Genomic DNA, 70,763 nt, shown 5'->3' with positions numbered 1-70,763 from the left:
GACAAACACAGAGATGTAGGTATATAAAATTATAAATTCTAGATATATGACAAAGTTCTTATAAAGCCAGCATAACATGTTATTCCATGGTTGACATTAAACAATGCAGATCACAAGAAATGGAATAAGAAAAAAAAAAGAAACAAGTTTACCGCTATAACCATCAGGAATTGGCACTGTAGTTCCATGTAGTCTTCTCCCTCTGAAGAATGCTTCTTGCACATTCATGCCTTCTACTTCCACATCTATTTCATAAGGAAGACACTTTAATTCAGTAATTCATGTATAATATATTAAGGTAAGTCTTAATTCTGGCTCCTCAACTAATGCAATTGGTTCAATCAAGCCCCTAAACTATACATGGTTCAATCAAATCTGAGATTTTTTTTTTTCTTGGTCCAATTAGAGTTCTTATCTTTTGTGTTGATTCAATAAATCCTATCATTAATATTACCTAGATTTGCAACTTCATACAGCAAAAAATAAAAAATAAATTCCTTAGCTGAAACTGCCATCCAAAAATACCGGTTCTACCACTGGTCATGTTTAAAGCAATATTTGAACTTTGAAGAACACTGGAAGAAAATAGGGCATGTACTAAATTACTGTGGTACTGGACGGTACTAATGCAAAGAACTTGACAACTTGAAAGAAAACTTTTTTTTGTTGAAGTAGAGAAACATACAGTGTATAATTCAGCGTTCACTGTCACATAATCACATTCCCACTAAATGTGTAAATTTGACTAAAAAGTAGTAATAGTAATAAAGCATTTAGAGGAAGAAAAAGTGACCTGTCTTTCTGGGCTTGAAGTAATCGGATACTGTGGAGGGACCATTGTGCTTGACCGAGCATGGCAGGAGATGGACCCTACCTGTCAGATCGACGACTGGGTACTCGTCACGTGACACCAGATCGACGGTTCCCGTGACTCCGGCTGTCTCAGAGGCGCTTGTTTCCTTCTCCATTTTAATTACACGCGGATAGCACTTGATTTAGCAAAAAAGAAGCGCCTTTTTGTGCTATTTCTCTTCTCAAATTTATGACACACATTTGTTTTTGTGTTTTTTTTTCCTCAAGACTGCGGGGGCCCACTAAAGCATATATTAGGCTTGTATGGGCCTGGGTTTCTGTGACAGCCCAGGACATGTATGGCAGCATTAACGGAGGAAAGCCTTAAAATTGTAGATAATCCTTTCTGTAATTTTTTGGAATGCAGCATTCAAAATCTTGCTTTATATTTTGGAAGAGGGTTCAAATACTTTCATTTTTTTTTTATTATGTCTCTGTATTTTAAAATTTTAATAATTTAAAATTTAAAACTTAAAAGTCAAAATAAAACCGTTGGATATGATCTACATCATTTTATCTATGCATATAAAGAATTATGATATTTCAATTTTGTTTTTATGTGAATCAATAGGATAAAAAATCAACGTCTAAAAATCATCCACATTAGTACGTTTTTTACAAGCTCTTGATAATAATCAAAATAAAATTGAAATGTCATAATTTTTTACACGTGCATAGATAAAATGATGTTAATCATATTCAATAGTTTTATTTTAACTTTTAACTTTTAAATTATTAAACTTTTTAAAATAGAAGCACAGTGGAGCATAGACAATGAAGAGATTTGAACCCTCCTCATTTTGGAATGCTGATTTCATGCGCTCGATAGGCCGGGAAATCAGGATATTCGGGACGCCGATTTCTCATCATATTTTTCGGATGTTTTAGATCGTATGTTTTAAATCATTAAATGAGAATTATCTAAATCAGGACCGCATGTTTTAGATCGAACGGGCTAGATTTTGAATAGTGTACGCGTACCAAAACCTACGAGCTTGTATTAAAAAAAAAAATGAATGAATAATTGCTGCAATTGCAAGAGATTGTATTTAACCACGCCTCATCATTTAATCTTTTCGCTTTACATTTTTCCCGATCAATGGTAGAACTAGGGTGTTGACCAATTTTTTTTTTTGAACTCAATTTTAAAATTTATTAAATTAATTTTAAATAACGAATCTGAGCTGTTAAAATTTATTTTCCTTATGAGTGATACATTTACATACAATTTTTTTTTAATTTTAAATTAATTTTTTATAGAATCAAGTAGTAAAAAATATTTAAAAAAATGCAATAAAATTAATTTATAAACTTTCTAATTTTGATCTTTTATATTAAATTATTTTTTGCATGTAAAGGTCGGGGTTATACCAACTTCCCTGGAACACAACGATGGAACCCTTATGCTTGGTACCGACCTTCTTCTGGCTCTGACATGAATTGACTGCTAATATGCCTTGTTTTGTCATGTTTTGGTATCTTATAGTTTGTGGTGGTTTAGTTTAGGGTTTCAAGCTGTTATATGTTGTAGTTTGAATTACTTCTTTCTTTTTGTTATGTGTTGTAATGTGGATCTTGTATGCTATTGCATTCTCCAAATTTGGAGTTTGTTATGGCCATCATTTATTAGTTTCAATAGAAACTGGTGGGATTCCCCACTATTTCAAAAAAAAAAAATTATTTTTTGCATGTAGATGCATCACTCGTAAGTAGATAAATTTGAACGATTCAAATTTGTTATTTGAAGTTAATCCAATAAGTTTTAGAATTGAGTTTACAAAGAAAATTGATAAAATCAGGACCGTCTGTTTTAGAGTTGAGTTTACACCCTAGTTCTACTCTGGATTAGATGAGGATTGTCTAAATCAGGACCGTCTGTTTTAGATCGGCCGGGTTATTAGATTTGAATAGCAGTGTACGAGTACCAAAACGACAAAACCTACCTACGGCCTACGGGCTTGTATTAAAAGAAGAAAAGATGAATGAATAATTGCTGCAAAGAAGAAAATGTTGGTGTTTAATTTGTAAAAACATTCTTCTTCTTCCAGGTGTAATTTTGGATACTTCCCATTTAAGGGTTTTAGAGAGATTATATAGTTGATTGGTGTTTAGGGTTTGTCGCTTATATTAATTTTAGAAGGAAACTCAAATTCTAGCCTCTGCCTTTCTTTCGTTGCATCTCTCTTTCTCAGACTACGTACAATGGCGTAAACCCTTATCTTGCGGGGCACGCTACGCCGCCACTCCAACATGGTGACGGCGATCGCCGTGCAGAATAACGGACAAGCGAGGATCGTCTCCTCGTCGGGTGACAAGTCCGTGATCGTTTGGAAACTCGACACTCTTGCCTTGTCAGCCAATGGATTGGTCGGAGAGAGAGAGAGCTACTCGAAGGCAGTCGGAAGGCATTTCCGTCGCCTCATTGGCCACGGATATTTTGTCCAGGATGTCGTGCTTTCATCAGATTCGAAGTTTGCACTGTCATGTGCCAGGGATGGTGCGTTGAGGCTGTGGAACCTGTCGACTGGGGGGGGGGGGGGGGTCCTCAAACGGATTTTTGTGGGCCACCTCAAGGAGGTGCTTTCAGTAGCAATATCCTTTGACAATCGTTATATTGTCTCAGCCTCTAGAGACTGCACAATTAAGCTCTGGAACACCCTCGGCGAGTGCAAGTACACCATCATGCATGCGGATGCTCACAACGATTGCGTGAGCTGTGTGCGCTTCTCCCCCACTGCCATTGGACAAGAGACAGTGTTTGTCTCTGGTTCGTGGGATCGCACTGTCAAGGTGTGGAATTTGTCCAACTGCAAGCTTCGCTACAACCTGACAGGCCACACAGGTTATGTCAATTCTGTTGCTGTCAGTCCTGATGGTTCGGTCTGTGCCAGCGGTGGCAAGGACGGTGTCACTATTCTGTGGGACCTTGCAGAGGGCAAGCATCTCTACTCCTTTGATGCCGGTGCCATTATTCATTCTCTTTGTTTCAGCCCCAACAGGTGCTGGCTGTGTGTAGCGACCGAGAATAGTGTCAGGATTTGGGACCTGCATGGAGAGCAAGTCTATTGTGCAGGACCTCAAGCCTGACCAGTCTCCTGGCAAGAACGAGATGTATTGCGCAAGTTTGAACTGGAGTGTAGATGGAAACACCCTTTTCACTGGCTTCTCAGATGGCACTATTTGGGTGCAACTACAAGTCTACAACAACCAATTGGGATTTAGTGTCTTTGTCAAGTGTTCTGAAATCTTAAATAACTATGGCGGATGTTGGCTCCTAACATTTTACATTTTATTTGTCCTCTTTGTTGTTTACTATATCTAAACAAAATATTGTAAGGGTACAATTTTAAATGTAGAAATGTTAAAAAAAAAAAAATTTAGAATGAAGCAATGATATTTTGCAAAGTGCGGATCAGTCCGTACTATAAATTTATATTTCCGTTTTTAAAGTTCAAACGGTCGATCCAAACCACTCAACATGATTTCAATATGAAAATAAACAGAGAGACCAAATTTTATATATTTAGAATTTAATTACTGTTTTTTTAATAGATAGAAATCACTACATATACAGTTCAAAATTTTTAGATTAGGTGATTTTTTACTTATCTATAAAAAGAGAAAAGGTAACGTGCCGCCAGATCAAATCCCCCGATAATCCCCGAACTTGTTTTGGATAAGATTTTAACTAATTTTTAACGGTCCAACTCCAAACTCCAAATTACTTTTATCTTAAATTCGATCTCTCTGATCTATTTCCCGTTCTCTTTGCCCTCTCTTCAAAATTTCTGATCAGAGAGATCCGACCCGACCTCCCCTCCCACGGCCTTGCCTCCGACGGCCACCACTCCGACAAGTCTTTGAAGCTCCGACGGCCGTCGATCTCGTCTCACTAGTGAAGCCTTACAATTTCATCGGAGATCGAACGGCTAAAGACGATTTCATCGCCAGTGAAACGAGAGGATGCTGCCTTTCTCCCCTCCGTTGTCGTTTCCAATCACGCCTTGCTCTCTCCATCCAGCGCCTCTTCTCCTCCGCCCAGCCAAGAACATCAAATTTGGATCAGTAAGCTGGTCTGGGTAAAAATAACAAAATAGAATGTCAGGATGGTCGAAACTACCCCTCATGAACTGGAAATTGATGAAATAAGTTGTCAATGGTTGTCTTTTGCCCCAACTGAGTCCTTCATTTACACATGCATCTTTCTTTTTGTTGATGTCTTGATATTTTCCGATCATTGACTTCTTTTCAATTAGAATAACTAACATACTTATACCTTGGTTTTTGTTAAACCTTGCATGTCATTTTTAAATATGTTGATTATTGTAGCTTGGCTGGCTCGATTGATGTAAGTTGTTGACTGCCAACACTTCTAAAGCTGAAAAGGTTTGTTCTTTTCACATGGCATTTGACATTTGGTCTCTCGAGCTATTTCATTGATTTCCCTCTTTACTTGGGATTCATTCGATGCGAGTCCCTCACCTTCATCGTCTGATGTGTGAATCCTATAAACCTAATTAAAGAATCCTGTACACTGATAGTTTCGATCCTGTAAAATATAAACCTCATCTCAAACACTGAAAGACTTGAAAGACTTTTAAGTCTTTCAAAGTCCAATCGGTAGAATAAATTTAGACTTTCAAGTCTTTAAGTCTTTCTGTGTTTGAGATGAGATTTATATTTGACAGGAACAAAACTATTAGTGTACATGATTCTTTAATTAGGTTTATAGGATTCATGGAGAGTAACTCTATGATTTAAATTTTATACTTTTATATCAACATAATTCTAAAATTGGATCTGATATAGATTGAAAATGGTTTTAGGTTGAAGCCAAAGCTTGAGGTGCAAGTCTTGAGTTGGAGATGGGTTCATGCAACCGTACTGGTACTCATATGATGAAAAAAATTGAAAAAATGTTATTTCTTCATAATTTCAGTAGTGATTTCTTTTGAAATATGATCTAATACTATATAAGCTTTAACATTGTGTAGTGCATATGGGAATGTGGGGTACTCCTGGGCTACAGTTGTAGCAGATGGCTGACAACAGACGGCACCTGTCAGGATTCATGGACCAGTTTTGCGGGACGAGATGGAGCACTTCAGGGAAAGTTATACTCATAGTTGTTATGCTTTTTGGACGGCTAAAAATATACTACATGAGAGGTGAAAAAGCCTGGAAGTTGAGGTGCACGAATTAGGCCTCATCAGCATCACGAGATCTTAGCATCTTGTTTTAGGAAACATCAGGTCTTAAGATCTAGTTCATAGTCTTTGTAAAATCACATCACTTTACTACCCCCAGTGGCCATAATTGTTAGTTCAATTATCTAATTTAAATTTTTGGGTGATGCTTTTATACAACAAAATTTTGATGTCAGCTCTTTGTTGTTGACAAGTATTAATGCCAGTACAGCCCGTAACAATCTGTATTATTCCCAAAGTACCAGGTGGACCACAAAATCCAAAATTTTAATATATGCTCATGTGATGAAAAAAAATTGAAAAAAAAAATAGAATGAGAAAATTGAGCAGCTTACAGTATTCATTATAATATGAAAAATGTACAATTGTTTACATAACCACGTGATTGATTAAAAGCATTCAACTTTTTATATGAGTCGTTACCTTTGATATCCAACAAAGTAACAATCAGAAAAATTTCTGGAACAAAAATTTAGCTCAAGTAGAATCCTAGATTCCACCAGAAGAGTCAGTTCTTCCTGGTACACTGCCGATTGGTTGAGAGTTCTTTACAAGTTCGTAAAGACAAAACATATATGTACCCGATAATTGGTGTAGGTGATCATACCTAATTTCTTTATAAACTACTTTGAGTAAGGCTATGGTGCTATGCATAGCACGGATTGATCTGTACTATGACTTTATATATTTGTTTTCAAAGTTCAAAAGGTCGATCGGAAAATTTTAATGAATGAACAAGACAGAGACAAATTTTATTAGACGGGGGCAAATTTATTTTTGTTGGGAATATATGATTTTTAATATACCTTGAAGTATGTTTTTTTTTTTTTTCTTATTCAACTCTTTTCATAGTTCTTATTCAACTTATTTTTTCATGTTCAGCTCTATTGCCGGTGTAAACCGTTGCTCGTTGGAGCTGTTCAAACTTGCCATAGCCTGAGAAGGAATCGGCACGCGCAAGTTCAAGCCAGATGTCAGGAGATGTAGAAAGTGAATGGACAAGAAAGTAAATTAAGAGAAGAGGTAGAATCTGCAGCATTTGAGCCTGTCTCATGGTTTTTATTTGAGAAAATGATAAGAAGTGGGTTTTTTTGGGCACGAGAGATATATAGGTGTATTGATATATATTAGATGTATTAGTTACTCTATTTGGAAATTATGCGTTGACAAATTAAGTTGGGTCTGTCTTATTGCATGTACATTAATTCATGCGAATTTGTTAGTTGGTGCTATTTGCATTAAAATATTTAATATACCTTACTGCAACAATGACATGATTTAGTTCAAATTTATGTTGTATAGGAATATTGGTAAGAATTTATACTTCATTTTGTTATGTTTTTTTGGTTTAGAGTAGGAACATGATTTCACTCTAGTAAAGACTAGATTGACCTAAGTTTATAGAATTCATACATCAGATTTACATAATTTTTTATTTAAGTTTACAGAATTCTTGACATGTTATTTAAGATTTTAAACACTAGAAGATCATCTTAAATTTACAGAATTCATTGCTTAGGTTTAATAATTATAAGTAGTGTTATGTTAGAATTTTAGTTTACAAAGTTTTACAGTAAGATTTACAAAATTTAAAACATACAATTTTAGTTTTTGGATACAGCACATCAAAAAAGAAATTTTTTATAAATTTCAATTTAGGTTTACATAATTCAACACTTAAGTTTACAGAGTTATGTGATATAATTAACAGAATTCAAAATAATTGAAAGAAGTATATAGATGCAGAATTTAACAAAACTAAAATTTTGAAAAAAAAAATAAAATAAATTTTTTTTTTACCGATTTACAGTATTCAACGAAACTGTCTACAGAGTTATGTGATAAGGTTTATAGAATTTAAAACAATTCGATGTAGCATCTAGATGCAAATTTAAAAAAAATAAAAGTTTGAAAATATTAAAATTTGAATTTTGTTTACCGATTTATAGTATTCAATGAAATTGTCTATAGAGTTATGTGGTCAGGTTTACAGAATTCAAAACAATTGAAAGAAGCATCCAGATGCAAATTTAAAAAAAACTTTAAAATAAAATTAAAATTTGAATTTGGTTTACCGATTTATAGTATTGATGTTTACAGGATTTAGTATTGATGTTTACAGAATTAGTTGAATTAGTTTACAGGATTTAGTATTGTTGTTTACATGATTTAGTATTGATGTTTACAGAATTGAAAGTATTGATGTTTACAGGATTTGTTGAATTAGTTTACATGATTTAGTATTGATGTTTACAGAATTAGTTGAACTAGTTTACAGGATTTAGTATTGATGTTTACAGAATTAGTAGAAAAAAAATTTGAATTCTTTTTTACATTTTTAAAAAATAAAATATTGAAAAAAATTTAAAAATTGAATTTTTTTTTACCGGTTTATAGGATTAAACGAAACTATTTACAGAGTTATGTAGTAAGGTTTACAGAATTCAAAATAATTAAAAGTAGTATCTAGAAGGAGACAAAAAAATTTTGAAGAAAAATTAAAAAAAAGAATTTTGAAAAAAGTTTTGAAAAAAAATTATGAAAAATTTTTTTGAATAAAAATTTTTTGAATAAAAATTTCGAAAATAAAGTTTTGAAAAAAAAAACTCGAATATTTTTTACATATTTCTGTTTACAAAGTTTTAATGTAGTCATAGTTAGTTTTTAGTTTTGAAAAACTGTTAGAGATCTTCTAAATGTGGTCCTAGTCAAAGGTCTAGAAGTGGTCCCAGTCAAAGTAGTTAAAGTGGTGGTTAAAGTGGAAGTTATTGGGGACCACACATAATTGAAAGTTTTATGTTGACAGGATTTGTTGAATTAGTTTACAGAATTTAGTATTGATGTTTACAGGATTTGGTATTGATGTTTACAGAATTAGTCCGCAGATTTTTGGGGGACTGGAGTTGGGAGACTGTTAGCTGCAAAAATAGTACATTTTATTTGAACTTTGTAAACGGAGATATTGACCAATAGCACGGACCGTTCCACACTTTGTAAAGTACCGTAGCCCCACTCTTAATTTCTGTTGCTCTAGTTCCTTTATTCTTTCCTAGTTCTAGCTAGTAAATAGTAAATACTGCTTTCTTCATCTATAACAGTGGAACTGGTTACTGGAAACAGTCTGAGCAAAGATATGGAAGCGAAACTCACTGTGACAACTTCTGGGCACGCAAAGCAGAAGGGAATAACCAAAAACACGGGTAAGTCGTCGAAGAAATCTGAACTTGCATGCACTTCTCGGTCCATGAAGCAAAGCAATTATGAGGGTTACTCCAGCAGCAAGTGGATTTTAGAAAAGAACCAATTAACAAGATCACAAATATTTTCCACCTAGAACTTGTCTATGAAACAAAGCTCACTTGAGGCATATAATTATGAACATTAAAGCAATAAAAATAAAGAGTGCTTAGCTTGTCATGTCCAATTTCAGAATATAAATCATCAAACCAGGAATAAATTATACATTTAATTTGTAGCACTTAACTTAAGAAATCATCCAAACTGCTACAAAACTGCTGGAAGATTAAAAGGAAATAAATCACAAAAAGAATAGTAAAAATAATGCCTAACAAAAGTTTTACTGTCGCCCTTCCTCTCTATCACTGGGAAACTCAAATATTCTACCAATTAAAGAAATCAGGTCCTGCTCTAGAGAGCAACTCTTTCCCAGCATCTTTTCCCATTTCTACCATCTCATCAAAAGCATAAGCCCCTTGTCTTGAAGTCTCTAACACTATAAAAAGTTAAAAGAGAAAAATGGAATCAATTTTCTCAAAAATCAGGAACAATTAGGTCTACCATTACTAACAAGAACAAATAAACGATACAGAATGTACGCACTATTTTGTCATATCATGCACTTGTGGCTGTGAGGCCAAGTTACAATACCTATGGCTATCAACATAGAGGCGGGTACCCATATGACAGTTCTCACCCATAAAAAGTATAGTTACCTCGAGTCCCATCAGGTGAAGCAACCAAGCCTCTAAACAAGCAATTTCCATCACTGTCTCGGGAAGCATATCCAGCAATTGGAGTTCGACAAGATCCATCTAGTGTCTCGAGAAATGCCCTTTCACAAGAAACTGCTAACCTTGTCTCCTCGTGATTTAGTAGTGATAGATAGTTGGCCTGTTAATGCATGTATTTTGAGTTTCTAATAAAGAAGCGAAGTATATAGAGTTTCTTACTATATGTAGAATGGTATGATATGGTGAAGTACTAGTTTTGTGTGCCTAACTACACTACTTTTTTAAGTGGATGGATGCTTAAGCCTTAGTTAAGAAATGAAAAAACTAAAATTTTGGAAGATGAGTGTCTAGCGTGATTAATGCCTGATGAAGTTACGAGAGCCTGGTTAAATTAAAGAATCAATTATAGCACACAAAAGCTTGGAACTGTCTGAAGTAGCTTACAAAAAAGAAGAATATCTAAAATGCTAATTATATAGGCAAATTACCCTTTGATTTTAATGATTTACAATGAAAACCAAGTGTTCCTCATACCTAAAGAGGCATTACTTACCACAATTAAAGGCCTGAGTTGACCTCAAACAAACCTTATGTTTCCTCATATAGACCTAAATAATACAAACCCAGCCTCAATTTAGGCATATCAAACCACATTTAGTCTCAAATAGAATTAGTTATGCACAATGTTGAACACAGTAGAATCCAACATTGTCAAACCTGACAAAACCAATATTAAGCAATGACATAGAACCTTGTCACTGGAATCCTATTATATCATCTACTTGACAAATTTGTAGTTTCTAATGATGCCCTGAAATGAGTCCCAAATTAGCTCAAACATGTGCAAATAACAACTGAACTCAATATTGTCTCAATTAATATGACAGCAGAACAAAGCTAGAAGTAAAAATACATATTGAAACATACCATTTTATCATCATTGCTTCTGCAAGCTATACCAATTGCACCTTGTGCAATTGCTGGAAGCATTTCTTCGATAGGCAATATGGCTGTGACAGTATCAGTCATGTTCAACCTCTTTAACCCTGCTAATGCCAACAAAGTGGCCTGAACTTCCCCTTCACCGAGTTTCTTTAGCCTTGTCTGAACGTTTCCTCGGAAATTCACTACCTATAGTGTCGGAGAAAAGTAAAATTTATCACAACATAAGAGGAATACAAAGATTCAGAAAGCATATTGAACAAGCTTAAAGAAAACATGCTAACAATTCCTGTGACTAATTAACAGTAATTTAGATAGACCCAAACCCACACTATAAACAAACAAACTAGCAGTGTCAGTGCATGACCCCACCCAACAGTAAACCCCTTGCTCAACCTGACACAAACCAACCTGTTTATTATTTTTCTTTCTTTTTGGGAGATTCAGAGGCTGGCTGCATTAACTGGACCTGTATGGAGGTGTGGAAATTGCAGAAAATAAAACTTCTTTAAAATGTGGGACTTGAACTTGAGTGATCTGTTGAGAGAACCAATAGACAGACCATCTAAGCACAGCAACATATATTGTATTTAAGTCATTCGTTCCACTGTAACAGGTCGGGTCGGGTTGCTGCAGATCCATCTATTTCAGGAACGGGTCGACCATTTCCTAACATGTGTTGGGTCAGGCTGGGTATAATAATATTTGTGACCGACCCAAACTCGACAACCCGACCAATTGACACCCCCAAATATTACAAACTGAGAAAGGAAGAAAAAAGAAACAAACAATGTAATCATGATACTGGTTCAAAAGAATTAATACACCTTGACAGTATACCAAACTAAAGAACAAATAGAGGAAAATATTGAAAACAAAAACCAACAAAAGATGCTTTCGCAAAAGCCAGTATCATACTGGTACAAAGCTTGACTAGTACATATGGAAATGAAGCTCCTACCGTTACAGTAATAAAGACCTAGATTAGATACAAGTAACCTGCATGGCAATATGCATGTACTAGACTGAACACTACCATACAAAATCAAGATCCCCAAAAGACATCTCAAACACGGAGAACAACTATACACAAGCAACAAATCGAAGGCACTCACCTTCAGAGAAGGATATCTGAGAAGGATTTGAGATTGTCGTCTGAGAGAAGCACTGCCGACAAGACTCCCAGCTGGCAACTCAGCAAGAGATTTTGCACTCAAACTGATAAAAGCATCTCTCACATCTTCTCTTGGGAGGTTGCATGGCAAAATTGTCCCTTCTGGTATGTATGTTGGCACATCCTTCATTGAATGGACCTATAAATATAAAAAATAGGTTTCTGTCAGCTTAATCTTTTAGTGAAGCTCATTTAGCCACTTGGCATCAGGCATGTACAAAAGTGCCTCTTCATGTGAGGTGCAGCGCTGAGAACATAATATAATTTGTAGCAACAAATTTCAACTAAAACCCAATGCTTCTTTGGTACTTGCAAACAATGCAAACAGTGACATCAAATGTCTGTTTTGTTAAAATTTGACTATTTTGCACCAATTTAATCAGCCCTTTATCAATCAAACCCAAATTGAACTAAATTAAAGACAAGCATCTGATATTAAGGAATTAAGCAGCATTTTGTTTAACTTAACCTTGTTTTACATTTTTTGTATGATATATAACAACCAAAAAAGTGTTAGTCACTTGCTGCTGCATACGGGATATGTAATAACCCAAAAATATTTTGTGCTTTTTGCAGACAACAACAATATTTTATCATATTTGCACAAATACTAATTTTGCCCTTGATCAACACAACCACTTACAACATCTTTGCCCTGAACTCTACTAAACTTCCTAATACGAATCAAAGTAAAATCAAGCAAAGAAAATGTATGATATTAAATTCCAAATAATGATGAAACTTCTTATCAATAATTTTGACTCAGTCAGGGGGCAAATCAGCATTTGTCTTTTGCCTGGCGGCTGGGTTTCATTTATAAATACACAAAAGATGACAGATCTAGCAGTCAATAAAAGAAATACCAGCTGTCATATGCAAATAGCAAGATAAATCAAACAATCAGGAATAGCCTTTGTGCCTTTTCTATCAATGCAAACTATTGGAGAAATTGAGTATGTTATCATACCGCAATGTCGATTCTGCTCTCCAACAATGCCTCATCGATCTCCTTTGTAAAGAGCCCCTTGCCACCAATGTCAGCCAGGGGTTGGTTCAGAATTTTGTCACCAGTGGTTTTGATAATAATTATCTCAATCGCACCTTCTTCGGCTAATTCAGAGTGTGCTGCTTTGAGCTTTTCACGTGTTTCGTACGCTTGTGCAAGGGCTAGTGGGCTGTCCTACGCCAACAAACGAAAACATTAAATTCAAAATACATAAAAGAGACGTACAGTAAAATTATAAAATCATGAAAGGTCTTGCTAAAGAATAAGCTGAGGAGATAAGATGTGCAAATTGTGTAAATACTATGAAGGGAACACCAATATGCAATGCAGTGTATTTTATTTTAAAATGTTGATTCTATACTTGGTACAAAAGTATGAACTATCAAGTGTGAATTATGGGATTGTATCACATTTAGTCTTGAGGAAGTTCTACAGGTTATCATGTCCAAACTGACTAGAATATAGAGCAAAAAAAAAAAAAAAAAATTAGAGCTTAAATTAGAAAGACAGGTCAGGTCAATTAAGTTAAAATTTAGGTCAATAAAATTAGAATTAGGGCCGATGAAGCCAAAGTTATATAAATGGTCTAGTGTGATCATTAGTTATGAAATTCAATCCAATTTGGTCTGAGTTGACTTAAATTTGGATCCAGCTTTGTCTGAGTTACATTCAAATAGCTGATGATTTCCTTAATAAACATACCTAGAAGGATAAACAAACTAAAACGCTGGAGTATTACCATTTCTCCATCATGCAAAATTTCAAAATTTCGTTTTTCCAGAAAAAAAAAAAATTTAAACGAGAGATTTCGTCAATTTAAAGCGGAACTGACAACTGTCCAGAAATAAAGGTAGTCGCAACAAGTGCATTGCAATGACAAATATGTCTGATTTTTGTCCAAATTCACTGGCCAAGCAATTAACTAGAGAAAGCTTAATCAAAATTAAGCAATATTACTCACCAACAAGCTACAAAAGAATAGCAAAATTGAATTCGACAAAGCGAAGCTCAAACCTTCCTCTAGTGCCAATTCTGACGAGAGCGACCTTGGCCTGAGTCTCCTGCTCAACCGCGACGGCAGCTCTGGTTTTCACAACACACCTCCTTACTCTTCTCGGGATGTGGATACCACTGGAGGAGGTGGGCCCCACGTTCGGAGGAGCAAAAAGGGATCTCATGGCGACAGCTCCAGCCATTGTTGAGAGGAAGGAAGAGAGATAAGAGAGAAAGAGAGAGCAGTAGTAGCGGGTTAGATGGGTTTTCTGTTGAGATGGAGAAGATAATGTCAGTGGATTGACCAATCAGACCAGTGCGACTGATATCGGGTAGGGTTTAGTAGTATTAGATCTGAACCCGGTTGGAATTCTCATTATTTGAAGCACTAATTACGCGCTGTTGATGGCTTGTAAGTTACAAGGAACTCTTACGAAATCTTGTAGAAGGCGTACTAATCTTGAGGTCGTCCGCACAGTGTGACTCTTGTGCTGCATGGTGCAGCGCGGCAGAAGATCTGAATCGGTAATACAAGTGACAGAATCATTACAATGATAATATTTAAATACCAAGCTGTTTCTATGAAATAATAATATTTTTTGTTATAAGCATGTATGGTTCATTTGTACAACCTATGATGAAAACGTTCATAATCAGCGGCGGATCCACTGTAGCACAGGGGGTCAGCTGCCTCCCGCTGGATTTTCAAAAATAGTGCTAAAATTCTGTTTTTCGGACCTTTACCCCTCCCTAGAATTCAAATTGCCCCCCTGTAGTCCATTCTGGAATTCTAATAGACGGAACGTAGCCCATATAAACTCTGAGCGAAACAAATTAGCAGAGTCCAAATAGGCGCTGATCCCAAATAGCGAAAATTAGTTGAACCAAATTTTTTTTTTTTTTAATTCAAAGGCAGAGGCTGCCAAGTTGAACCAAAATGTTGATTATTTCAAATTCCCTATAAATGTTGAATTGTTGATTTTTTTCCAAGTAATTTAGGATTTTTATTATATTGATTGGTATTGTTTTTTTGTTATATTGAATTGTACCCGATAAGCTATTTGCATCCGATTATTGCCCCGCCCTGACAAAAATCCTACGTCCGCCCCTGTTCATAATCATTACAACATCAAAGGTTGAATCATATACAAGCAAACAAGTTCACATGCTTAACAATAATGAATAATTATATTGATCCCCTCACCCCTGTCCCCCCATTTAACCCTGCACTCTCTCTCTCCAAATTAACTCCCTAAACTGCCTTTTATCCCTGCATTAATTCCTCTAAGAATTTTCATTTATCCCCGCATTAATTACTACCCTTTAATAACAATCCCCGCATTAATTAACAATCCCCACATTAATTATACTGTCCTCTAATAACAATCCCTCATTAATTATACTATCATTTAATAACAATTCCCGCTAATAAATATTTATCTGTTTATTGATGTTCAAAAATGTATTTATCATTGTTCTGACAAGTATTTATCCTTATGTCTGAGAAATATTTATCATTGTCCCTGACATGATAATACTTTGATTTGATTAAACATTACTTATTGACAAGTTCAAGAACAAAGTTCAAGAAAGTATTTATCGTTGTTCTGACAAGTATTTACGATTATATATGGAAAGTATTTATCATTGTCACAGATGTTTTACTGTAAGTTGCAATTATGTCTGAGAAATATTTATCTATGTAACATAAAGTATTTATCATTATGTCTGAGAAATATTTATAATTGATATTTTACTGAAAGTTGCAATTATGTCTGATAAGTATTTATTCCTGTAACATATAGTATTTATCAATGTATCATAAAATATTTATCCTTATGTCTGAGAAGTATTTATCATTCATATTGTACTGAAAATTGCAATTATGTCTGATAAGTTTTTATCCATGTAACATAAAGTATTTATCAATGTATCATAAAGTATTTATCCTTATGTCTGAGAAGTATTTATCATTGGGTGAGGGGATAGTTTATTTAATGGTCCCCAGTTGTGCGGGGACAATCCAGAAAAAAATGGAAAATTTGTGCGGGGATAAATGACAAGTATTTATGATGGGATTGTTTATTTAATGATCCCCAGTTGTGCGGGGATGATTCAAAAAAAAAGGAAATTTTGTGCGGGGACAACTAATGGATTGATTTATTCTTTCCTAAATAGAGATCATTGCATAGGGATTAACACTTTGCAAATTCACGATAAATACTTTGATGCTTCAAGTTAAATACTAACAGTTTCTGCGGAGTATTAATTATTGAGCGGTCCCCCCATGATATTTTTGGCAGTTTGTACGGGGTTTTTTGCGGGGATTGTTATCAGGTGTTAGTGTAATAATCTAGAAGTCAATAATACGATAATTTATCATAAAGCTTTGTTCATGAATTGGATGATTAATATCATTTTGTTGCCTTGAGTATTATTGAATTTATGGATCATTTCGAGTTCATGACTGAAATTGTGAAACTCCATAATATAGATAATATACACTCTTAAAAAGTCACTGACCAAGGAAATTAGCAGGAACACTAATTACCGCGATAAGGTTAGTATGTGGATTAAAAGATGGTTAAGTTTTACAAACCACCTGACACGAGATGTCATTTTAATCACATAGATACATGTTCTAGGAACATGGTATTTGACAGACCCTGAATGAAACATTAAATATAATTGTGTTCGTGTCATTTATGTTTTCATTCAGTGTCAAGTTCTACAGTATGAGGTATTCATCTTTCCTACTAAGAAATGTATATGTGTGATTGTTATCAAACGCTGTCGGTAAAATGCAGTTATAACGGTAGCTCTTCGGTATACATGGCTTAGCTGAGGTAGTGATGGTTTACCAAAAATACTATTGTCCCTCGTATCTCTATACGAGCTATAGCATCACTGGGCCCCTTGATAGAGTAAGATTATCTGCTAGCAGTATAATTACAAGAGTAATTATATTTGATAATCTGCTCAAGATCAAGAAAAGATTCAGTTAGCAAGGATGACACGCATCTACCTTGAAACTAATCTGATAGCTATGAGACAGAAGAACAGACACAAGTAAATTATTTACTGGATCGTGATATTGTACAGTACAGCATCATCTGTGTAATTGGATGGTCATGATGTATTGTCAGATGCCGCTCATGATTATAGAAGTTAAAACAGTTTTAACTCTGTTTACCAACATAACACAGATCCTATTGGGTCACACCATATAGGAGTTAATCGGAGAATCTTATTGTGATTGATTATAAATTGGTTATGATCAATAGTAAGATGGTTATAATTAATTATACGTGTTATAATTAAATTATAAATGTTATGTAAAAATAACAAGCAAAAACATTGGTTAATTTATAAACGTGTGTGACACGTTGTATAAAAGTTAACCGGTTAATTTATAAATGTGCAGGACACGTTGTATAAATTACCGAAACAACAACCGCAAGAAAAATATATATAATTGTTCAGAATAATTATACGAATATTATTTGTATTCGGGCCGAGGGCATTCAGGTCTTTTCAGATTCGTCCTTATCCGCATGACATGTCATCGATCCTATCTAGATGACACGTCATCGATACCGAAACAAACAGCCGCAAGAAAAATATATATAATTGTTCAGAATAATTATACGAGCATTATTTGTGTTCGGGCTGAGGGCATTCGGGTCTTTTCAGATTCGTCCTTATTCGCATGACATGTCATCGATCCTATCCAGATGACACGTCATCGATCTTATCCACATGACATGTCATCCTTATCCATTCAATGACATATGTTGTAAATAGGCCGAACTTGGAGGGCATTTTGGTCTTTTGGCAACCGACCCTAAACCCTATAAATAGGGGTGGAGGGGTAGAGAGAAAAATCGCTAATTCACTCATACCGTTTCGTGTCGAAACGGATCGGTATTTTCTTTCTTTCTCGGTTTCTCTCCCAAATAGTGTTTCGGTTGAGAAAAGAAAGTTATACGTAGTTGACGTATAATCTTGCGAGTTGTTGTGAAGTATATTTACGGGATCGATGAATAGTGTTTTACCGAATTTCGCGGTATGTCAGTTTTGCATATTGATGAAACTAAGCAACCGAAAATTCGTGTTTACGGGTTTTCGTCTTTTTCCCGTGAATAGTGTTTTTGCATAATTCTGCAGTTTACGGTATTTCTGGCAGAAGAAATAAACCGCTCTCCGGTTAGTCCTGGTGGATAACCGATAGAGGTATCACACGTGTGATACTCCGAGTCGATTCCTTCCCTGGTAAGGCTCTACTCGCTCGGTCTGCATTCCAACTGTGATTTGGAAACAAGGTATAAATATGCTATATTAATCTATTTAATTGGTAAGTAGATTAAAGTTTTATTAATCAATAATGGAGTAGATCTGTAAAAAGGATTAAATTGGGTTTTGATGCCAAAGGAATACTGAAGGTGGACCGCCTTGGAAAGTTTCCTGACATACCCCGTTTAATCCTGAGCTTAAGTTGGCCGTAGAAATTTTTGTTCTACGGTCATTCCGCAACTTAAACCTAAACGGGTTTTTGGTTACAGCACCCCGAAACCCCAACATCAGGATCCATGGAGGTTTGTATTTGAAATTGTCTTGTTTTAAGAAAATAACTTTTTTTGAATTAACTTTTTTAGAAGTAAATCCGGAATCAATCCTTGACGTTGGATTGGGCATTTTTAAACATACACAAATTGGCATTGATTTTGTCTACATTTCAACCATCTAAATCTTTGGATGTAGCGAGAATAGCGGGAACAACGAGAACAGTGCTATTCCGATCCATTCAAACATACTCAGGAAATAGCAAACTACTCTCTCAAATGTTTAATTGTCGTTCTCGCTATTCTAAATGTTCAATCCAAACAACATTCCGAATAACTTTGAGTTAGCGCTATTCTTAAATAGTAGCTATTCTAACTATTCTTAACCTACTATTCTCAACAGTAGTTATTCTAGTTATTCTCTAGTGCATCCAAACGTACTTAAATACCCATTGATGTTAGAATGGGTATTTAATTTAATTTCAAGTACCATTAAAAGAAAAGACTTAATCTATGAGTTTGCAATGGAAATTTTTTGCCTATAGAAAATATTAAAAAAAAAAGAAGAGAGAAAAAATAAGAATAACTTTAAATTTCTAATAGAAGAATTGATCGAATTTCTATCAATTTAAAGTTTGAATAAGTAGAAATTCCACCCATCCAAAACACATTTTTTTTCTGCAGGTGTGCATGTATCTGGATTTTTTGTGGTCCTATCATCTATGGCTCCTTATTTATGCTATCTTTCTCATATGATAAACCCAAGCCATCGATAATCTGGACACATATATGTTTTTCTCAGTGTTCTAAATAGCGCCGATGTAGCGACACTATAGTATTTTTGGACCCTAAACGCTCTATTTGAGCTAGGACGCTATAGCGGTAATAACGGTCCGCTATAGCGCATAGCGTGTAGTGCAAATAGTGCACGTTATGCAACATGAGCTTTTTTTTTTCCTTTTTAATTTACATGAGTTTTAAATAAAGGCTCATATTGGATTTTAACCGTGATTTTTTTTTCAATTGACGTACTAAGCTTTATATTAAACTATTAATTATTAAATGAGGGATTCATCAAACGAAATCAAATAAGAAAGCTACAGTGCGCTATGCAACATGAGTTTTTTTTCTTTTCTTTTCTTTTCAATTTATATTGGCTTTAAATAAAAGCTCAAATTGAATATATTAAGATATTTCTTGAAGTAACAAAATGATGCTTACTATATGGTAGTTTGAATATTTTGAATAAATTAAAATAGTTCATTATGTCATGATGTCTAGGTTATTTTGAAATTTAAATAGAAAAAAGATAGATTATGTCATGATGTTGAATATATTTTGAATATAAAAAGATCGATAGTTTATGATATTAGTATTATAATTGATATTTTGAGTCGTAATTTTGACTTTGTATTGGTTCAATATGAATGTTATAATTTTTTAATCAATTTGATGTTATTTATTGTCTATGAGACTTAGATAATATTGATATTTAGTACAAATATATGATATAATTTTTATAAAAAAAAAAAAAAGCTATGTAGCATAGCTTTCGCTATAGTTTTTTTTTGTAGACTTCCTGCTATGACACGATAAACGTTATTTATAACCTTGTTCTGCATGTGCACATTAATTGTCTATCGATTCAAAACCACTTTTTTTTTGTCCTGATTTTCTGTGGCTCCATTATCTATGGCTCCATGATTTATGCTATGTTCCTCCTCATATGATGAAGCCACAGAGAATCTGGACATATTTTGATTTTTTTTTGAAAAATATATAATTTGGATAGTAGAAATTTTACCAATCCAAAATTTTCAACGATTCAAACTTTAAATCGGTAGAAAATCTACCGATCCTTCCTCCACAATACTCTTCTAGTTTCTATCTTCTTTCTTTAATATGTTTTATATATGAGGAGGGTTTAAATGCCTTCATTTTTTGTCCCTCCATCATACCTCCATTTTTAAAAACTTATATAACTTAGGCCATGTTTGGTTGTGGAGTAAGAGGTGGAGTAAACCCCTTACTCCACGCTTAAGGAGCCAAACGAGGAGTAACATAGGCGGTTTAAGATGGAGTAAGATTTGAGTTAAACCGGAGTAACTTACACCACCTAGAGAGGTGGTTTAGCTTACTCCACCTAGAGAGGTGGTTTAGCTTACTCCACCAAACATGATTAACTTACTCCGGTTTAGCTTGGAGTAAGAAATTTAATCCGGTTTAACTTTACTCCACAACCAAACATGACCTCAAAGTTTAAAACCTAAACGTCAAAATAAAACCGTTAGACATGATCTATGTTATTTTCTCTCTGTGTCCATTAAAAATTATCACATTTTGATTTTACTTTTATGTGAATCAATAATTTAAAAAATTAACGTCTATAAATTATCCACATTAGTATACATTTTTACAAGCTCAATATGACAACCAAAACAAAGTTGAAATGCCATAATTTTTACATGTGCATAGATAAAATGATGTAGTTTATATCCAACAGTTTTATTTTGAATTTTAAGATTTAAATTTTGAGTTATTAAAGTTTTTAAAAATGAAAGCACAATGGAGACACAAAAATTGAAGTCATCTGAATCCTCCTCTTTATATATACAAAATTCTCGTTTGCAACGGAGGGGGGTTTGACATCAGAGCTCGATAAAATGGGTGAAAAGGGAAGGATAAAAAAGATATGGCAGAGAGATGATAAAGATGAGCTTGATATCGACTACGTCTCAGCCGTCGAAAAAGTCACGTCTCAGCTAGTTAAAGATGTAGGTCATGTCTACATGCTCGAGATGTCAACATATTTTCCGTCCTCAAAGTTTGAATTTCTTTTACCAATTAATTGATTTCGTAAGAATTTTATTTTTTTGGAGTTAAATAGTGGTCGAATTTCTCCAGTATTATTAAAATATGATTTTATAAACATGATGAATTCATTAGTTTTATTGAGAATTTTTATTGGTTTAAGATAGAAGGATCTCCAATCTGAATATTTACAAGGATTTTCCATCTCACTTTCGAACAGCATCTAAAAAATTCACAATTTCTTCCTTAACAAATTAGTTTATTTCTTTCTTTCGGAATTCTGATTTATTTTTTAATTATAAGCATTTAATTTCGAAAATTTTCTTTGTTATATAAAATAAAGTTTGGTTCAATAGCTTGTAAGCTTTCTATTAGCAAAACGCAAAAAAATAGGTTTGTGTTACGAATGACGACTTGCGAGAGATAAATAGAGAATTGGAAGTATTGGAAGTTGGAACGTTAGCAAAAAATGACAAAAAAAAAGATACAAAAAATAACAGATGAATGCAATAGAGATAGGAACGGGAGTTTTAAAAAAAAAAATTCGGATTGTTGGTAGGATTTGGAGTTCCACTTTAATTTTCTTTTTTATATTAATTTTCTGATTGTTTGTCTTATTTGGAGTTCTACTTTTGGAAAAACAAAATTCAGAATTTTGTTCCATTTGGAGTCCCACTTATATATTTTTTTTTTCTTTTTGGCAGGGGATTCTGAATTATTTGACGTCCCGCAGGGACTCTAAATGGTAGCACTGCCTTCTTATTTTTAGAATTCCCAACCGACCTTTCTTATTTTTATTATTTTTATTATTTTATTTCTTATGAATAAAAATTACAATACTTTTAAACATAGTACATAAAATAATAAGAGTGAGTCTATGGTACTATGCATATCACGGGTTGTTACCGTGCTACGGCTCTATATTCGAGTTTTCAAATCCTAACGGTCGATCCGAACCATTCATCTTGTTCTCCATATTAATATGTGTTTGGAGACCAAATTTTACATTTTTTGAAATTTTTTTAGATATTTAGAAAATCACTTGATCTGAAAATTCTGGACCATCCAAAAACAGTGATTTTCAATAAATCTAAAAAAATAGTAAAAAATAAAACCGTTAGACGTGATCTATGTTATTTTCTTTCTGCATAGATGAGCTAGGAAGATAGATAGCATTTTTAAAAATTTAAATAACTCAAAGTTTAAAACCTAAATGTCAAAATAAAACCGTTAGACGTGATCTATGTTATTTTCTTTCTGCATGTGTCCATAAAAAATTATCACATTTTGTTTTTACTTTTATGTGAATCAATAAGTTAAAAAATCAACGTCTATAAATTATCCACATTAGTATACATTTTTACAAGCTCAATATGATAACCACAACAAAGTTGAAATGTCATAATTTTTACATGTGCATAGATAAAATGATGTAGTTTATATTCAACGGTTTTATTTTGAATTTTAAGATTAAAATTTTGAATTATATAAGTTTTTAAAAATGAAGACACGATGGATTGACATCAGAGCTCGATAAAATGGGTGAAAAAGGAAGAATAAAAAAGATACGGTAGAGAGATGATAAAGATGAGCTTGATATCGACTACGTCTCGGCCGTCGAAAAAGTCACGTCTCAGCTAGTTAAAGATGTAGGTCATGTCTACATGCTCGAGATTTCAACATATTTTCCGTCCTCAAAGTTTGAATTTCTTTTACCAATTAATTGATTTCGTAAGAATTTTATTTTTTTGGAGTTAAATAGTGGTCGAATTTCTCCAGTATTATTAAAATATGATTTTATAAACATGATGAATTCATTAGTTTTATTGAGAATTTTTATTGGTTTAAGATAGAAGGATCTCCAATCTGAATATTTACAAGGATTTTCCATCTCAATTTCGAACAGCATCTAAAAAATTCACAATTTCTTCCTTAACAAATTAGTTTATTTCTTTCTTTCGGAATTCTGATTTATTTTTTAATTATAAGCATTTAATTTCGAAAATTTTCTTTGTTATATAAAATAAAGTTTGGTTCAATAGCTTGTAAGCTTTCTATTAGCAAAACGCAAAAAAAATAGGTTTGTGTTACGAATGACGATTGCGAGAGATAAATAGAGAATTGGAAGTAGGGTTGGCAAAAAAATTAGTAGTTTGTGATTCGATTCGGATTTTATTCGAGTTTAATTCGATTCGAAATAGGTTCGAATTGAAACGAACCAAATCAGGTTCGGTTCGAAATTAATTCAAACTAAACTCAAATCTAGCCTGATTCGATCGAAATGGGTTCGTGAACTTTTATGATTCGAATCTCATAATAACATCGCGCCGTTTATTTACCTGATGAAATTAAAACTCAAAATAGAGAGTCATAATTTAACTTAGCTGACGCTCCCTCACTCTCAAATCTTAATAACCTAGTTCTCTTTTCGCCTCTCCTTAACTCACTCTCCCTCTCACTCTAAAACCTAACTAACGCTCTCGGTCTCCGGCTGTCTCTCCTTCGCCTTCTCTACTTTTCGGATTCTCACTTCATTAGATGGTTCGATCGAGAGTTTGATCGAGTGAGCACTCGAGGTACGATTACTTGTTTTATTGTATATTTCAGTTCTTGTACTTAATCCTCTTTTTACGGTTATTTGTTGTGATATATTTTTTCATGAACAATTTTTCAACTTAAAAATACTCATTTCATAGTTCATACCGGTAAAAGGAAGTCATGTGAATTTTGTCTCGCGAGAAAAAATTAATGTATAAACTACTGGTATAACCAGGGTTGCTAAAAAATAATTTAGTTTGTGATTCGATTCGGGTTCGATTCGAAAAATGTGTAGTTCGCAATTAATTCGATTCAAAATGGGTTCGATTCGAAACGAATCAAACCAGGTTCGGTTCGAATCTTATTCAAACCAAATTCAAACCTAGGGTAAGTTCGATTCAGTTCGGTTCGTTGCCACTCCTAATTGGAATGTTAGCAAAAAATGATAAAAAAAAAAAAGATAAAAAAAATAACAGATGAGTGCAATAGAGAGGAACGGGAGTTTTAAAAAAAAAAATCGGATTGTTGGTAGGATTTGGAGTTCCACTTTAATTCTCTTTTTATATTTTCTTATTGCTTGTCTTATTTGGAGTTCTATTTTGAAAAAGAAAATTCAGAATTTTATTCCATTTGCAGTCCCACTTATATATATTTTTTTTCTTTTTGGCAGGGATTCTGAATTATTTGACGTCAGACTCTAAATGGTAACACTGCCTTCTTATTTTTAGAATTCCCAACCGACTTTTCTTATTTTTAATATTTTATTTCTTATGAATAAAAATTACAGTACTTTTAAACATAGTACATAAAATAATAATCTTAACTTGAATAAACATTAGCTTTTGCAGATTTATTAATTAAAATTAGAACGAAATATTTTTTTCAAAGATATGTGTAGTTCGATCCAAAATTTCCCTCCAATTTTTTTTCTGTCGCCGTGGGGATTCCGATTAGAGAATTATAAATTCTATGTTTCTATTTCTCATTTTAAATGAAAAAAATATCCGATCACATCCGCAATAAAACTCCTACATGCAGCTGCCAGCAAAAATTTTAAAAATATAAAAAGAGAGAAAAAAACCATGACCTTGGCGTTCTCAGCGCTCGCCCCTTATCAGGTTTCCTTGCCGCCCGCTCCCCAGTGCCAAACCCGGAACCAAACCCGGATCCGCTCAGACATCCAAACCGTTAGCCCAGTAAGTCTAATTACCACTAGGAGATCACTCCTCCATCATTCCTCAACAATCCTTCTCTACTTCATTACCGGCGGCGACGCCTCCGCCGCATCCGCTGTGAAGTTCTTCGAGATCGCCGGCTCTGGCGGGGTGAAAGCGTTGGAGCTCCGCGCCGGGTCTGGTGGAACTCCAAGAGATGGCGATGAGGTTATCACTTATCAGAACGCACTCTATTTCTCTCTGTTTATGTTTTGATTCTATTTTCGTTCTAGTTTTGTCATGAACCGAGCGGTTCATGATTCGAAATTTAGTTACACTACTCCTAATTATAGGACTTGAAAGGAAACTGATGAAGAAGAAAAATGGTAAAAACAATAAATAGATTCATTCATTCACTTTTGCTTAGTTCGATACAATAGGAGAACGATACTTATCGTTTTGCAGAGAAGACACTAACAACACGTCCTCTCCAGTTTATTCATATTTTAATTCCCTCCATTTGCAGTACAAATTTGCACGATCAATCTTGAGCCCCACAATTACTTGCACATAACTAGTTAAGCCTCTAAATGTGAACTCTTTTTTTTCTCTAAAATTACTATAACTCTTAAAACAACCATAACTTGGGCCAGACAAATCTCTACCAGCTTATAAAATGTCCAAGGAATTTGACTCTTTTGTACCTACATTGTATTCACCATTATCATCTTGTTTTAAAAAGTTGATTTGAGTGGTTTGGTCCATGCATTGATGCTTAGTTTTAATGCTTTGATCCATATGTAAACCTGGAGCCAAGTTATCATAACTAGAGAAAAAAAGCACAATAAAATTGGAAGAAGTGGGGAGGAGGGGGTTACACCTTTGGTATCAATTTGGTTGAGAAATCCATGGTCACAATATTACTTGAATGGTTGCTCTATAATTAGTTCTTAGCCATAATAATAGTTTCAAAATGATAAAATAAGAATCTTACATAAATTAGTATTCTAAATGCTGTCTTAAAATTTGCTTTCTGTGTTATCAATTGTGCTCTTATGCTCTGAGATGAGTTCGGAAATAGCCTCAATCAAACAATTGATGAAAATCTGGAAATCTTAGACTGCCTTCCTTGCGTAAATTTTTTGCACCATTAATTTCAATTTGTCTATTCAAGGTTGCTATCCATTACTATGGAAGGCTGGCAGCAAAGCAAGGGTGGCGATTTGACTCGACTTATGACCATAAGGATGAGACAGGCTACTCCATTCCCTTCGTCTTCACGGTTGGGTCACGAAAAGTGAGATTATCACTTTTTTGGGTTTTTGTTCTCATTACTAATTGTTGAATTATTGTTGAGAAGTCTTTCAGTCACAAAAACAGCAGTACCCTTCTGTCAGTAGCATACCCCTATTTCCAACATATATTCTTGTTTAATCCCATACACCTTTTTCTTCCAATTTCGATACAGCTTTTGCAGTCATCTGGCTGGTACTTGTATCTCTGATTTATTTTCTTCTGGTGTGCTCATTTGAAGCCGTTGGATTCATTCTCAGGAATGTACAGTTCCGATTCTGGGAAAATCCAACATTTATCCATTTAATGAACATGTGGCCCCAGGCTCACGACAAACCAGTTAGGTCACTAGGACCAGCAAAATTTAGTGGTTTATATGAAATCGTCAATCTGTACCAATATGCGAATGTTTGCTTATTTGACTTTTAGTTTCGGAGTTATAAAATCAAGTTTTGGTTAGGTACTTAAAGTTAGAAATAGGGATAGGTGTAGTAAGGATTTTGAACGAGTATTGGAGGTTAGGATCTTTCATGTGCAGACAAGGAGAATGAAACTGTACTTTTTTTAACATATATCTTTTTTATTTTACTTTGTTTATTGGATGGAACCAATTACTTTTATAGATTTTAAAGAATCCAGATAGAGAAATGGAAACCTCAAGTAGAAGCCAATTAATATTTAAGATAGTTAGATAGTTGCTTGGGTACCAGTCTGCATGGGTTCACTGTTGAGCCTGATCTGTTCACTACATAGATATGACACATTCATGTCTTTGTTTTGTTACTATGTGTATAAGATCCATTTGACATCTGTTCATACCATTAAATTCAAGCACCAATATTCTTATTATTGTATGATAACATTTGAAGGTTATTCCTGGAATAGAAGCAGCTGTGAAGTCAATGAAAGTAGGAGGTATACTTCGTGCAGTTATCCCACCTTCACAAGGATATCAGAGCACGTCTCAAGAACCTATTCCACCAAATGTAAGTTACTGTTTTGTTAAATTTTGACTTGTTGGGGTTATGCATCTGTACCAATAATGTCACATAACTGCTGGCACCTGTCAGGTTTATCTTTGCTTCTTTTCATTTATGTGTGTTAACGTGTATATTTCTTCTTCGTCTTTTAGGTTATGTTAAACACTGTTTGTTACTGTTTAAAATTTGATAATATCATTATTTGTCTTTACTGTTCTTAAACTTATACTCGAAGTACTTCACCCAAGTCGGAACCTATATCTAAATTAATAATAGAGCACCCTCTTTTGTTATTCAGTTTTTCGACCGGCAAAGGCTTTTTACTACTATTTTCAACCCAACACGCCTTGCAAATGGAGAAGGCTCTACACTTGGCACTCTTGTATTTGACATTGAGCTTGTGAGCATTCGGAGGCCATGATTTAATTTACTTGTTCTTTTTTTTGTGTGTATATATTTGACCATATTCATCCATTGGTTAAAAAATAAATGAGAGCTTAAGCACTAAGGAGCCCTAACTGATCATGAAATTATAAATATAATTTAATTGAGCTCTTTTTGTGTTCTGGGAGTTTTTTTCCCTCTTGCATGAAACATAATTTGGGTTTGCAGTTGTCTTTTTTTTTTTTCTGGAATAACTCAATTTGGATACTTTAATGGCGATATCTTGGAGATTGTAGCACAATTATTTTATTGAAGTTGGACCTAGAAAAGAGCAATGTCCTTGTTAGCAGTGTTGTAAAAAACGTCCGTTTAGACCGATTAATCGGCCGATTAGTCATTGGCGGTGGCCAAACCGTCATGGATTTTTCCGATTAATTGGCCGATTATTCCCGATTAATTGCTTGGTGGTACCCTATCTGTCCGACGACCGAATACCGTTATTTACAACACTGCTTGTTAGCAATGTAATCCATAGCTGCATGGTGGCCATATATAGATCTTTTCCTAGATCTGGACTATAGTTGTGATTTTGATTGGATGGTTCCAGTTGTCTCAGATAATAACAACTAGAACTTTCTGCATTTAACAAACTTCTCCAATATCAGCTGGCTGTTGATAGAGAACACAAAAATTTAGTCCTGATAAGTGCTATTCCACTAATACTATCTATCCCTCCAGATTTCTCTTCTTTGGTTCTCTCTCTCTCTCTAAGCAAGTTTATTTTAGCAAAACTCTAAACCCATGGATGTTGATTGTGGCAAGTGGCTGACACAGTAATCCAATTAAAGAAGGACACTTCAAAATAAAGGTGTATTGTAGCATTTTTCAGAATTCAGATGTTGTTGACCACCCCCTGGAGCTGTGTTTGTTTCTTACTCACAAGGTATCTGGTATCTGATTCTCTATCCTCTTGAATAATTTTGGTATATATTTGCAAGATTGCTGTGATTCTTTTTTAGAAGATCTAATACAAACTGAAGCAATTGTTTGGCTGCATAGGACAGACTACAGAGGGTTTGTGCTGGTGAATTGTATGGTCAACTGATATAACAAAATTTGTAGCACTACTTCCAAGTCTGATATTCAATTATGGTCACTTATTTCCTGTAAGTATAAGATGGCTGCTAAATTGCTGGTGGTAACTTGAATATGAGAGGTTGCACTTCAAAGGTTATCCTTTTCTATGCTGATTTACCTGACATGACTGGGCCAGAAGTACCAAAATTACTTCATTTTGGTGTACATTTTGTATGACATACAATACAGGTGTGCTGATTTATGCGAGCTTACCCCTCTTTGTTTTCACAGTTGGTAATTTAGCTCAAAGCCCAGTTAATTCCAGTTAAATCTAAGATTTTTTCCTTTGTTCTAAAGTCTAGAAATATAATTTTAAAAATAACGATATGTTTTTTCCTAAATAATGGTCAAGTATAAAGTTCCTGACAATTGAATACCAATGCTCTCATACTTATTTTAATGGAAATGCTAAACTATTTATTAGTATTAAAAAAGCAATTGAAAATTGGAGCAGACAGCTACCTTCCTTTAGAGAGATGTATATTCATTTGGACAAAGACAAATGGGAAGAAAACAATTGAAATAAAAGGTGACTTGATTTTTCTTCTCTGTTGAGAGTTGAGACAAAGATGGAAAGTACGAAATGCAACTGAATGGAAAAATGGGTTTCATATTTCTTAATGTTACTCTTGCAGCAAATTGAACATCAAGGAAACAAGAGGTATTATAATTCATGTCTTCTCCTTGATTGATTTTGACGTTGCAGTTGAACAATCTTTTTTTTTTTGTGCCATTTATTTGGAGCACTATGATCTTGAGAAAAGACGCTCCTTTAAAATAAATGCATGTTGTTGGTGACATTCAGGTCCAGATAAATGATTTATAGATTAGTTTGTATACTTTGGAATTAGGTTAGTACTGGAATAACTTCAAAATTAGAATATAGAGTATGGCTAGTATAACATAAGTGTTATTTAAGTCTATATAACACCAACTTCAAAATATATCGAATCAACTTCAAACGGTGAATCCAAACCGTTCAAACCGATTTACTTCATTAGTTGTGCGTTTACATGCAAATTTATAAATTTTCGAATTTATTTAGTATCAAGTCAAGTGGTCAAATGAGTGAGTTTTTAAGTTAATTTTAATACATTCATTTTTCAATATTTTTACCGCTTGATTTGGTACTAAAATAACTCGAAAATATTAAAAAATTACATGTAAATGCATCACTCATAAAGTAAATTGGTTTGAACGGTTTGAATTAATCGTTTGAAGTCTATTCAATTAATTTTAAAGTTAGTGTCATATGACACTAATGTCATACTAGCCGAACTCTAGAATACAATTTCTGGTGCATAATTTCTTTGGTTTTTTTTTAATTATACAGTAGAAAGGTTCTCCATTATTCTAAGCAACTTTGCATGTTTTGTCCATGTTCACGTACTTTTAAACCATTAAAGGAGATCTGATGTAAGGCTGACTTGATCCAACTAAACAGGTAGAAGTTCTGTTCTGATTTTTTGAAAACATTTGTCTATAGCTTTGGATATATAACTGAAAGCATATATATATATGCAACAATCTACCAATTTTTCTCCCAATTTGATGGAGTACTTGTCTCAAACCCTCATTTTTTATGCCAATTTATGCTATTCAGACTATCCCTTCCAGAAAAGTTTGTGCTTAAAAAACATATAGCCAAGTTTGTTGAACTCAATGTAAACTAATACTGGCTCTCTCACTGCAGATGAAAAGTTGGGATTGGTAATGGTTAGGTATATGATAGGATGTGGCTCTCTCACTGCGGATGAAAAGTTGGGATTGTCGGTAATGGTAAGGTATCTGATAGGATGTGTTCACGTGGAGTTCCCAACATGCATGCACGGATGTACCTCGTGTCTTAGCACAGGGAAATACACTAAGATGACAACTTGTGAGCCTTTTAAGAAAAAGATGTGGTCTCACCTCTTGCACGGGTGGTGGGGAAGCTATCCACCAAAGTGCAATACATATTCACCAGTGTTTTTTTAGTTCATGGTTGAGCTTTACTAGAAAACTATGTACAAATTTTTTTTTTAATTGTTTGCAGCATGCCATTTGTTTTTTCCTTTTTGAAGAGAGCATATATACAGCTTTTTACATCTACTAAGTACAATACGATATATAAAATGATGAAAGAAACAGACATACATCCTGATCGGAATAAAAATCTTGCAAATTATTAAATGATTTCAATAGAGATTTGGAATTGAAAGTCTTTTCGAAACGAGAAGGTACCTTATAATTAATTAGCAATACATGACAAGAAATGCGTTGGATTAAATGCCAATCTTCAATACCTCTGCTAGCAAAGAGAAGCGTGGGTAAAAACGACCCATACAACAAAAAGACAACAATATTGAAGGCTTACAGTAATTTCTTTTGAAGGTAAGGCGGCAAGTCGCCATCTTATTAATGAAATTGTAAGAAGGCTAACAATAATTTTAAGGCGTAGATATGTGGTGTCGGTGAAAGAGGGCAGTTTAAGAACTGAGGTCCGAGGACAACGTAAATATTTCGATAGCAATTGTTAGTGAGCTATTTAATCATTAGCACATGTAATCAGAATGCCCCAATCCCCACCCTTAACAAAAGCTTTTATCTAACAGTATTCAAGCACAATATCACCTTCAATGAGTACTCCAGAAGAGAAGATGAGCAATTCCAAAGACTCTGTTATTGTTGCTGCAACCAACAACACCACCACCGACGACAAACTTCGGGTCTTCTTCATCCCTTTTATGGAAAGAGGACACCTGATCCCTTTGACAGACCTCGCATGCCTCCTAGCAACATGTCACCAAGATGTGGAGGCCACGGTTGTCGTCACTCCAGGCAATGTTTCCTTCATTCGCTCAGCCCTGGACCGTGCAGCTTCTGCCGGTAATACTGTGCAACTAATTACATACACCTTTCCTTCTGAGGGCCTCTGCTCTGGAGCTGAACCAGGATCAGACCCATGCTCTTCACATATCGACAAGGCATTCCATTTGACTCAACCAGTTCATGAAGAGCTTCTCCACAGACACAAGCCAGATGCTGTTGTGGCAGACACTAATTTCTGGTGGGTCACCGCAATTGCAGCAGACCTTGGAATCCCCCGACTTGCTTATCTAATTACCTCGACTTTCTCTTGCCTAGCTATAAAGGGTCTTTGTGGAATGGGACCAGATATATACCTCCACGACCCGGTAACAGTGCCGGGCCTCCCAGGCCCCGAAATCAAGATACCGCTGTCTGAACTCCCTGACTTTGTGCTTCCTAAAGAACACTATCTGGGACAACAAATGCATAGCATGTTTAAGGCAGAATCAGAAGGCTTTGGTTGCATAATTAATTCAATGTACGAATTTGAGAAAGAATACTGTGAACACTACACCAAGACTGCAGCGAATAGGTCCTACTTTGTAGGGCCAATATCATGCTCTTACAATAGGGACCTCCAGAATTCTGTATCACACGGTGGGCAAGGTGATGTTGCTTGCCTGAGTTGGCTCGACACCAAAGAGAATGGTTCGGTGGTTTTTGTCTGTTTCGGGAGCCAGAACTCTTTCAAAGCTGCGCAGGTTCGAGAGTTAGCTTTGGGTTTAGAGAGCTCAAGAAAGAACTTTTTATGGGTCCTTCGAGCCGATCCTGGGGAGGAGTGGATGCCTGATGGATGGGAAGAGAGGGTGGCAGATAGGGGATTCCTGGTTAGGGGATGGGCCCCACAACTGATAATTTTGAGACATGCAGCAGTCGGAGCATTTGTAACACACTGCGGGTGGAACTCTTCTTTGGAAGGCATTACGTTTGGCGTGCCAATGCTGACATGGCCAGTAGAATTCGAACAGTTCATTACCGAGAGGCTAATAGTGGATATCAAAGGATGTGGTGCAAGAGTTTGGGAAGGTGGTAAGCGAAGCACGAGGGAAGAAGAGAGGGAGTTGGTACCTCATGAGGTGATCGCTGAGGCGGTGTCGCGATTCATGGAGCCCGGGGGAATCATAGAGAGAGCACGCGCGAATGCACGAGAGCTGGCGGCTATGGCGAAAGCTGCAATGGCAGAAGGCGGGAGCTCGCGCAGAGATCTCAACCGTCTGATTAGTGATTTGTTTGAAGCAAAACGTAACAAAGCATGCCGCTAATAATGCCTTGTGTGTGGATGCCCCTGTTTGACTGTTTCGTTTATTCTATTATTGTGCTGTTTTTTTTTTTTTTTTTTTTTAAATTTGGTGATGATCATATGTAATCAATTGCTCAGCTTGGAAAGAATGCTGCAGGAATTTTGTAACAGATTGGTTCTGTTTTTACCATATTGAATAGATTTAATGCGAAAATAAGAAAAATAAAATAACTTGTATATATATACATTTTTTTTTTTTTTGGCGTTTCTAGCTTTGAATTTGCAATTTTGTGCAAAACTATATGGGGCTTTGTTAGGAAATTTCATCATAATTTTTGCCGGAATTTAAAACAAGTTCAAAATTTTCTTCCCAAACCTTTTCTTCTTTAAGACAAGAACCCATTTGAGGCGAATTTCCACTTTTTTTATATAGTCAGGATCCTTTTCCTTTTTTTAAAATCAAACACTGTGAAGCTAACGAAACTTGCTAATGATTGTCTATTACGTACATGTTATAATCGGAGATGAAAATACATCTTATTTTAAGCACAACGAATCTTTTTTATGAACATGAAAATCGGCTAATGATTATCACATAAACAGTTATATAATAATCAGATTCTCTTACACACTATTCTTTTAAGGTAGAGAAGATAAATTCTGTCAATATTTTTTCTTTCCTCTTCTGTCCCTAATTTTTCTCTGCGCTGTGATTTCTGAACAGCAATCCTAAAAAGGACGTGTCAATAATTTCATGTGACAGTGTTTGATTAAACTGAAGGACGACGATGTTTACCAATGAAGAAAGAAAAAGAAGAAGAAAAGTATTGTCAACGGGGGCGACAATGAATCAAACCGAATCCAACTTATCCTAGTTTGAATTTGAGTTTGAGTTTGAATAAGATTTGAATCGAATTGAATTTAATTTATTTTGAATCAAATTAATTGCGAACTATACATTTTTCGAATTGAAGTCAATTGAATTATGAACTACAATTTTTTTTGACAACTCTAATTAAACCGGTAGTTCATGCATTCGTTTTCTTCTCGCGGAACAAAATTCACACGGTTTTCTTTTACCTCTCACGAATTCACACTAATGAACAAAATTCACACGGTCACATCTCTTAGGCGCGGCCGTATCAAAATTTGAATTTTTCAGAAAATGTAATTAATTTGATTTGATTTTTTTTTTTTTGGAATATGGTATTTTTAAAATTACGGGTATATGGAAGCTCAAGGTTGGCTAAGCTTCTATTGGTAAAATAGAGGTTTATATCCTACAAATTCATTACTGTGATTTCAAAGTTTAAATAAGCTCAGCATTTTTTCTATATTAAAATAAGCTTGGAAATCATTTTTTTATTTAAAAAAAATTATTATAATTAACAGTGACTTTTTTACCCAAAAAACAGCGGCCCGATTATTATAAATATTTTAATAAATATTCACTCATTTTTATCCTAAGAATTTTGACACGTTACAATGTTACATGCAGACCCGAGACTACGTAGCGAACGGAGAGTTGCATCCCGGACCAGCGACCAAGTCAGATTTGACCCAACGAAGACGGATAGAGACTGGAGACAATTATAAACGTGGGCCCTAATATCAGTCACTCGTCACATAGTATTGGGGTCAGTGTCCGCCACAGAAGCATCGTTACTCCCCAAGCCGCCAAACGTGATCCCTTCCCCTGAGTGCGTATCCTCTGAGATATCTCAACTTTTGCATGACCGACGTGTCCGGTGACTATTCGGAGGTGATGTAGGGGGCAGTATTATGTATGCTTTGAGATTCGTGTAGAGCGTATTTAAACGGTTGGGATTTTCCATAACGTCACGCAAAGTTTGAGATATCTCAGAGGATAAAATGTTCCCTGGAGTCCGCATCGTCTGCATTAAGTCAGAGCATCTTTTGAGTTAATAGATATCGGACGTCCGATTGTAAACGGAGCCCATCCGGTTCTCGCCTAAAACATAGAGGTCTTCAATATTAGTGTGGATTTAATTTGGACGAATCATAAATATGATCAGACGGTCCAGATGTATTGATTCCAAAGATTCCTTTTTGAGTTAATGCAGAGGAGACGAACTCCCCTTCCCTGTGCGTCTCATTTCCTCACTAGCAAAAAGGAAAGGAAAAAAAAAGAAAAAACTTTAGAGAGTACAGACTACAGTGCCTAGAGATCTCTCTCCCTTATCCACGGTTGATGAATGATCTGAATTTAGGGAAAAGTTAAACAGGAGCAAACAACCCGTGAGTTTCTCTCTTTTCCATTATTGCGTTGCATTTGCAGCTGTTCATGGGGGTTTCAGCGCACTATAGTTCGAATTTTACTAGTTACTGGACCTTTCGATGTTATATGGGAAGCCAGGATACGATTATTGTTGCTTAATTTGTCATAATTTCTTGATATGGAATTATTGTTCTCGATTTGTGCTTAGTACCACTCCATAGGAATTTAGTTTCTCTTTTGTTGATTTATAATTATTCATAGGGCTCTATTTTATCTATTAATGTTGGTTAAAAGGATTGACCAGTCCACAAGGAATTACAGCTTACCCCTTAATTTTTGTACTATTGTTTTCTTTCTTAATTGCTATTTTATTTTCCTTTTTCCTTTTTAGTTTGTTTGGTTGGTTTGCTTTCTTATTCATTTTTTTTTTTTAAAATTTGTATCATTGACTTTGTATTAGTTTCTTTTGTTTTAACTTAATATATGTTGGTATGTAATTGCCTGCGGACCTTCACAAAAAAAAGAAAAGAAAAAAAAGGAGAGATTAGTTACGTCAGTTTATAGTGCAATTAAGATTGGATTTCATTGAAAATATGAATTACTGAGTATTCTAAAAATATTATGTTTAGGTTACCAATAACTAGGGAATCTTTTTTTACCCTTGAAGGATCTATTAATCTGAATTGTATTTATTATAAAAGCATATTGGAGCTTCAAACAGGATCGTTTCTGATAATTTCCATTCATTATATAGATAAAAAAAGCATCAATAATTTTGCTAGCATTATAAGATCACATGTCAATCACATGATCTTCTTAAATCAATGCTTGATTATTGTGAGATTGACCATCTTTTCCTGGAGAGAGAAAAAAGAAAAAAAAAAGTAAGCTAGTATTGCAACATCACATGGTTTTCTTAATTAAATGCATGCATAGTTTATTTATTGTAGAAATGTGACATGGTTTTCTTAATTAAATGTAAATTAATGTGAAATTGAGCACCACTTATTGGTGCAGGAGAATTCTGGTGCTTTAACAGAAAGAACCGGATGCATACTCAAACGGACCCAGTTTCTTTGTTTGTTTGTTTTTTTTTGCTGAATTTTTTTAAATAACCATAATCACAAATAAGGACTAAAAAGACCAATCCTGGAGATAATTATGGTACAGTACTGGTCACAGTCATGGGAGGTGGCAAACTGTCAGGTCAAACCTGGCTCCAATTGTAAGTCGAGTGCTGGTCTAGTTGCCCGTTGGGTCCATGTTTGGTGTCGTGTCAGGCCTAGTTGTAGTTGTTTTGGTTTAATTAGGTTTTGCAATCTGGATCGCATTGCTTGGGTTTGGGTCTGGTCAGGTTCAATAAGAGCTACAAATTTTGATGGCTTTATGTATAGATTGGAGCTGGAGGCTAAATGATATTGTAGAAATATAAGATGTCGGTACAACAAAATGCTGAGCATGGGTCGAAAAGCTCAAGCTCGAGTCTGAGCAGCTCAGTGCCAGAATCAGATGATGATGTCACCATCGGTACACTTTTAGCTGAGGCCAAAAAGAGTAGTGAGAGAAGTCTCGGCAAGCGCTTATCTCATCTCGATTCTATCCCGGTATTAGTTAATTGACAGTTTCTGTTCATTTCAAAAGTACAATTTTATTTTAAACCTACACCCTTGTTTTAGACAACATATTAGCACCCAAACTTTTATAAATTACAAATAGCACAACATTTTTTGCACCTTCATATTTGTTAATTGTACCATATGTGATATGTTGTAGACTATTTGCAAATAGCACCCCAAAGTTATTGTACATTTTGGAATATAATGACTTTGAGGATGCAAAACCATGGTCAAGTTGAAATAAGGTGATTTAATGTTTTGAAATGATAACCTGTTCATATAAATATTAATGCGGTATTATATTATTTTATCACTACTTCATAACTATCATATTGGGCATAACAAGAGCTTGTTGGAATCTGGTGCAGAACTGCTACTTGTTATCAGAATTGTGATTATAATATTTTATTGATGACAGCATACTCCTCGAGTGAATGGCAAAATACCAGACGTTGACAATGCTACTTTGGACCACGAAAGACTCTTAGAAAGGTTCTCTCTCTCCCTCTCTCTCTCTCTGTGACAATTGATGCAAGTTGAATTAGGGCTATGTTATACTACCTTTCATTGTGATTTTGATTTTTCTCCCAAATTTTTCAGGCTGAGAACTTATGGTTTAGCTGAATTACAAGTTGATGGTGACGGGAATTGTCAGGTCTGTTGCTTTGACAAAATACAATTAATTTTCTGAGAAAAATAAGTTCACAGAAAATGATTATTTTTTTAAATTTGCTCATCATATATTACTGCAGTTTCGAGCTTTGGCTGATCAGATATTTCGCAATCCTGATTATCACAAGCATGTCAGAAGAGAAATTGTAAAACAGGTTATTTTAAAGCCCAAGTTACATGCTGTTTTGTGTTTATTTATCTTAAAGATAATCCCAGAAACATAAAAAATCATTAAATTTTATCACTTGTTTAATTATCTTTTTTATAGCTGAAGGAGTTTAGGAAAAACTATGAAGCATATGTTCCAATGGATTACAAAGTATACCTCAAAACTATGAAAAGGTGTATTAACTTTTAGCATCTCATTTCTAGACCTAATATTATCCTTTATTTGCAAAGAAGGACCTCTTTTTCTATTTGTGCACTTGACAGCACATTTTTGGTTTTTTTTTTCCATGTAACACTCAATTACTACACTGAGGCCAAGTCTGTTAAACTCACTAAATTGCTTCTAACTTTTTGATATTTGTGAACAATCATGATTATCACCAGTTCATGTGGAGTTAGAACATAGAACCCGACTTCTAGACCCTCTTGATCAGATTTTAGTTGAATTAGGGAAGAGTTGTAGTACCTTTTGTACGGCAGCAGTACAATTGTTTGGTGTTATTTGCATGTACAAAAATCTCAAAATGAAATCCATATTTGGTGTAAATTTGAGAATTTTGTTTATCATTTTCATATACCATGATATTTGTGTATAATTGGAAAAGGCACTCTTTTTTAGTAGAACAGAATTTTGGAGTAATTTAGTCAACTGATTATTTAGTTGGTCAGCTAATTTATTTACTTTGAAACCAGGTCTGGAGAATGGGGAGACCATTTAACACTACAAGCAGCAGCTGATCGGGTAAAGCTGCATTGATTAAATTATTTTATTTTGTTTTTAAATTGACTGTAGGTTTTGCACCTGGTTCAGTGTGCCATGTTGGTACAGCTGTGGTTCCAATTTCAGCCAAGTTATTGTTGGATTATAAATGAAGATTCTTTGAACCAACAAAAAGTTCCTTTTTCTCAGTTTAGTTGGTATGTACTGGTACTGTCGTATCGGACCTGATTGGCGTGATGTTCGATTTAAATACACTTCTCTTGTTTCTTTTGCTCTAATATGTTTTAGTTTCTGCACTCGTAACATCTTCAAAATTATCAATATCTACACTAAGATACTAGATTGTAATGATTCACAAAGCTAAATCTGCCTGTGGATGTACAAATATCAAGTAAACTTAGTCTATGTACGGCTGCATATTAATCTTCTCTGACATTTATGTTGGTTTTGCAATGCTTGTAAGTTTCTTGTATAATAGTCAGAAAATTTGGTATTAAATTAGCCAGCCTCAGTACATTCTAAGTGCCGGGCCAGTGATAATACCCGTGGTCCTTCTTTTTCCGAACACAATATATTGTTAATTTTCGTTGTGTTTTTTTGCAATGGATGACTTGGGTTATGTTTGAGGAAAGATTGTGTGACTAACTTGCCTAGTTTGTTACTGAGATGGTTATTGGCTAATCCCTGATTTAAAATTTTAGCCAACTAATGAGTTGACTTGATTGGTGAATAATTAATTGATTAAAGTAGTGCAGTTTGGTGCGAAGATATGTCTGCTGACATCATTCAGAGACACATGCTTAATTGAAATTATTCCCAAGGACATTCCTCATACTAAAGGTACACGTTCTATGGAATTATGAAATTTATTATTTCATGTTAGAAACTTTTTTGTTGTATGTGAAAACTATATGCCAAATCCAAATGTAAACATCAACCATGTGCTTATGATAGCTTGGCACATCTCTTTTTTTCTGGGTGGGGACAGGTATTCATGTATTGAATTGCCTCAACAAATAAAAGTTTGAGAAATAGATTGCTATCTCCAATATAGCAGGGGCGTCATATTCAGCTTTAATTTCACACTGAAAATTCCTTTTTTTTTTTTTTTTTTTGGTGTTTGCTATTTGGAAAAAATCAATATGGCATTACTGGCCAAGCCATCCCATATTTTCTACTTATCAGGGATTATATAATTTCAGAGTTCTGGCTCAGCTTTTGGAGTGAAGTACATTACAACTCATTGTATGCTGTTGATGGTAAGTTTTTCTTTACAAATTGTCCTATTGGGCAGTGGTGGAGTCAATTGGGCAATAGTGGTTGCAAACGCCATCTCTAGACTATCTTTTGCTAAAAACCCCCTTAAAAATAATTGATTGACACCCCAGTGACTCAAATCTACATCCGCCATCTTGGGTCCTTAAGAAAATCAAAAATATCCTCTACACCCATGCAAATTAATACTTTTACTCTATGCACCTATAATAATGGTAAGGATTGAGAACTAACACTGCACCTCCAAGCACACACACATACACCCCTGCACAAAAAATAATATAATAATTATTATTATTGTTATAATAAAGGTGTATACCATTATCTTTCCTCAGTAATCTGTCTGTTTGTTTATATTTGTCTCCTGCAGACATCACAGATGATAAATATGTTTCACAGGGGCACGATGCGTATATTATTTTTAAACTCTGTATCTGTTGTATAGAAAACGTTTTGAAATCAATCCTGTGCTATATTTCTCCATTTTTGACCTCATGCTTTGTGAACATTCACATGCAGATCTTCCCGCCCGGGTTGCGAAAAAAAAGCACTGGCTGTTCTAGAAATGATTTTTAACATACATGTATACCTTCCCATTAGTTATCTGTATGTTTCTTTTATTAGTACATATAATACAAAGTTTGCCTAAAATGCTGTACAGTTTTTGACATTTCTCTTTCTTAGCCATAGTAAATTCTCACCTAATAGTGTCTCTGCTTGTTTTTTTAGCTTTTTAAAGGATAGATAATTTGAGATAAGAGTTAATTATACCTGCGGGCAGAAAATTCTTGCCAACATGGTCCGTCCATCCATCCATTCATGATTTGGACGGTCAAGATTGAAGTATAGGTTGTGTCTTCTCAGACCTCAAATGCTTTCCATATTTCAATATTGATCGCCAGATTATGAATGAATGGACGGATGTGCCATGTTGGCAGGATTTTGCTGCCCACAGGTGGGCAGGAGCGGTTCCAATAACTGGCTTAAGCAGCAAGAAAGTCGTTTTGTTGATGGAACTGAGCCATTGGCCTAGTAATATATTGAGAGGGTTCAAATGCCTTCATTTTTTGTGTCTCCATCATGCCTCCAGATTTAAAAACTTTAATAATTCAAAATTTAAAACTTAAAAGTTAAATAAAACCGTTGGATATGATCTACATTATTTTATTTATGCACGTGCAAAAAATTATGACATTTCAATTTTATTTTGATTGTCATCAAGAGCTTGTAAAAAACACATTAATGTGGATGATTTCTAGACGTCGAATTTTGAACTTATTGATTCACATAAAAACAAATTTGAAATGTCATAATTTTTTATGAGCACATAGAGAAAATAATATAGATCACATTTAATGGTTTTATTTTGACTTTTAAGTTTAAAATTTTGAGTTATTAAAATTTTAAAAAATGAAGACATAATGGAGACACAAAAAATAGAGACATTTGAATCCTCCTCATATTGTAATATCTAAGTAGAGCATTGCCAAAAGAGAGGACCACACAAGCTCCAATTATTTTAACGTAGTCCTTGAACGGAGAAATTACCAGAGGAATTTCACCTAGAAGTTGCTAACGCAAACCGTTAAATGGTAGTTTCATTTAATGCAGTATTAAGAGGCTCAACTGTTATGTGTTTCTCCGTTCAGTTCAAAACTCAACATAACTACCATCAAGTTTCGTCAATCGAAACACATCAAAGCACATTAAATTTGGCATCTCCATTCTTATATGGCAAAGGCTTCTATGGACATAAGGACCTATTTGTAAAATGAACATATTTTTATTTTCAAAGTTCAAACAGTCGATCCGAACCGTTCATCTTGTTCTCCATATTAATATGTGCTTGGAGACCAAAGTTTACATTTTTCTGAATTTTTTTACTATTTATTAAGATGGGTACAAAATTCAATGGTCTGAATTTGATATTTTTTGTACCCATCTTAATAAATAGTAAAAAAATTCAGAAAAATGTAAAATTTGGTCTCCAAACACATATTAATATGGAGAACAAGATGAACGGTTCGGATCGACTGTTTGAACTTTGAAAATAAAAATATGTTCATTTTACAAATAGGTCCTTATGTCCATAGAAGCATCACTCTTCTTATATTATGTACGTAGTTGGCATCCACCAACAGCTGTGATTAAATGTTAAATTTTCAGATTGAATATCAGCCCTTCAATCACATAATATGTTTTCTTTTGATTAAATGTATTTTTTTTACAAGTAAAAATCTATATTTAGTTAGAAATGTAATTGCTACACATGATGCGGTCGCCATGGCTGCTTCCTCGATTAAATTTGACATATTAGTTAAACAGTATTGTTATCAAATTTATTCCAACAACGAAACACATATTGGATGCAGGTACCTAACTTCATGCAAAGATCTTGATATTATCATACATTTAGCAACTGTGGTTTAGTTATAGAATGGAGAATTTCTTGTCTTTTGTTTCGATGAAAAGCTAAGCAAATGTCTTATGCTGTGTAAAAATAGGAAGGTAAAAATTTCTGATTTTGAAAATTCATTCAGATACTAGAAAAAAAAATATGAAATTTCTATCCAAAAATTATATTTTTTTGGAAAAAAAATATATTATCCATATTGAGTCACTTATTACAATAATTTGCTTTGATTAAAATTAATGCTGAAACATAAAAAGAATAGCACCAACTTGGAATTAAATTCAAATATATATAGAGATGAGCTACGGTGAGCCATAGAGTAAAACGCGTTTGTACTCCATACTGTATTTTCATTTTGAAAGTCCAAATAACCGATCCAAACGTTAGATGTGATCTCCATATTGAAATGTGTTTGGAGACCAAATTTTACATTTTTTGGAATTTTTTTACTATTTATTAAGCAATTTTGAAAATTGTTGTTTTGCAGTAAAAAACAGTAAAAATTTCTGGACCATCGGATCAGCGATTTTCAAAATTGCTTAATAAATAAATAGTAAAGAAATTCCAAAAAATGAAAAATTTGGTCTCCAAGCACATATGGAGATCATGTTGAGCGGTTTGGATCGGTCATTTGAATTTTCAAAATAAAAATATAGTGTCATGGAGCGCTAACTCATTTTACTTCATGGCTCACCATAGCCCATCTCTCTCTCTCTCTCTCTCTATATATATATATATATATATATATATTAGAATAATCGGGGATACTTTTTAAAAGGTCATAAATCTTATAGGATTGGGGATCATAATTGTTTTCCAAATTCTGTTGTATTATATTTGGAATAGAGGATTAGACTCTAATCAGAACCAATTCACTCCGAAGGAACAATTAAAAAAAAAGTTATGGTTATAAGTTTCATCATCAGAAGGGATGAAGAACAAATTCAATCGACGGACTTATTAATTTACAGAGGACTTTTTTTGTATCATAAAATATCAGCAAAAGAATTCTGATTTGACAAGAAATAAGTTTGTTTAGGTGAAAAACAACTCCGATAGATCCCAATAAGAAATAAACTTTCAATTCACCAATGTTCTTTATTTTGTGGCCTCTAGGTTTGAAAAAAAGTATATCATTATCCTTTATATTTTCAGTGGTAATATGATAGATTGAATTAGGTTTTCAGCAGCATCCTATGTAAAATGACTGGATTATACTCAATTTCTGGAAATTGGATTCTTCTTATCAAAACGAAACATCAAAGATGCGAGTTTTAAGTGGTATAAAAATACAAGGTTTTGATTGATGAAACTTGATGGCAATTGTTGGAGAAAATGCAATTATTCTGTTGATCGCCATACATGAAAATCTAATATGTCACGGTGTGTGCTATTTATCGTATCCTTTTTAGCGAATAATTTGGGACACTTGTTGTTTAAGATCTATATAAATTATCCTCGTATCGCACTCATTAACCTCTTCCATCTGATAGTAATATGAAAATTATTTTAGTAACGTTTTGAAGAAGAACGCTCCTAATAATCTCCAGTGTCAAATATTAAGTGCAAGTAAATAATGAAAGGTGAAAAAAAACTATTATGTTTATATGTTGCATGATCGATTACGGGTACCGTTTTGGATATAATATGAATACGATGATACAATAATTTTTAATGCAATACAGGTACATGTATCGATAGTCATTCGAGTTTTTAATGCTGGATTCTGACTTCATAGTCATACAAACGTACTTCTGATACATTTTCGTAAAAAGAAAAAAAATAAAATAAAAGACCATTCGAGTTCTGTTCGCATTAGTGGGCCAAGACAAAAGTATTGATTTATAATCCCATGACTATAATTTACTTTAAATTTGCAACAAATAGTTGGAGCACAAAATTGCAGTTAAAAAATAAAGAATCTACCAGTATTAACTATTGGACATATTCACATCACACGAGACATTATTAGTCCCATAGCTTATTTTCTGGAGACTCGAATCAGACATATCAGTCATCCATTGTTTTGGAGACCCGCTCATGTCCCCCAAAATGTTATATGCATAGGAAGAGAGCCTAACATCTAACCCTTTGTGATTGTCACACAGGTTTGTAAACCCTAATTTCAACAATTTCTGAGTTCTTGACAATACTACTAGGCCTGAAAATGTAGAAAAACTATTCCCCACAAAAATATCTGCTCTTGAACAAACCTCAAAATCAATTGCCGATTGTATTAGGTAAGGGTACTTCTTGTAGATTTCCCAAACTCCAAGCCTCTTTTTCTCATAAGGCAACAACCCAGTTTTCCACCCTTGTAAAACCGAATCATCCTCGAGTAAGCTATCAGCTATAGCAAGATAAACTACAACTGGTGGGTTTATACATGTTATGTGTGAAACCCGATCCAGGATCTCTTTCTTGCTACTACAAATTTGGTTCATTCCTGTTCTGTGTTCCCATTTCTTGCAATGAATCATCCAATCTTTTTCAATTCTCATGTGCACTGCCACGTACTGCATGGCAGGTGTATATTTGGCATTATTGGTGTTATTTTTTGCCTTTGCACTTGCCTCTCTGATCTTAGAGATAACCTTAACCACATCATTTTCTATCTCATTTATCAAAACCAAACACTCAAAGATCTCAGCATAGTCTCGCACCGGCCAATGATCTTGCCAAAGAAAAGGATTCTTCTCTACAATTCTTACCAATTCTAGATCATGCAATTTTTTATCGTTCACAATTTCTTTCAACTGTTGCAAATCTCTTTCCTTTGTCCATTTTCTTCCACTTCCCTTTTGCAACACAAACGGGTTGGTTTTGTTTGAAAGCTCAGAAAACCGACCCAACCGAACAAACCCATCACATATCGAATTGAATTTTTCAAAATCGAATATCTTGTCAAATTGCATTGGTTGCAGTAACTCAATTTCCTTGTAAAACAAAGTTGCACTCAAGCTAGGCATGAGAAGGGTTCGGTTGAGAAATCGCGCAGTTAAGAGGCCTCTCGCAAGTGCGATTTTCTGATTGTTTAATCCCCATACAATTTGAGGGACTTCAAAGAACTTGTCTTTTCTGACAGTTGCACGCAAGTCAGGACCTGTTAAGTGGTTAATACCATAACTGGATTTACTTTTTTGAAACCAAGCAAAACCAGGGGATGAAGAGAGGGTTGCTCTAAGCAAAAGGATGGATATTATTATGACAATAATTGATTTTATTTGGAAGTTGCATGGCTTAATTTTCCAATTTACCAAACCCATTGTGAATTCCTTTCTAACTCATTGTGGGCCCATCTTTTGTCGTAGCTCTTCCTGGAAAAAAAAGGGTAAGAATAAGATGCTTTCATAGCTCATTTTGAACATCAAAGGAAACTTAGTTCTAATTTCTAAATCATAAATGCATTTAATTAGGAGTCCGGCTAGTATAACACTAGTGTCATTTCAAACTATATAACACCACATCATGGGCCATCTAATCTGCTTTAATATTCGTGCATGATATAGCGCTGGATAAAAAAAAACGGAGACGGAAAAAAATCTAAAATTGAATCCTCTGTTACCTCTTTCGTTAGACCCCCTCCCCCACATAATATTAAGATACTTTTTCTCTCTCATTTTATCTGGTTCAGATAAGGCCCTTGCTAGCTCGTTTATATTCAGCTGCTAATTTAACAACTTTGCATAAAATAGCCTCAATTAGCCATAGCTAGTACAATTGAACCCAAAATGTGCCATTTTTCTTCAATTAGTCTCAAATCAGCCAGTAATGAACTAAATTTAACATATATATATATATGTTGAATAATCCAATTTAATTTGATCCCTATGCAACCTCAGTTGACTTACTACTTTTAATTATGCAACTAAACACCAACTAAGCTCCCAGAGATTCCCCTTCGTGAATGGGCGGGCCCGGCTCAGCTGAGTAGGATCGAGGATGATACTATTCCAGCGTAGAGGAACTAGAGCATAAGGACTACAATGAGTAGTAGGTGCTTCTGATGCTGCGGGTCTAGCATGGTTTTTTCTAATTAGGTCAAATCTGATATTTTGTGTGCCCTTCGAGGCAGGTTAGATTGTACTAGGTCAATTGGTTATTGTTTGATTTTGGTCGACTTTCTGGTATGAACTATTAAGTAGGAGGTGTTATGTTGGTATGCGTTAATAAATAGGAGGTGTTATGATGGTAGGAGGTGTTGTACAAAAACTCTTATTGCAAATGCAATGGGCTATATGCCTTTTTTTCAAAAAAAAAAAGCTCCCAGAGAAAAATGACTAGCATATACGGAAAGTCAATATGGTATTATATTAAAAAGTTACCTTTTGGTGGTCATTTATGGTACCCTATCATAGTTGGATGAGGCCGCGTGGCTGGGACGAAGGCGCCGCTGAGGCAAAACAGCGAGGGTTAGGGCTAGGAAGGCTGAGGAGAGATGAGCCAGGCGAGGCAAGGGTTAGGGCGAGGGCACGGCTGAGGCGAGCGCGACTGAGGAGAGATGAGAGAGAGGGCAGCAAATGACTAGGGCTAGGCGAGAGCGAATGAGAGAGAGAGAGAGAGAGAGAGCGTGCGTGTGGGGGGGAGGGAGATCTAATTTCCTAACGAAAGCGGTAACGAAAGAGGTTACATTAGGGGAATCGGACTCCTAACGAAAGGCGATTCAGCGATGCCAATCTGACCGGGTACAGATAGTGTTTTGCAAACCGGCCAGGCCGGGCGGACCAAGCAAAACCCGGGCACGGGCACGGGTGACACGGGCACACAGGTACAACGGGCTGGGTATCACGGGTTTTTTTTTTTTAAATCCTGCCCTGCCCGTTTCAAAATCGTGCCCGTCTCGGGTTCGGGGGCAAGGCGGTCCGATCCGGGTTTTTTTTTCTGTTTTTTTCTTTGTAAATCAATAAATTATAAATCCAAATTCATTTAAACTAACCAGGTATGGGGCCAGATAGGGGTCCGGGTAGGGGTCCGGGTTGGGGAATGGGGGGAAATGGAGTTTAAAATTTGAATTTAAAAAAAAAATCTAAAAAAAAGGGGTCACGGGTTCATGGGCACGAGCTCACGGGCACGGGTTCACGAACCGGTCCGGGCAGGCACGGGTTCACTTCGGTCCGGGTTCCAACAGGTTTTTGCCCTAAAAACTGGGTCCGACCCGTTTCAAACCCGTACCCGTGTACCTGTGCATACCCGGACAAGGACACGGTCCGGTCGAGTAACGGACACAGGCGGACCGGACCGGGTTTGACCCCGGGTTTTTTTCAAATGTCTAAGTACACACAATTTGTACCAACATCATTTTAATGTTCTGCAATTAAACATCAATTATAGAATTTTGCCTAAATTGTTCCTCAGTTCAGAAATATTGTTTGAACCTAAAAAATATATAAAAATGCATTTTTTGGAAACTCGAAAATAAATTAAGTTTTGACAAACAAACACAAATAAAATTAAGAAAGAAATCAAACAAAAGACAAAGAACCATAACCGGAGAAGGTAAACGAACAACTTTATCTCACAATTTCTTTTAAATTAAACCGGAAGAAGCAATCAGCTGAAGGGGTTTAGCTACGTTGAGCTTGTCCTTTCCATTGAATTTGCTGGTTTTTCGTTTTATGAAATCTTGATTGCTAAAGGAGTTTAGTGCAAATTTGTGATATTCTTTGATATTCAGGTAATCCTATATATCTTTTTAGATTTTCTTTGATTCACAGTCATCAGAAGCTAAATTTATGATTTATGTTGCTCTGGTTATGTGTTATGGTTGTACTAGAGTCCATGTTCTTGACTCTTGTTTGCTTCAAAGATCTCCAAATCTGAGGGTTTGTTTGTGAAATTTTGTTTAATGCACTCTCAGGGGTCAAAGCTGTAAAGTTAAAAGTGAAAGGGTGATTTTTTTGTTTAATGCACTGTCAGGTTTCAAAGATGGGCTGAACAAGAGCTCAATGAATTACAACAGTTAATCAACAACCTGACATTGATACTGAACAAAACAATTACATGGCAATAGGGGAGGGGGGGGGGGGGGGGGGGGGGGGGGGTCCAAGAATCAAAACAATAATCCAAAATATATGGCCTTTGAAGGTGGCACCATGAATAAAGGTATTTGGATGGTTAGTGCTCCTAAACAAGATTTTAACTATTGATAATTTACTCAAATGAGGGTGGCAAATGGCAAACAGATGCATACTTTGTCAAAGTGATTCCGAATCAGTAAAGCACCCCTTCAATGATTGTATATTTTCTAGGGACTTATATGCAAATATAGCACAAAGGACTGGTGCACAGGTACACATGGTACCAACACTAATAGCAAGCATGATTGCACAAGGAACTTCTGAAAAAGAGAGGAGTGTCATGCTTATATCACAGTTTGTGTGTGAAGAGAGAGGTGCGCAAGGACATTCGAAGATTCCACAAAAACAAGGCTGGAGCTGGTAGAGAAAATCATGCAGCAAATTAGATTCACTTGACATTCGAAGATTCCAATTTTCTAATCATGCAGCAAATTAGATTCACTTGACTCGAGCCTTGTTTTTAATAAACTCGGATTGAAGACTCAGTTTAAATCAGACATTTGCCTTTTACTTCTTTTCAGTAGCTTACATTTGCTTTGTTTTCCTTTCTATTTTTACTGTTTAATTTGTTTGATTTTAATCCACTAAAATGTATTGAGTGTGTGTTTTTCATTTTACCAGTAAATTACTGTCTCGTGTAGCTTTCATATTTTAATAAAATCTTAAAGGGTTTCTTGACCCATTAATGAAGGCTAATTTTTAGCAGTGAGAAGGTTTTGCTAATGCAAGAGGAATAATTAATAACACGTTGGGCTAGCTGTGGTATTGTCTATATTTGTTAGTGCAAAATTGTTTTGCAATATTAAACAAATAAATACAATATTGTTTTTCTTTTAATTTTTCTTTTCATGGAAGAGATGTATCATATATACTGTTGTACCCATTTTAGTTATTTAACAAATGTGATGGTTTGTTAAATAAGTTTTCAGATTATTGAATGCAAATGACACAGTACATCTATCTCATTAAATACTTATTTATTTAATTATAAAAAATATTTATATTTTATAAAATAATAAGTAATAAGTAATATAAAATATTATTTCATCAATTACATTTAATTTTGCATTATTAATTATTTTATTAATAAAATTAATTGTATTATATCAAATATTTTAGAAAGAAAAATAGAATTTTCCACAATTAATTTTACAATACAACCGAACACCCATTTTAACATATTCCCACAATAATTCCTGCGCTTACCATGAGCATGGGTTCCCATAAATTAAATAGTGGGTTCCTGCACACGTACAATCCCATCCCGCACAATAATCTCGTGACAAACGGATAACATGGAGGATTAGAGCCTTGGAGGCAATGAAGATTAATTAGATTAAAAATTGGAAAAAAAAAACTTGCTCGATGCTTGTCGACTTTATTAAAAATTGGAAAATGCTTGCTCAATGAAGATTAATTAGTTATCTAATTTTTGTGGTAGAAGAATACATTACTCATTTTACGTACTTTCGGATTTCGGTTCGGATTATTTGATTTGGACAATTGTCACTGTCAGGTCGGGGTGTCATGTTGTTCGGATTGCTTTCATTCTTTTCTTTTTAGTTACAAGTCATGTTGGTTTGGATAATTATATATTCAAATACTTAACATTTGTTGATTTATTCAAATTTGGTTTTATCAAGTTCGATTCGAATTTTGATGTTGAATCAATCAAGTAGGTTAACTCTTTCGTGTGAGATTTTATTAGGTCTAAGCTGCCAATATGCTTAGCCTAAAGCCCTAAAATAACTTTTTAATTTTTTTGAATGATTTTATTTGGTTTCTAATTAATTAGCATTCATAACTTTCTATTATTATAATTTAAAATAAATAGCAAGGTTAAGACTGTCTAATGCAGAATCGCTGTTTGATTTTTGTATTGTGTCCAGCCATTATTGTGCTGCGAATATCCGGATCCATATCTTCCCACGTACCTGACTCAACACAATTGAAACAGACAGTCCGGATTTACTCACAGCCGGTGGCTATTCTGGATGGCGCTGGGGCAGTATTATTTGTGCTTTGAGATTCGTGCCAAGTTAAAAGGACCGTCTGTTTCAATTGTACTCAGTCAAGTAACCTGAGGGAATGTGAATTCCAAATATCCTCACACCAGACACTGAAACAAGATATGAGCCATTGATTGAATTCAAAGGCTGAGATTTGGAGTTATGATACATTGCTAAATGCCACCCCAGCAGATGAGCAGTGGCTTCCATTGCTCATCATTTCCTTGTTGGCTCAAGGCGAAGTACACGTTTATCAATGAAGAAAATTTTGGAATTCTGACTATGAATTATGAAAGGTATTAATATCTACATTATCTGCGAGATTAGAATAACAATGTTTCCTCCTAAAATAAGAATAACAGTAACTAGATATAAATAATTCCCAAGTTTTATATCTGCCACTAGTAATTAGTATTGTTTCGTAAATTCTGTTCAGCAATAAGCATGCTTACAGTAAAAAAAAAAAAAAAAAAAAACGTTTTAAGGATCAAATGAGGGAAAATGCACTAATTGTAAACAAGAAAAAAGTATAAAAACCAAGCTGTCTTACAAAGAGGCATTAGGTTTAAAGAAGTTAACAGCATCTCTGTGTTTAGAAGCAGAACATACAGAGGGACTGGTCATACTGCTTTTACTGGCCATAGAATTTGCAAAAACATTTTTTTCATCAAATCATCAGAACTTAGAGCCAACAGTTTCTTTAATTGATGGCATTAACCACAGCATGCAAATAGAAGTTCTTTTGCTGTCCATGTTACCTCTGCAAGATCTTGCAATAAACGTATTGTCTCTTTATCCAATGGAAATAGCTTAGGTAGGCATTCTGTTGAAAAAAAAGAAAGAACAAATTAGAAACAAGGACCCTTGATCTTGCACAAGATTGTAAGAACCTTCGATCTCCCCATACCATTCTAGAAATGTTTTAGGTTCACCTAAAATGCACTTGATTAACAATTACATAGGTATACCTAAAGTAAGCTTCAATGGCATTTAGTTTAGAATTAATTCATGCTCAGTTCCAGAGTTAAGCACAAAAGAACCCAACAATATACCGAAAGAAATGCAAAACCAGTACCCAAAGGAATTACAAATCACCCTTTCTTGAATAACACCCCATTTAGCCTCTAACTATCTTCAATTTTCAATTTATCAAATGCACATAACAAACCCAACACAGTAAAATGAAATAATCAAATTTACCTTCGCATTTTGCAAAATTGAGAAGTGAAATAGAAGCAAGGACCCTCTCCTCCACAGTTTTATCATAACCTAGGCTCTCCAATAACCGAGGCGCTAGAATGGAGCATGCTGATACTAGGAAGCTTCTAGAATAATGGGAGGAGGCGAGGGACCCACTCAACAGGGAAACAGTAACAAGGCATGACCGTGCCAGGGTTGGTGTAGAGTCTGATATGCAATTTGATAAGGCGACTAAAAGCCTTTTGTTATTGCCAGTTTTCAATAGAACAGTTGCAAGGCTTTTAAGATGTTCTTCAGTTAGTTCCTCCTCCTATTAAATGTGTGTGTCAATTAATGTCTCTTTTTACATGTGTATAACAATAGGTGCATGCAGCAAGAATGCACCCATTTTGAAATGCAAAGTATGTATTCTGCATGTTTGTGTGTGCACGCCTGTGCACTTTATGGGTTCATCTGAGTTTGAAGTCGGTGGGCAAGTGTATTTTTGCTTTTTTATTTGGTAAACTATCTTTGCTGTATGTTCATATAAGTGGATATATGTCGGTTATTTGGAAATATCTCGTTCTAGAGTTACAAGGTTTATGATTAAAAATTTAGAATTTGAGCATTAGGTTTTAGTGTGTCTTTGTGAAATAATGGGTTTAGAGTTTAGGATTTAGGTTTTAGTATTTAGGTTTTAGTATTTTAGGACAAGTTCTTGTGAAATAATGTGTCAGTGTAATATGTATGAATCAAATGCGAGATTGTTGTATAATGCATAATTCATATGCTGGCAGCATCAATCTAAGCCAGCAACATACCAGTGTTAAATCCTGAACTTTATATGGCTCCACGCTCCTGAAGGAATCGCCAACGACAGTATCATCCAATCCAGCACGCCTCAACAGTGTGGCCTCTGACGTGGATTCACCTGATGAGGAAAACCGGCCAGCCAATTGGAGAAGAGCCTTGGCACACTGCTCCTGCAACTTTCTGTTACGTGAGCTGTTCTCCAATGCTGATATGATGGCATCAACTGCCTCTTCTCGGTACACACTAAATTGCAAGGGGTCTCCCTGAAAATTTGTAGTACAATTTGAAGAAATAGTATCGCATTTTTTTTTCTTCTTCTTTTGTTTTTTGATATAAGTAGGGTGAAACCCACCTGCTTCGTTGAAAAAAATGTTTTTACAAACTAAAGAGGTATAAAACAGCTTATACCATGATAATGGTCCATAAAAAACGAAGTCAGTTTTCTTATTATTATTATTATTATTTTTTTCAAAATACAAATTTGGTTTTAAGGGAGGATTTGTACCGCTTCAACTCTTAATATTTAAGTTAACGGAGCCTGTTGCTTATTGAGGATTGATTAAAGCTCAACTCTTGCTAATTCCAAATAAATGTTATTGTTTGTATATGAATAGTATAGGTTAAAGGAGATAAAATGGAGGAATTCATTAAGGCTTAATTTGAGGTGCTATTAGCAAATGTGGGTCCAGGAGTTACTTGAGATTACTTAGTTAAATAGAGGCTTAGTTGCACAGTCATTCGACTACACAGATCAATTGCTATGATATATAAAAGGTTAAAAAAATTGATAGTATAACTTAATGAGCTCAATTGGGGTTCAATTGCAAAGTGGGACTGTAGCCCCCGTCTTCTACATGACATAATTTTAATGGACATGCACTCCAATTTTCCATGCTTCCTTGATACAAGATTATTGATGTAAATAGGAATTTTATCTTTCTAAATGAAAATATCCATACCAGGAGATCAAGCTGCAAAAGAAGAGCTGCTGCCAGGGGCCTTTGTTGGATCGGAGACTGTTGGAGGTACACTAAGAGAATATGCATTGTATTCAAACTTCCTTCTTGCTTCATCTCTTTTAAAAATTTCCTGACCTGACTCACCCTTTCAAAAAAAAAAGGAAAAAGTGTATTTGAACAAGCTATAGAGGGAAATAGCACCTGGCATTTATTTTCTGGTAATGATAAACTTAATAACTGTACAAGCTGGTGCAGGATACATAATGTTAAACCAAAAGACTGCAAAAAATATTGAACAAAAAACAAGGTAAATTGAGTTTGACCTCTATGATCATAAATTACATCACAATGGTACCATACCTGTCAAGACACACAAGCTCGCTCAGCAAATAAAGTGCGGCCCCGCTTGACTTGAGCTGGTTTCCAAGAAGCCACTTGATGACACACTCCTTTCTCATATGCTCTACTAAGTATCTCCGACAACTTCCTTCGTATCTTACACAAGCAGACAGTAATATAACACAACCCTTCCTTTCCTTAACATCTCCTATTTCAAGTCCTCGTGTGAGCACCTTCAATCCACCAAGTGCCACCAGTTGTTTTGCATTCTCACTATTTCTATCCACATCACATCCCATCAAAAGCTGATATAATAAATATAAACCAGCAGTCTTTGGTGAACATTTAACACGGAACCAGGTCTGTGGCTCCTCACCAAAATCTAGAATGCGCAGCACTAATTGCATCCAATCGAATGACAGCATTTGTTTTGCCTTAGGCTTTAATATATACAGTACCACAGCTGTCTTTAAAAAGAGGTTTTCTATGTGCAAAAGGCGCAGAAAAATCTCCAATTGAGGATCTGCATTTAGAATTATATGCTTGATTATTTCATCTTTTGTTGCCAGTTCGGCTAAAAGAGAGATTGCCTTGTCTAACACTTCTTCATTTTTTGAAGTAGAGGAAATCTCCAAAATACCCTCTATGAAGGACGAAGTGGATAAGAAGGGCTGTAATGTGGGTCCCACTTGTGAATCCGACCAAGCTTTGGTTAACTCACAAATAGCTGTTTCACATAATTTGAGGTTGACAGAATTTGAGATCAAGCTGATAGCCTTTTCTGGGGTTAACGGATAATCTTTCCTGGTTGAATTTGTAGGACTTGTTGAAATTGGGACATCTTCTTCTGTTTTTAATGGTTTTGGAGTTACGGTTATGACATTCCTGTGTGAATCGCTTCGGCAAGAGAATAGCCGAAAAGAGTAGGATTTGCGCGAGGCTGGCACTGCACCAGGATTCCGTACCATGACAGCAATTGGAGGCACTTCACTGGCCAGCTCCTTGTCTTTATTCCCTGTGCCACTCTGTCTACACAAAAAAGCAAAAAACAGCTTAGAATTTGTAAAAGTGATAGATCATATAGGACTTATCAAGTCAATAAGTTAGAGATCTTAATAGTATGGCACCAGCCACTAAAAATGTTAGAGAGCATAACTGATCTAGAAGTTCAAGCAAAAACCCTCATCTTGCAAGTCTTCCGATAGTATTATGTATCCAACATACATGAACACTGCTTTGTAGGGTAACATTATTGAAACAATTATAAATAATTTATTTATGTTATGATTACTTTCCCTCCAAGCAGCAATTATGATTAAAACTATTTACCTACAAGCAGCAATTACTTTCCCTACAAGCTATACACGATTATGATTAAAACTATTTACCATCTTTGCGCTGATAGCATCAAATTATGTCTCAATTGAAACACATGTTATATTCAAATGATTGGTGAATTGGTTCATTTCCATAAATGCCTTTGGAAATTATCAAAGCATCACAATTAGTTTGTAAATGTTATATACCTCACATCACATACCCCCCTCCTTAGCTAATTTTCTGTAACCCCCCCCCCCCTCCTTTCGCTCAGTCATTCTTGAAAGCCCATACTGAATAGTGAGGCAAGGAGTCTACTGTCAAAACTTTTGAATATAATTGTAATGATATGGGTAGAGATGAGATATTTCTCATCCAGAGGGATATACATTAAAATTTAGATGTTCAAAGGTATGGAGGACACTGTCCAGTTGCATAAAATAAAGAAAGAAAACAGTACACTCACATGATCAAGGTCCCTATATTTGCAAATGTTTTGTTCCTCATCTGAATGCAGATCCAATTCCAGATTGTCCGATTCTAGTTTAGTGCCATCAATCTTTTTTGATTCTATATCTTCCTGCTCTGCAGTTTCTCCAAAAACGGCTCGGTACCTTAAAAATAAGTAGATAGTCCAAACTAAATTAACAATTTCGCAAAAAAAAAAGTTGTATCTCCCATCTTATCTAGAGTTGAGACATAAAGATCTTTATGCCCCTCAAGAAGCTCAGACTTATTTTAACTTCAAGAGGGGCTTCTACATTGGTACTTAAACTTTCAATGTTCAACGTATCAGTCCCTGAAATTTTCATCATGTTGCACTTGCCTAAATTTATTGTCATGGAATTTTTACTGCATGGTATTTCTATTTCAAGAACAGAAGAAACAGGATAACAAAGTTGGCGATATCGAGGGGTGAAATGGGAAAGAGTTTCGTTTTCAGCAGGCAAAGATATTAGATAGCAAAGTAACAAGTTAGAAAGTTCAAATTTCAAACTGTACAGGTACCGACATTGCATTTCCCCTTGAAACATGGAACTTTCCACGAATGCATTGATCAATCCTAAAATCCAATATTAACAAAAAAAAAATGAAGGGTACTTCATGTGTAAATATGGAGAACTTGGTACTATCAAGAATACCAGCTCAAGATAAGATGCAAAACACATAAGAGATGGCATGCTTACTGTAAAAGCCATCAACAGTATCTTCTATTCCCTTCCCTTCTGCATTACTTCCTAATAAACCAAAGCACCCTTAGGAAGTGATTTTTTAAGAGGATTAAAAGACCTATAATTTGTTGGATACTAAGAGGATTAAAAGACCCATAATTTTTTCAGTTAGTTCCTCTTCCTCCTATTAAATAATTTTTTAAGAGGATTAAAAAACCTATAATTTGTGTATGCTCAATGAAACTAGGGAGAAAGGGAACAGGTGACCTTTATCATTCTATAGAGGGGAATGAATATGCATTTTTACTTTTCAGGTGCCACATAATGATATTTTCGTAGATTTATAGGGAGGAAAGAAATTTGAATTTAGATAAATCTCACACACAGGCTTCTGTTAATAGTGCCCCTGGAGAGAGAGACTGATCTTTGACCTAATGTCTCAACAGAATCAGTGGGCCCTTGTGGCAGAGGCACATTGGGAACTGGGATAGGGGCATGAGCCTCAGTGCCTCCCTTCAACCAATCCTTGTAGTAGGTTGCAAAGCGGGTCGTGCCGTGATCCAACTGATCATTGTATGCTCGTCTCAGGCTCTTCATGCGTTGGTCCCGCTGTACTGAGTTGCACTTCTCAGTTAACTCAGCCTCCTTGTTGTACCACACCTGGCACAAGAGATGAGTAAAAATAGAATTAACAAACTGGCTGTTCAGGATAAGATGATTACATAAGCATAAAAAATGAAGGTAGTAAAGCAGGCTCGTGATTTAGAAGATTGGATATGAAGGATAATGACATAAATCCACAAATAATAAAGTGAACTGACAAACACTTATAATGACATGAATTGTTTATCAAATGCCTACTTTTGAAGATTATAAATATGGCCTCGCAGGACACCTTGTTTTTTAAATATATTCCTTAGAAAGATAAGAACACAATACTTCACACACTCTTTTGTTCAATTATCGTAAATTGTAATAAAAAAGCAGAAAAGCCAATTGATGCAACAAGAAACCTGACCCACCTTTAGGTGTAACAAATGGGGCAAGAAGAAATGGTCCCACAAGTCAGGGAGAAGGCTCTTTCTAGCCAGGTAAGGTGCATCAGCGAACACCTGGAGCATATGCCGAGCCGAGGCCAGGTCATCTCTCTCTATCCGGTACAAGACTGAGAGATACAGATGTGCACATGCTGAGAGGTGCGAGTTTTGTACTCCACACGTGTACCCAGATCCGTTAAGTGCTGCTGCCACACTCAACAGCCTTATTGAATTTCGCAGAGACCGAATCTTTAAATCCCTTTGTGTTGTAGATTGCTCCTCACAGAGCTTATCGGTGGCCTCCATGCCGAGCTCAAGATTTGTCAGAACTGCATGAGCCCCACGTGTACAGGCCGTGACAGCGAGGCACTTCTCCCGAACGGTCTGTCGGAAGTTGGGATCTTTTATGAAGCGGCCGGCATAGCCCGAGAGGATGGAGACAACCGTGTGGGCTGCATTCTCGTCGGCCAATAGCAACTCGGCACATGGCGAGGAGGGGTCGGGTAGGTCAGGACCAGTCGGGTTTGCATGAAGTCTCTTTGGTTTTCTTCCTTTTCTGGGTTTTGGGGTTTCTCTGTCAATTGAGGCTTCTTGAGCTAGGAGGTCTCTTAGAGAGGAAGCCATAGGTTAGTTTGGGGAGGAAAGGAGGAGGAGGTTATGGCAGAGGCAGTAACAAGTTGAGTTTCTTTGAGGCATTTGAACAAGCAGGTCGTACGCAAGAGAAGTGGGCCTAACGTTGTACAGCAAAGGGAGGAAGCGGACAAAAGAAACGGGGTGAAAGGAGAGACGAGAGAGAGCGGGGAGGCTGTGTGAGACTCAAGCGTATTTTGGGAGAGTGTGTTGTCATTGTAATATGCTCTTGGAATTATGTGGTTATTTTAGAGGAAGAGAGAGAGAGAGAGAGCAAAGAAAGGACCGTTGAGGGAGGGTAGTATGGAGGTTGGCGGGAGTCACCTGCCAAGGTCCTATCCCCTAAAGTAATCCAAATTTTGATTTTAGATGTGACCTGGCCGATCATAACACAGGTCAATTCGGGCTGAGATGGAAATCATGGAATGCACGAAGCAGATATTAACGCAGAGGCAGAGCAGATAGAACGGTCCAGGTCCAAACTCAAAATTTGAGTTACTTTAGGAGATCCGAATTGCCTGCGAAGTCGGTATACTGTGTACAGTCAACAGTGACACAGCAGCACATACAGCCATGCATTGAATTTTTGGAGATGCCCCGCAGATTTTGGCCGTCCATTTTATATCGGATGGCCTTGATTTTAATTTAGCAAATATCTGTATATGTCAGTGAAATAATTCGTTTTTCTTACAATTTTGATTTTTTTGTTAGGTTAAGTACTCTTCATCAAGTAATACAAAATCCTCTCTCTCTCCCCCCAATATATTTGTACAAGAACAATTTTTAAAAGGAAATAAATATTGTAATCTAGGGAAGTAGGGAACTATCGTGCATGTGCTAACACGAACATTAATATTATCTGGTGTTAGTACAATATTGATGCACCGGAAAAAATAAACCATGTATAAATTTAAAAGATTCACATTTTTTGTTTCAAGGTTGGAGGATTTACATTTTTAGTGCATTAAAAATTTATAGTGATAACCCTTTCGGATACTTCAAAATTTGTGTGCAACGATATAAAAAATAACAGTATCAATTTTGTCGATTTTTCTTGATTAAAATAAGTGTGACTTTATATAAAATTTTAATGAGACAAAAAGAGTGATTATGTACAAAGATCGCATGCACGGATCTCAGACGCATCAAAATAGAAAATGTTAGCAATCCACTCCCCAAAAAATAGAAAAGAAAAGCCACACAGTTAACCAATGGGAGAAGCTTTAGAGAATCGTTGGTGTAATATAGTGTAGAAAATGAAGAATTAGCACCTGGGAATTCGTATCCTCTGAGATATCTCAAACTTTACGTGACTTTATGGAAAATGTCGACCGTTTAAATACGTTCTACACGAATCTCAAAATACACATAATACTGCCCCCTACATCACCCCCGAATAGACACCGGACACGTAGGTCACGCAAAAGTTGAGATATCTCAGAGGATACGTACTCTACACAGCACACGGTGACACGGGAGCACTTTGTAATTGCAGGAGACCAGTAGGTTTTTCCCCAAAGTACCGAGCAATCAGTAGTCTAGTGGGGACCACAAACAAGTGGGTATATTGCGAATCTACGACCCCTTGATTGATCAAGCCCCACATGTACCTCTGTTGATGTTAATTCGCCATTGTACTTAAATTAGGATCCGAATAATCTGCTGAAATTCGAGGTCGGTACTATTCACCCTGAAATCCCTGCAATCTGAATCTAGCCGTCGAACTGTTCCGAGAGACATGTAAGGAAAAACCAGTTGTTTCGAGATGCGTTCTCGAAAAAATTCGATGGTTGAATTTCGGATTGCAGGAATTTCAGGGTGAACAGTACCCGATCTCGGAATTTCAGTTGATTTATTTTCCTTAAATTATGATACATTCCGAACTAAACAACAGCAACGATGGAGCTAGCAGAGAGTTAGCGGGTTATTTCAATTTATAAAAATGTATTTAATAGCAAAGGAGGGATCCAATTACACTTTTTTTTTTGTGACACCGGATTATACTTTATATTTATAAAGTCCAAACAATTGATCCAAACCGTTCAACATGATGGATATGTTAAAATGTGCTTGCAAATCAAATTTTACATTTTTTTGAATTTTTTTACTATTTATTAAGATGGGTACAAAAATTCAATGGTCTGAATATAGCGATTTTGTTAAATACTTAATAAATAGTAAAAAAATTCTAAAAATGTAAAATTTGACATGCAAGCACATTTTAATATATTCATTATGTTGAACGGTTTTGATCGACTATTTGAACTTTGAAAATTTTGAAAATCGAGAGTGTAATTCAGTGTCACCAAAAAAGATATAATTGAATCCCTCCTCTTAATAGTATAAATTTTAGATGTGGTTTAATGAGATTTTATAAATCTCTCAAATTTGACTCCATTAGAAATCAATGCCCGGTTTGTCATTGAATAAAACGTATTTATTAGCATACATTTTATTTTATTTTGAGTAAAAGTTGGAGATGAAGTTATCTTATTATTTGATATTCGTGAGAAATTTTTCTATCTGAATTTTGAACTTATAGCCTTTTACACGGAGAGTATTATTTTGTTACTAAATCAAAATCTAGTTCTCACTAGTAGAGTGAAAAAACGTGTTGTTCTGTGCCATGCTGTGACTAACATGCTATGATTTTGATCTCATGTCGTGCCGTGACCAAGTGAACAATGACTCGTGTTGTGCCGTACCATGACCAAAATGTCAATGGGTGATCATGGCACATGTTGTGAATTTTAGGGGTATTTATTTTGGACTAATTATTACACAAATGCTTTAAATTTATAAACCTAAAAACACAAAGTAGATTAAATTGCAAGCGCACAATCTATCCTTGTAGTAATCAGGTATCGATCCGAAGACTAAGGCAATTATAATTTTTACTTAAACTAAATTAAAACTAAATAAATTGCAAGTAATTAAATCGGGGGGGGGGGGGGGGGGGTTGTTGTAAGTAACTAAATGTGGGTTCAATACCCAAAGCAGTTGATTTGTAACAAGAAACTAAATTAAATTCAAATAAAAAGATGTTTGTAAATCAAGATAACGAGGTCTAAGGGCTTTTGTGAAGGATTTCATGATGCGGCAAGGCAATAAATTCAAAAATTTTAACCTTCTTACAAGCATCTACGGATCTACTTTATTATGCTAATTATATTAAAGCAATTCAAATGCATGCAAATGGATATCTACTCATTAATTAATCACAAATCTATTTACTAAAGGTGATTTGGATATACCTCTACCAAATGTCAATTTGGTAAATAGAGAGAAGTCGAATTCTCTTCTAGATCTCTTGGATACCTTCGTTTGTCGAAACGGCCTCCTAGTGTTCATCTTGAACTAAACAAGGATTAGAAAGACCTTGCTAGAGATCTTAATCTAATCTAAGCTTAGAACATAGTTAATAACCCTTCTTGTTCTTCTAATAATTTTTTACTAGAGAAACCAATAATATGAGAGGAAGAGAGATGGCGGCTAGGAGGGAGAGGAAGAGAAGGAAATAAATTTTCAGAAAATTTCTTACTTGCTTACCCATGAATACCTTCTCTACCTCTCCTTATATACAAATATACTAGGGTTTCCATTGTATAACTGTCCTAGTATAATTCTCCTTATTAAAAGAGCTAACCCTAGCCGCTGCTACAGTGCGCGCTACAGTAACTGCTACATTGCCAATCTCAACTCATATTCATTTTGGGTTTTAATAAACTTATGTTATAACAATGTTTTGCACATTATTAATTATGTGTCATGTATATTATACTATATAATATGCACCATATTATACCAAATAATATATATGCACACTTCTCATAAATTTATCTTCGTTCTAAGCAGTCATGATATTTATTTATCGCATGTATATTATTTCATGTCATATGAAACAATATACATCATATAAATAAAATATCCTTCTTGTTTCTCGTTCAGTTGGTGTGACCTATATGGAGGATCTGTGTTATGTTGACAATGGCATAAAACATTTTATTACCATAAACTATAAGCGGTATTCTAGCTATACATTATAGTTATCCAAATAACATAGATGTAAAGTATCATTTTTACAATACATGATCCTTTAAAGTAACGTTACGAATAACATTACTTGTGTCCATTCCTTGCCACATGATATTATGAATAATATACAAAGTCGGACTGTGTCATCTTTGCATTATATTCGTTTCTTGGTCTCTTAAGTAAATTATAAAAATATAACTGCACTTCAGTTATATTGCATGCATTATAATTCTACTTTACCAAGGGGCCCATAAAATATCATCACTCGTTATAAATGAGGGGCAATGATACTATTGACATATAACTTTCTCCTGCACAAGTTATATACAAGGAACTAATATTTTTATCACCACTTATGATAAGCAGCTTTTAATACTAATTACATTATATATTTCTTATGTGAAAAAGAAATACATCTCATATCCTAGAATTCTGAGACACAATGAAAATATTAATGACACTAACATAACCCATATAATATTTTAATTCATTAGGTCTGTTCAATATATGAAATATTTCATATACTCATGTTATTAAACGATAAGCCTTTATCAACATTTATAGAACTACAATTTACTTTAATCAACATGACAAACTTATCATGGTATATTAGTGTTCCATGCTAATAACCAAGTTGTGAACATTTTAGATTTTTATGTTTGTCATCATATAGAGTTTTATGGTTCAAGACCAAGAGCATCTTCTTGAACACTTCTATAGATAAACATAAATTTCATGGAACAAAATGTATGTAGCATCCAATTCATAAACATAACATGTAAAAGTGATCAACATAAGATAACTTTTAAAACACATATCTAACATTTTGGTCTACAATCACTTGGTCGATCTATTTACTTTTGGAGTTCTCTAAATTTATGTCATGTTCTTGATGCGAATTCAAGTTCCTACACTACCTTTCATAATTCATGGTTCCATGTTAATGTACCTCTTAATTAGGACTCTCATCCACCTAATTGGGTTATTTAATAGGAAACATCTACTACTACTACTTAGTACTGTATTTGGTTCTATGATTCCGGAGGTAAATTTGAGTCCATCTTATCTACCATCCTAAGATTATTTGTATACAATGAAATGGTATCTTTTTCATCGTACACCCTTAATGTTAACTGTCACTACCCTAACAAGGTTCAATTACTAAATCACAAATCATGCATGACTCACAAATATATAAAATAAAATCAAACATCAAGCCAAAACAATCATCATAAAGAGAACATCCAAGTAAATAAACTAACACAAGTTCATGCTACAACCTAAGCCCTTAGAGAGAAAATTAGCCTCTCATGAGTGCAAAAACAATAACATCCATGATAGAAAACAAGAAATCCATACAAGTAAAATCAAGAAAATAACTAGAGAAATAGAATGCACCAATTCCCAAGTTATGCCTCAGTTCTTCCTTGCAAGCTCCTCAAGATCCGCTAAGTTCTTTAATCCTTCGCGCCTTTGATTCACTTGAGAGATGGGATGAATGGAGAAGATGATTAGGGTTTAGTGGTAGAGAATGGTGGTATCAAAGATCACTGATGCGCGCAAAAGCGTATGCACAAAATTTCAGTACAATAAGATGTACCTTTTAAACCCTAAATACGCTTTTGGTTCAGATTGCAAGTATACAATCCTATCAAAATAGTATATTGTCGGGTATCGATCCACAGGGAGTATGATAAATACTTAGTTTAAACTTTACTAATTAATTTCAGAAAATAAAAGGAAAGTAAAGTGTAATAAAAGTAAATTGGGGGGGGGGGGGGTTTGTTCTAATTAATCCTAAGTTTGGGTTCAATACCCTAAAGAGAGGAATTAAAAACAATTAAAGTAAATAAAGGAAAGAAAGACTGGTTTGCTTTCAAGTAAAGGAGATCTAGGGGTCTTTGGTCTACAATCCTTTGCTAACTCTATTAATTTGGTATTTGTTTGAATTCATGTAAGATTTGACGAGGTTTCTAACCTAATATGTTATTAAGGGTTACTTTCGTAAATTAATAACATGCTTAGGTAACTCGGACTTCTCGATTAAGTCCCCCACCCTAGCTACCTAGACTCATTGAGCTCTTGTTAGTCTCTCTTCTCCCCAAATATTGGTACTTCACAATTAAGTCCATCATACCAATACCCGATTCGAATTGAGATGTCCTAATTAGGGTTTGGCTTCACGGTTAGGTCCTTCACCAAGTTCCTAACCTTAATTTGTATAGTTCCGGCTTAGATTAAATTGGTTACAATCTTAATCTAAACCTAGGGTATTTGCATTCATAATTTGGTACTATCCTATTGATCACAGTCAATTTTGGTTCTTTCGAATCCAAAACGGGATACTACAATTCAAGTACTAATTATGTAATTAACACAAAATTATTAAATCACAGAAATTAACAATCAAATCCCATAAAACAATCATAATAAAAACAAATAACCGAATAAAATAGAATTAAACAAGTTCATGCATTGACCTAAACCCCTAGAGAGAGATCTACTTCCTCATGTAGAGATCCATTACAAAAAGTTGGCAAAGTAAGAAGAAATGAAATAAAGAAATGATTACACCCTTTATTGGATCAAAATCCTCAATCTTGCCGACTTCTTGCTCAGGAAACCCTTCTTCTCCTTGCTTGAAAGCTTTCCTTACTTCAGAATTTATCGCTAAGTATTGTGTGTGTGGAGAGAGAGAATGAGATGATGGATTGATGTGTTATGGATTTAAATGGGAATGAACCTCCTCTTTTATAGTCAATGACCATGCCCAATTAAGAGGCTAGGAAGTGGAGTTAGTGGGTGTTATATTTGGATTGTTTCCCAGGATTGCCTTGTCCACATTTGGCTATAAAAACGTGTCCTTGGTGCGCCAAAAATAGAAACTGTGTTGAAAACGTGTAATTTTGGCTTTCTGCGAGTTTAGTGCGTCCAACTGACTCCAAATTTCCTTTTTTAGTTTCTCATGTTGTAGATCTTCTTCCTAGCTTTCCAAAAAGTGATCGCAAGACTAAATCGGAGTTACGAGTCAAAAGTTATGGCTATTTTAAGTTCAGGCTCCCGTTATGCGTTCTGCTACAGTGCGTCCGCACTGCTACAGTACCATCCGCACTGGGATCCGCACTAGGCTCGGATTTTTCCTGTGCGACCAGAGTCCGGCTGCATCGAGATCCGTGCATCCGCATAGATTTTGATGTATAGCTTATTATACCTTTTTAAAATTGGCGCGCGTCCAGAAATCCATCTAAGTACTTATTGTGACCATATCGCAAACCGTGTGTCTGCACTGAGCATTTTTCTTCAATTTTCTTCATTTTTCTTCAGTTCCTGCAAGTTAAAACCAAGCAAACACAGTAACTTGATTCTAGATGTATTCTATTCACTTTATATTCAAAATACAAGAAATTTGGTGTTATTTTGTGATAAAAATCAGATCGAATATGTATATAATTTAGGTCTATCAATCACTCTCCAAATAGCTGCCTCCTGCCTTATATAACAAAATTCGTGGCTTGGGGAATAATCAGGTAAAATCTGGAAGTGAATCGAGCGAAAATTGCACGAAATATGCACAAAATCTGCCAAAGGTCTAGCTGGTGCAGCCTGGTCAGGCCACACAGCCGGCTGCGCTGTGAGGAGAGATGGAGACCGTGCGGTCAGGAGAGGCCGCACCTTCACCCACAGAAGCTCTCTGACTTCTTGGGGGTTCCTTCTGATGAGGTGTGCGGGTTATGGTGTATGCAGGGGTAGCCGCACGGTAGGCCGCACCAATGTGATTGTGCTGTCTTATGGTGCTTCTGAGAGGAGTGCGGGTCGGCCAGGCCGCACCTTAGGCCGCACAACCTCTCTGACTTGGTTGATTTGCTTCTTTTTCGATCAAGGCATCTTCCAAAATGGATACGGCCACACCAAGTGCCCCAGAGACCGTTCCAAAGCTTGCAAATGCTCCAAAACTACAAATAAAATGAGCAAACGGTAGTAACCTGGTTCTTGATGTATTTATTAGTTAAATTACTGATAAGCCAAAATTGTATCTATTGAAACCTAGGGTTTGTTATGTAAATTAAGCCAAGTTTTGATTAAATTAGGTTTAATTAGGTTAGAAATGTCCAAAAGTTCAAGTTACTGCCATAGTTATGTTTATTTTACAGGTAATCAAGTGTTTGGAGCGTAACGAAGCAAAACTAGAGAGGTCATTGCGGGCCGCAACCAAATCCATTGCGGCCCGAAATGACTTTTACAGATTTTCTGCACTTTCATTGCGGCCCGCAATGACCTCTCCAGTTTCTTCTGCGCAACCAGTTAACTGCCTCCATTCATTGCGGCCCGCAATAAGGCGGTTCAGAGCCCGAATTTGCTATTTTTAGTTAGTTATTTCTAGGTTTTAGAGAGGGGTATAAAAGGGGACCTGTAGAACAGATTAAGGACGTTTTTAGAGAGAGAATTTTTGGTTTTAACAAGGAAAAGCAAGGAAGAGAGAAGAAGGGAGGAGAGAACACCATTGATCAACTGGTTTTATTATTTTCTTTCCTTTGGAACTCTTTTATTCTTTTGATTTCATTTGTGTTTTAGCCATGACTGGCTAAAGGCTTTTCTAGGGTTGATTAGGGCTGTACTTGAAACTTTTTTTATGATTTAGTTGGTTTTGTTTCATATGTTCTTGTTCTTTGTTATGATCTATTCTTTATTTTAATTGATTGTGAAGACTTAATCGAAATCGCATGAAATCTTAGGATTTGGTATTTGCAATTGAGAAATTGAATATTAGGTCCAGACCATAAGGAATAGGGTATTTGATAGGCTAAGTACCGAGAGGTGATGCTTGTCTTATACGGGCTTTACCTAATAGTTTAGAAAATTGTGCCAAGTACCGAGAGGTGAAAGATAGTTTTCTAGATCAATTGGGACAGTAAGAACTTAATGACTTTATATTAGAGTAACCAAGTACCGAGAGGTGACATTTATTCTAATTTAAAGATGATATTAATATAGAGATGTCACTTTGTACCTACAACATCCAACTGTGCCTTCATAAATATAAGAACAAAATTTACAAACCAATTAGTCGTAACACTAGTGGATAGGAACCCTAATGTTACGTTACGAAATTTTTACAATTAAATTCAAATGAATTAAAAGCAAGAATCAAGTTAATTGTGCTAACAAAATGGAAGTTAAAACCTTAATTTAGGTTCCTCTAATTAAGTAAGTTAAGTGTGAATCGAAACCGCGTCGAAATTTCGAGAATTTGAGACTTTACAGGCTCACTGCGTCCGCACTGGTAGGTGACTGCGGGTGATTGACCCGCACTGACTTCTGTTTTCCTTAAATTGCCTTTGAAATTTCTGTGAGTGCGGGTGAGGCCACCCGCACTGCGGGTGGGTGCGGCCGCACTCATGATTTTCTGTGTTGAACTGAAATTGGCTAAGTACTGAGTGCGGGTGAGGCCACCCGCACTGCGGGTCAGTGCGTCCGCATTACGCTCGGACTTTTTCTGAAATTCTGCCAAAAAAATCTACTAAGTTCTGAGTGCGGGTGAAGTGACCCGCACTGCGGGTGATTTCTGTGTTAAAATTCATGCTGAAAACTGACTAAGTGCTGAGTGCGGGTGAAGTGACCCGCACTGCGGGTGAAGTGACCCGCACTGCGGGTGGAGGACCCGCACCGACACCGATTTTTGCACTGGAAAGTGCTGGAAGGACCTACAAAATGCCGAGTGCGTCCGCACTCAGATCCAGTGCGGGTGAGTGATCCGCACTGGGTGATTCCAAGGGCTTATTTGCATAATTCCTGCTCTCTCTCTCTCTCCCACTTCATTCCTTTACCATTTTAAGTGAAATTTCTGCCAAGAGAGAAGAAAAAGAGCGAGAGAGTTTCCCGTTCCTCTCAAACCCCCGATTGTTGCGAGAAATCGAAACCAGAACCGAGTAAACGCCCGTGGATCTCTTCTAACTCTCCTATTCGGTATTATTTTCTCTTTTTGTTTCTCTCTAAAATCTACGATTTCTCGATTTCTCTGGTTTTCGTTTTAAACTCGAGATTTGTGTTCGAATTGCTCGAGGACTAGTTCCTCTACACTCCTTGTTTGTTTATTTGTCAATCTTTTTCCCGATTTCTTCCGATTTGTGAAATCTGATTTCTAGGGTTTCGTGCCAAAATTGAAAGTTGGCATAATCGTGATTTGATTTGCTTAACCCAACCACTTAGACTTGTAATCGGTAGGGTTGCCTCCTGATCGTGAATTTTTAGAACATTTAACGGCTGATTTGAGGTTTTGACCAAGTTAGGGTTAACCAAACGGTAAATTGAAATGAACCGAGAACCAAAGTAGTGAAACTGTGACTGAATGGTTACCTAATTATAATTGTGTAGGGTTTGAAGGAACCCGAGGTAAATGGTGTGATTTGAAAGGTTGTAAGTAAGAAATCAGGAATTGAACGGATTGGTACCAAAGGATAGGAAATTGATTAAGGTGTAAGCCTGATGTAACTCGAGTAAATGTTTCCAATAGTGAACCAATGTTAAACCAAGTATACGTATAATATAGGTATAGGCTCGGTCGAGCAAGAACTTGCGAGACAATACGAGACGTCCGATCCTTAAATTAAGCGGTACGCTCGTCATACTCAGGTGCGGGATTCTTGGACTTGTTTGATACTTTATTTTCAGGAATTAAACTGTTATTCGTTTGTCATGTTGAATATCATTGATTGCATCATTGAATTGTGTATAGCATTTGCATAGTCCAATCAAATTAAACTCGAATTGATGTGACTTGAGTGATTTGCATGCTGGTATGGTTGTAGGTTGTGTCGATCTATTATGATCTGATTTGATTGAAAGTCACCACGATTTGATTTGATTTGATTTGATATGTGTGTGAATGGATTTACGAAGTTAAGCACTTGGTTCCAATGAATTTGCCAAGTCGGGCTGTATGCTGACTTGGATTCCCAGGATCCTAAATGGCCTTAGGTGAACGGCCCTCGATATTCCCAGTACCGGTTGGGACGAGGGAAGGTGATTATGTTATGAGATGTGAATGGAACTCGTGGGTGACATGTGTAATGTCTATGGCTCGGTGGCATTCTCCTACATGTTAATGCATTTTGAAGGTCAATTGAATATTACGACTGTTGGAATGATTCCAAAGAGGATTTTCTTTATATGATTTGAACCAGACCGTAATAAACTGTTAAGCCAAGCGATTGCAGATGGGTGTCAGATAAAGGGTCCAGCGGTTGGCCATCTGTAGGCGTCTGTAACCCTACAGATGTGGGTTAGATAATGGTTCAGCTCGAAAGAACATCTGTAATTGCTACAAGCCCTATTGAATTGAGTTAAGCCAAAATATATGTTGTGTTTGAAATTCATCTTGGAAATTCCGTAAACTGTGTTCAGGTTGATTAAACTGTTGTCGAGCATTGGCATTCTGTTATTTATGATTATATATATCTGTTTGAACTGTTATTGTTTGGGTTTCATTGTTGAATATAGAGTTTGATTGCAAGTCCAATAGTCTAAAATGTGGCAAAATTCGCACTGAGAATTTATTCTCACCCCCACCCTCCCGGTCATTTTACAGGTACTGGTGCGACTGATTCCGGAGAGGCACGAGAGTAGTAGGCCTTAGTAGCTTACCACTTGATAACCCTAGATATGTTTTGTTGTATAGATTTAGGGTAGGCCTTATGGTTGGTATCCGGATGAGATACTTATGTTGTATTATATTCTGACCAGACTGTGTACTTTGATTTGTGTATCTATAAACTTAGTTTATATTATTATCTGTTGAATTGTTGAGTAAGATTTGAATAGCCTTGTAAGTATACACGGCGTTGTATGCTTACGGCGGGAGACTGTTACGACCCGTGGCCGCGGGGTGTGACACCTAAGAAACCCTAATTTCTCATACTTGTTAAAAATCAGATTTTGCTTTAAAGACTTTAGTTTAATTCAGTTTAATCGCAATCAAACAAACCTTTGAACAAACAAAAACCTTTTTACTTTCTTTTACTAAATTAAATTGTTAGGTTAGACTTTGATATTCCAACTTGTTCTTGTGGAGATGATCCCTAAGTACTACTCGACAAGGTTGTACACTTGCAACCAAATTGAGCGTAAATTAGGATTTATTGCTTGTATTGCAAACAACACATCAATTACTCTAAATTAACCTAAATGCACAGAAATCTCGCCATACAGGAGACACAGTCCGCTCAAGGGGACGATATTTTTGACATTCAGGCTGATGTGGCTCAGCAGCGCCAGAGTATTCAGCGTATGGAGCGACAGATGACTGACTGACGATTCTTCATGGACCACGGCCACTGGCCTGACCTCCCACCCCCCTAGACTTCTCAGGTTCGCTTTCTCTTACCCGAGCTTTTACATTTCCTTTATCTTTATGTCTTGAAGCATTGAGGACAATGCTCAGGATAAGCTTGGGAGGGAGACATTTGCATGTAGGACATTTTTACTTTATCGTTATTTTACTTGCATTTTTTCGTATTTTCTTGCATTGTTAGGTGAAAATTTGTGTGAACTGTTAGAATTAAGAGTTACTTTGAAACATTTTTAGTTGTAATTAGGATAGCCCTGAATGAATTGGAACTAACCCATGATTGGTTGTTGAACTGCTTAGGTTGAGATGTTTTTAATGATTGAAAAGATGAAAAATTTAGGATTGCATCGAACAAAATTATTTGAATAAACTGAACTGTGCCTTTAGGAATTGAGATTTTCAATTAAGAAAGTTTGGAATATCCGTTGGTATGAATGAATACCAATGGATGTGTGTATTCATGGTATGAAAAAAAAAAAAAAAAAAAAAAAAAAAAAAAAAAAGATGATGAAAAGAGGAGCAATAAGCGAGTACTGGCAATAAGTCTGATTCAAAATGAATTAGGCGCCTTTGAGCTCGCCTCCCAACCTAGAAAATTAGAAAAATGAATAAAAAGAAATTTGCTCGTACCAACACACGTCGTTCGCAATTTTC

The 70,763-nt window shown here is 35.4% G+C and overlaps 7 protein-coding genes and 1 pseudogene across 9 annotated transcripts in view; 4 read left to right on the top strand and 4 right to left on the bottom strand.

The window, feature by feature from the left end:
- LOC144561876 (ribonuclease H2 subunit C-like protein) overlaps window positions 1-1,049 on the bottom strand; it is a 1,903-nt gene extending 854 nt beyond the window's left edge. The window contains exons 1-2 of the mRNA XM_078310974.1: window positions 794-1,049; window positions 153-245 (exon numbers count right to left, since the gene is read on the bottom strand). Coding sequence (XP_078167100.1) covers window positions 153-245; window positions 794-968 — 268 coding nt within the window. The 5' untranslated portion in view covers window positions 969-1,049. The remainder of the gene's footprint in view (window positions 1-152; window positions 246-793) is intronic.
- Window positions 1,050-3,038: 1,989 nt separating this feature from the next.
- LOC144561953 (small ribosomal subunit protein RACK1y-like) lies at window positions 3,039-5,978 on the top strand (annotated as a pseudogene).
- Window positions 5,979-9,473: 3,495 nt separating this feature from the next.
- Window positions 9,474-14,464, bottom strand: HEMC (hydroxymethylbilane synthase). The gene is made up of 6 exons (XM_078310606.1): window positions 14,167-14,464; window positions 13,114-13,321; window positions 12,088-12,285; window positions 10,958-11,161; window positions 10,013-10,190; window positions 9,474-9,792 (listed from the first exon to the last, which is right to left on the bottom strand). The coding sequence occupies exons 1-6, from the start codon at window positions 14,346-14,348 to the stop codon at window positions 9,680-9,682; spliced, it is 1,083 nt and encodes a 360-aa protein (XP_078166732.1). The 5' UTR covers window positions 14,349-14,464; the 3' UTR covers window positions 9,474-9,679.
- Window positions 14,465-25,094: 10,630 nt separating this feature from the next.
- LOC144562142 (FKBP-like peptidyl-prolyl cis-trans isomerase family protein) lies at window positions 25,095-28,090 on the top strand. Of its 2 annotated transcripts, XM_078311300.1 has the most exons (4): window positions 25,098-25,438; window positions 26,385-26,507; window positions 27,373-27,489; window positions 27,782-28,090. In XM_078311300.1, exons 1-4 carry the CDS (start codon window positions 25,139-25,141, stop codon window positions 27,902-27,904), a joined length of 663 nt encoding a protein of 220 aa, XP_078167426.1. In that variant the 5' UTR covers window positions 25,098-25,138; the 3' UTR covers window positions 27,905-28,090. The 2 variants fall into 2 exon arrangements, with proteins under 2 accessions (XP_078167428.1, XP_078167426.1); XM_078311302.1 differs by lacking the exon at window positions 26,385-26,507 and having other exon boundaries at window positions 25,095-25,438.
- Window positions 28,091-31,505: 3,415 nt separating this feature from the next.
- LOC144562466 (putative UDP-glucosyl transferase 73B6) lies at window positions 31,506-33,311 on the top strand. The gene has a single exon (XM_078311699.1). The coding sequence runs from the start codon at window positions 31,623-31,625 to the stop codon at window positions 33,114-33,116; it is 1,494 nt and encodes a 497-aa protein (XP_078167825.1). The 5' UTR covers window positions 31,506-31,622; the 3' UTR covers window positions 33,117-33,311.
- Window positions 33,312-35,197: 1,886 nt separating this feature from the next.
- Window positions 35,198-40,482, top strand: LOC144561964 (Cysteine proteinases superfamily protein). 2 transcript variants are annotated; one of them, XR_013513946.1, is made up of 10 exons: window positions 35,198-35,353; window positions 36,728-36,937; window positions 37,368-37,441; window positions 37,550-37,604; window positions 37,702-37,776; window positions 37,890-37,963; window positions 38,483-38,531; window positions 39,266-39,350; window positions 39,696-39,769; window positions 40,305-40,436. XR_013513946.1 is itself a non-coding variant. In XM_078311073.1 (10 exons), the coding sequence occupies exons 2-10, from the start codon at window positions 36,767-36,769 to the stop codon at window positions 40,346-40,348; spliced, it is 684 nt and encodes a 227-aa protein (XP_078167199.1). In that variant the 5' UTR covers window positions 35,198-35,353; window positions 36,728-36,766; the 3' UTR covers window positions 40,349-40,482. The 2 variants fall into 2 exon arrangements, 1 of the variants encoding a protein (XP_078167199.1); XM_078311073.1 differs by having other exon boundaries at window positions 39,713-39,769; window positions 40,305-40,482.
- Window positions 40,483-44,104: 3,622 nt separating this feature from the next.
- LOC144561555 (O-fucosyltransferase family protein) lies at window positions 44,105-46,819 on the bottom strand. Its single transcript, XM_078310531.1, has 2 exons — window positions 46,524-46,819; window positions 44,105-45,515 (listed from the first exon to the last, which is right to left on the bottom strand). The coding sequence occupies exon 2, from the start codon at window positions 45,462-45,464 to the stop codon at window positions 44,130-44,132; it is 1,335 nt and encodes a 444-aa protein (XP_078166657.1). The 5' UTR covers window positions 45,465-45,515; window positions 46,524-46,819; the 3' UTR covers window positions 44,105-44,129.
- Window positions 46,820-50,843: 4,024 nt separating this feature from the next.
- On the bottom strand, window positions 50,844-58,000 carry LOC144561829 (putative E3 ubiquitin-protein ligase LIN-2). The gene is made up of 8 exons (XM_078310929.1): window positions 57,086-58,000; window positions 56,449-56,723; window positions 55,358-55,505; window positions 53,596-54,599; window positions 53,236-53,380; window positions 52,285-52,539; window positions 51,485-51,794; window positions 50,844-51,107 (listed from the first exon to the last, which is right to left on the bottom strand). Exons 1-8 carry the CDS (start codon window positions 57,722-57,724, stop codon window positions 50,998-51,000), a joined length of 2,886 nt encoding a protein of 961 aa, XP_078167055.1. The 5' UTR covers window positions 57,725-58,000; the 3' UTR covers window positions 50,844-50,997.
- Between the last annotated feature and the right edge of the window lie 12,763 nt (window positions 58,001-70,763).

This window comes from Carex rostrata, chromosome 11 (assembly GCF_964058835.1).
Source record: "Carex rostrata chromosome 11, lpCarRost1.2, whole genome shotgun sequence".
Taxonomy (NCBI): domain Eukaryota; kingdom Viridiplantae; phylum Streptophyta; class Magnoliopsida; order Poales; family Cyperaceae; genus Carex; species Carex rostrata.
The sequence above is the reverse complement of the archived record's forward strand: the minus strand, read 5'-3'. Positions and strand labels throughout refer to the sequence as shown.

Bases quoted from the DNA above. Each gene is read 5' to 3' on its own strand.
- LOC144561964 (XM_078311073.1), top strand. From the start codon at position 36,767: ATGTCGGTACAACAAAATGCTGAGCATGGGTCGAAAAGCTCAAGCTCG. The intron at 37,777-37,889 runs GTTATTTTAAAG...TCTTTTTTATAG, and splicing joins GAAGAGAAATTGTAAAACAG to CTGAAGGAGTTTAGGAAAAA. The intron at 38,532-39,265 runs GTAAAGCTGCAT...AAAGTAGTGCAG, and splicing joins TACAAGCAGCAGCTGATCGG to TTTGGTGCGAAGATATGTCT.
- LOC144561829 (XM_078310929.1), bottom strand. From the start codon at position 57,724: ATGGCTTCCTCTCTAAGAGACCTCCTAGCTCAAGAAGCCTCAATTGAC. The intron at 55,506-56,448 runs GTGTGTGAGATT...CTTATTTTTAAG, and splicing joins GGCACTATTAACAGAAGCCT to GTACCGAGCCGTTTTTGGAG. The intron at 54,600-55,357 runs GTGAGTGTACTG...TTGTGTAGACAG, and splicing joins AATATAGGGACCTTGATCAT to AGTGGCACAGGGAATAAAGA.
- LOC144561555 (XM_078310531.1), bottom strand. From the start codon at position 45,464: ATGGGTTTGGTAAATTGGAAAATTAAGCCATGCAACTTCCAAATAAAA.
- LOC144562466 (XM_078311699.1), top strand. From the start codon at position 31,623: ATGAGTACTCCAGAAGAGAAGATGAGCAATTCCAAAGACTCTGTTATT.
- HEMC (XM_078310606.1), bottom strand. From the start codon at position 14,348: ATGGCTGGAGCTGTCGCCATGAGATCCCTTTTTGCTCCTCCGAACGTG. The intron at 12,286-13,113 runs GTATGATAACAT...TTATATTTATAG, and splicing joins AGAGCAGAATCGACATTGCG to GTCCATTCAATGAAGGATGT. The intron at 11,162-12,087 runs GTGAGTGCCTTC...CCGACACTATAG, and splicing joins TCAGATATCCTTCTCTGAAG to GTAGTGAATTTCCGAGGAAA.
- LOC144562142 (XM_078311300.1), top strand. From the start codon at position 25,139: ATGACCTTGGCGTTCTCAGCGCTCGCCCCTTATCAGGTTTCCTTGCCG. The intron at 26,508-27,372 runs GTGAGATTATCA...TAACATTTGAAG, and splicing joins TCACGGTTGGGTCACGAAAA to GTTATTCCTGGAATAGAAGC. The intron at 27,490-27,781 runs GTAAGTTACTGT...TTTGTTATTCAG, and splicing joins AAGAACCTATTCCACCAAAT to TTTTTCGACCGGCAAAGGCT.